Below are 72,089 nucleotides of genomic sequence, written 5' to 3' on the forward strand. Positions count from 1 at the left end.
CCACGAGACTCAGAGGTCCATAGACACGGGTTCACAGGTAGATGCCGTGTTTCTTGACTTCCGTAAGGTGTTCGATACAGTTCCCCACAGTCGTTTAATGAACAAAGTAAGAGCATATGGACTATCAGACCAATTGTGTGATTGGATTGAAGAGTTCCTAGATAACAGAACGCAGCATGTCATTCTCAATGGAGAGAAGTCTTCCGAAGTAAGAGTGATTTCAGGTGTGCCGCAGGGGAGTGTCATAGGACCGTTGCTATTCGCAATATACATAAATGACCTGGTGGCTGACATCGGAAGTTCACTGAGGCATTTTGCAGTTGATGCTGTGGTGTATCGTGAGGTTGTAACAATGGAAAATTGTACTGAAATGCAGGAGGATCTGCAGCGAATTGACGCATGGTGCAGGGAATGGCAATTGAATCTCAATGTAGACAAGTGTAATGTGTTGCGAATACATAGAAAGAAAGATCCTTTATCATTTAGCTACAATATAGCAGGTCAGCAACTGGAAGCAGTTAATTCCATAAATTATCTGGGAGTAGGCATTAGGAGTGATTTAAAATGGAATGACCATATAAAATTAATCGTCGATAAAGCAGATTCCAGACTGAGATTCATTGAAAGAATCCTAAGGAATTGCAGTCCGGAAACAAGGGAAGTAGATTACAGTACACTTGTTCGCCCACTGCTTGAATACTGCTCACTGGTGTGGGATCCGTACCAGATAGGGTTGATAGAAGAGATAGAGAAGATCCAACGGAGAGCAGCGCGTTTCGTTACAGGATCATTTAGTAAAGGCGAAAGCGTTACGGAGATGATAGATAAACTCCAGTGGAAGACTCTGCAAGAGAGACGCTCAGTAGCTCGGTACGGGCTTTTGTTGAAGTTTCGAGAACATACCTTCACATAGCAGTCAAGCAGTATATTGCTCCCTCCTACGTATATCTCGCGAAGAGACCATGAGGATAAAATCCGAGAGATTAGAGCCCACACAGAGGCATACCGACAATCTTTGTTTCCACGAACAATAAGAGACTGGAATAGAAGGGAGACCCGATAGAGGTATTCAAGGTACCCCCCGCCACACACCGTGAGGTGGCTTGCGGAGTATGGATGTGGATGTAGATGTAGACGTAGACTCCAATCGAATGTTTAACCGACTTTCTCTAAAGTATAGTAAAAACTAGAAAACTTCTTCACGTGTGTTGTATTTTTTCAGTTCACCGATTCGCGGTCCCGGTGAAACCCGACACCTGCCACTAATCTTCAGGCGAGCGTTTGTTATCGCGAGCCCGCCACCGACTCGCAGCAGCTATCAGCAGCGGACAGCAGCTGACCCGGGCAGCCACTGGTAGGCCAGTCCTCGTATCTGGCCTCTCCTCTCAGATAGTGCGGAAGCTAACCTGATCCCGCAGGTTACTCCGCAAGACAAACAAATGTCTCAGACCCGAGCGATAAGCCAAGGTCCTGCACTGAAACCAGTACTGCTCTCGCATTCCTTCACGCTTCGCACTGTTGCACAAACAGACTAGTTTAGCGGCACGTGGGGAGTCCGTGACTCGGCTCTCGCCCCTCTGGCTGGTTTAAATTTGAACTCGGGAGACTGGGAGATCACCGTAGCACTCCGTGACACATTTTCCCTAGCCCGCATCTCGTGGTCGTGCGGTAGTGTTCTCGCTTCCCACGCCCGGGTTCCCGGGTTCGATTCCCGGCGGGGTCAGGGATTTTCTCTGCCTCGTGATGGCTGGGTGTTGTGTGATGTCCTTAGGTTAGTTAGATTTAAGTAGTTCTAAGTTCTAGGGGACTGATGACCATAGATGTTAAGTCCCATAGTGCTCAGAGCCATTTGAACCATTTGAATTTTCCCTAACTGTTCATTGGTACAAAGAAAGGGGCCTATAATCAATTTGGGCCGTGGGTAATGGATATGGATTATCGCCTTGGAAGGGGAGGTTTTACAACGACATTACACGGCTCCATACTAATCGACAATAATACTGGGTGGTTGCAATTAAAGTGCAGTTAGTCAAAAATTCAAATGGTTCAACTGGCTCTGAGCACTATATGACTTAACTCCTAAGGTCATCAGTTCCCTAGAACTTAGAACTACTTAAACCTAACTAACCTAACACACATCCGTGCCCGAGGCAGGATTCGAACCTGCGACCGTAGCGGTCCGCGGTTCCAGACTGTAGCGCCTTGAACGACTCGGCCACCTCGGCCGGCTGCAGTTAGTCACGGGTGTCCAATGTGAGCTGTAATTATCGTGTGGCAACGAAACTAGATGGATATCCTGGAAATAAAATGGAATACCGTATGGCTAGGGCCTCCTGTCGGGTAGACCGTTCGCCTGGTGCAAGTCTTTCGAGTTGACGCCACTTCGGCGACTTGCGTGTCGATGGAGATGGAATGATGATGATAAGTGCAACACAACACCCAGTCCCCGGGCTGAGAATATCTCCGGCCCAGCCGGGAATCGAACCCGGGCCGTTAGGTACGATATTCCGTCGCGCTGACCACTGAGCTACCAGGGGCGGACATAGATATGCTAATGTGTTAATGCGGTACCGATTTGCACTGAAAAAATATTAGCTTCAGTTTTGGCCACTAGGTGCAAATCTCGCGGTACGCTGTTCGTGTGACGGTATGACACAAGCGCTGTCAGCGGAGAGAGACCGTGCGCTGTTTGTGAAACTGTTTTATGTAAAAGGCAGCAATTAGACTGCTGCACTGGGAAAGCATCTCCAATTGAAAGGTCTGAGCAGAAGCCTGACATCATGAAATGGTTTAAAGAAGATGATTATGTAATTATAAAACACGGGTGCGCTTGATGTGGCGCCCGGAACAGCAGGACCACCTGTCCCGGTGGAAGTCATTAACGAGATACCTGTTGCTGCAACTCAAAATACAGAACGTATCCCGGGCGGTGTTGGTTCTCGTGCAGTGTCACGAGAACTTACCGTCCCATCGTCAACAGTACAGATATTTTCGCGGTCTGTACTACAGTGGTACCAGTACAAGATCCAGACGGTGCAGCAACTGGACCCTCATGACCCGTAGAAACGTTCTGAATTTGATCTTCGTTTTTTGGCACGGATCGAAGTTGATGAGATGCGGCCAGGCAACATTCTGTGGATTGACAAGGGACATTTTACTCTGCGGGGTGCAATGAATACACGGAACTGCCGCATTTGGGGTAGTGTCAGACCACATGTTGTGCACGGAGGGCCAGCGCACCCGCCATATGTGACTGTGTGGTATGGATTCAGAAGCATCTTTATTCTCGGTCAGTTCTTCTTTGAAGAGAATGTACCCAGAGGGCCTGTCAGGTGTACCGTGATGTCCGCACATTATCGATACATACTTGTACAGCAAAGTAATATGTTGTGACTTGGCAAGACAGCCAAGCCACTATGAGAGGAAGCCGAAAGGCACGCGTTTAAGCTCACGCAGGCTGGCGTGAGGTCTGGAACAGTTAAAGGAATAGAGACTAGCGAAATAGGTACGTAGCTTCTGGAATACTTAACTTTAATCCATAATTGGTGAACATCGGTCTGACGGTACATACATCACAAGATAAATAGCAAATGATAATGGCGCCTTGCTAGGTCGTAGCAAATGACGTAGCTGAAGGCTATGCTAAATTACGCTCTCATTTGCCGAGACGACAGTTAGCATAGCCTTCAGCTACGTCATTTGCTACGACCTAGCAAGGCGCCATTATCAGTTACTATTGATGCTGTAAAACATGTTTTACAGCATCAATAGTAACTGATAACGGCGCCTTGCTAGGTCGTAGCAAATGACGTAGCTGAAGGCTATGCTAACTATCGTCTCGGCAAATGAGAGCGTAATTTGTCAGTGAACCATCGCTAGCAAAGTCGGCTGTACAACTGGGGTCCTCTCCACGGCGGGCGGAAGCCTTATGCCACAACCGTCCGCCGATTTGCGGGGGAGGAATGTGGTGTCACCACAGACACCACACTTGCTAGGTGGTAGCCTTTAAATCGGCCGCGGTACGTTAGTATACGTCGGACCCGCGTGTCGCCACTGTCAGTGATTGCAGACCGAGCGCCGCCACACGGCAGGTCTAGAGACACTTCCTAGCACTCGACCCCAGTTGTACAGCCGACTTTGCTAGCGATGGTTCACTGACAAATTACGCTCTCATTTGCCGAGACGATAGTTAGCATAGCCTTCAGCTACGTCATTTGCTACGACCTAGCAAGGCGCCGTTATCAGTTACTATTGATGCTGTATAATACCTACTTTGGAAGAGTGCAACTGTGTGGAAACCACTGTTTTCATTCCACAGGGGCAACACCTTATGTTCACCCTGTGAAAGATGTGCTTAATGCAGTCTTCCACGAATGTGTTACCTCCAGCGGTTTCCCAGATTCATGGCCTGCAAGATCACCTGATGTAATCTATGTGGCTTTTGGCTCTGGAGATATCTAAAAGAATGTGTTTACCAGCGACACGTCTATTTCGATCCCTACCTGATCTGAAGGCCAGTATACACGATCACGTTGCTCAGATTCCACCGGAACTGCTGCGAAAAACTGCTGATCACGTCGTTTTATTGATGCAGCGTCCGGTCAACGTCCTTGGTCCTGATGTTGAACGAACTTCGGATACGCGATAAACCAATCAAATCTAAAGACAGCAAATTTTACTAAACAATTACGAACAAGTTAAACTGGGAAGAACACATTGAAAATGTTGTGGGAAACGCGAACCGAAGACTGCGTTTTACTCTCAGAATGCTTAGAAGATGCTAATAAAGAGCCTGTCTAAACTACGTTTCGCTCTTTTGGAGCACTGCTGCGCGACCTCGGACCCTTACCAGATAGGATTAGCGGAGTTCATCGAGAAAGTGCACAGAGGAGCAGCACGTTTTATATTATAGAGAAAGAGGGGAGAGACTGTCACGGACGATACAGGATTTGGGGTTGACATCATTAAAACAAAGGCGTTTTTCGTTGCGGTGGGATTTTTTCACGAAACTGCCATCGCCAACTTCCTACTGCGAATGCGAAAATATTTTGTTGAAGCCATCCTACGTGGGGAGAAACGATCACCATACTAAAATTAGGGAAATCAAAGCTCGCACGGAAAGATACATGTGTTTCTTTTTTCCGCGCGCTGTCTGAGAGCGGAATAACAGAGAATTATTATGAAGATGGATCGATGAACACTCTGCCAGGCACTTAAGTGTGATTTACAGAGTATCCATGTAGATGTGTAGATGTAGATGCATTTCTGATAATACAGATTTTTTCTGTCTATTTCACTGTTTCAATTTGTGTAAGTTACTCCGTAGATATTACTGTATTTCTCTGAGTTTAAGAGATCACTTTGTATAAACTGATGTAATTAGTGTAAGAGGCAGTGTAATAAAATAGAATGACCTCTTTTGTGTCAGAAAGTATATATTCGGAAATCTAACTCGTGTTATTCTCACATGGCATCCTGGAAGCCATGGATCAGGTGTGTAACGTTTTTTGACTTCACAAATGCGTTTGACACAGTACCACACCTACATATCTTATAGAATGTACGGTAGTGGCTGGATTGAGGAATATTACTGCTGAGTATGCAGCAGTCTATCTTGTATGGAAAGTCATCGACAGACGTAGAAGTAACTTCAGGCGTGCTCCGGTGAAGTGTGTTGCTACCCTAGCTGTTCAAGTTGTAGACCGATGACGTGGCTGAAAACATTAATAGTAACGTCAGACTATTCGTAGTTGATGCTGTTATCTATAATGAAGAATTTTCTGCAATAGCTGTACAGACGTTCTGTCACATCTTGATAAGCTTTGAAGTGCTGCGAAGATTGGAAACTTGCTTTAAATGTTCCAGAAAGGTAGAATTGTGCATTTCAAAAATCTAAACAACGTAGAATCCTATGACGTCGATGTCAGTGACCCACAACTGTAATCAGCTGATTAATCGTTATCGTTATTTAGCTTACGACATATAAATGTGAGGAATGCTATCGACAGCTAAGCGTTTCCGGAGTCAAGCTCCCATCAATCCGTCATACACATACACTTAAAAAACCACAAAATAATCATGAAATAAAATACAGTAAAAGTATTCGGACATAAAGCCCTCGTTTTGCCTTAAAGTCGGCAACGCCTGATTCTTTGTTTCGCTGATATGTACGAGGGCAGTTCAATGCAACACATTTTTTTTCTGAAACAGGGGTTGTTTTATTCAGCATTGAAATACACCAGGTTATTCCCCAATCTTTTAGCTACACAACACTATTTTTCAACGTAATCTCCATTCAATGCTACGGCCTTACGCCACCTTGAAATGTGGGCCTGTATGCCTGCACGGTACCATTCCACTGGTCGATGTCGGAGCCAACGTCGTACTGCATCAATAACTTCATCATCCGCGTAGTGCCTCCCACGGATTGCGTCCTTCATTGGGCCAAACATATGGAAATCCAACGGTGCGAGATCGGGGCTGTAGGGTGCATGAGGAAGAACAGTCCACTGAAGTTTTGTGAGCTCCTCTCGGGTGCGAAGACTTGTGTGAGGTGTTGCGTTATCATGAAGAAGGAGAAGTTCGTTCTGATTTTTGTGCCTACGAACACGCTGAAGTCGTTTCTTCAATTTCTGAAGAGTAGCACAATACACTTCAGAGTTGATCGTTTGACCATGGGGAAGGACATCGAACAGAATAACCCCTTCAGCGTCCCAGAAGACTGTAACCATGACTTTACCGGCTGAGGGTATGGCTTTAAACTTTTTCTTGGTAGGGGAGTGGGTGTGGCGCCACTCCATTGATTGCCGTTTTGTTTCAGGTTCGAAGTGATGAACCCATGTTTCATCGCCTGTAACAATCTTTGACAAGAAATTGTCACCCTCAGCCACATGACGAGCAAGCAATTCCGCACAGATGGTTCTCCTTTGCTCTTTATGGTGTTCGGTTAGACAACGAGGGACCCAGCGGGAACAAACCTTTGAATATCCCAACTGGTGAACAATTGTGACAGCACTACCAACAGAGATGTCAAGTTGAGCACTGAGTTGTTTGATGGTGATCCGTCGATCATCTCGAACGAGTGTGTTGCAGGAGTCACAGCTGTGCACGGCCGGCCCGCACGCGGGAGATCAGACAGTCTTGCTTGACCTTGCGGCGATGATGACACACGCATTGCCCAACGACTCACCGTGCTTTTGTCCACTGCCAGATCACCGTAGACATTCTGCAAGCACCTATGAATATCTGAGATGCCCTGGTTTTCCGCCAAAAGAAACTCGATCACTGCCCGTTGTTTGCAACGCACATCCGTTACACACGCCATTTTCACATCACCGTACAGCGCTGCCACCTGTCGGAAGTCAATGAAAGTATACGAGACGAAGCGGAAATGTTTGAAAATATTCCACAAGAAATTTCCGGTTTTTTCAACCAAAATTGGCCGAGAAAAAAAATGTGTTGCATTACTTATTGAACTGCCCTCGTACTAACGCCCGATTGACATAGTGGTCCCTTCTCTTTTTAGCGGACAGGAGGCAGTAATGAGAAACAAAACAGAGAATCAGGTGTTGTCGTTTTTTAAAGTAAGACGAGGCCCTTATGTCGGAGTATCCTTATTTTATTTTATTTCATGATATGTCTTACTTTTTTAAGTACGTTTGTATGAAGTATTGCATGCAGAGACGCAGGTGACGGGAGCTTACCTCTCGAAATACGTAGCTGTGTGCAACATTCCACGTGTTGTTTTTGAATAATGATGACGATTACCTTCACAACAGCTTTTTCCAATCCCCAAGATGACTAATATTGTTTTTGTTGTAGTCTTCAGTGCGAAAATTAGTTTTATAAGCTCCATCTCTATCCTGTGCAAGCCTCTTCATCTCCAAATAACTACTGCAATTTACATTCTCCTGAATCCATTTACTGTATTCATCTCTTGGTCTTAGTCTACGATTTTTATCCCCAGTACTTCCGTCCAAGAGTAAACTGGTCATCCTTTCACGTCTCAGAATGTGTCCTATCAACTGACCCCACCTTCTAGTCAGGTTGTGCCACAAATTTCTTTCCTCCCAAATTCTATTCAGTACCTTGTCATTAGTTAGGTGATGAACTCATCTGATCATTAGCGTTCTTATGTAGCACCACATTCCAAAAGCTTCTATTCTCTTTGTGGTATCAACGTTCGATACCACACTTGTTAGGGGTTGCAGTTATCGACCGCGGTCCGTAGTAGATATCGCTGGACCCGCGAGTCGCGACTAGCGCCACTCCGCGGCTTGCAACAAGTCTCTAGCGTGCACTCGGCCACTCTTGCTCGGGACGTAAATTAGGAAAGTAGTATAGCAATCTCTGACAAGGCGCTTAGTTAAAGTATGGCCTATGTGATGCCTCCATAGCTCTCTGTTTGGAATTATATTCCTCCTGACTATGAAGACTCCTGTACCACCAGTTAAGTACAATATATTATTTTTTACCAACGACATCTAATTATTTTAGTTGTTGCAGCCCAGACCATGCAGCCAGCTCCTTATCGATTTCACTGACAAACCTGCTGTATGTGAAAGGAAGAGATTTGTATGTTTCTATTCAGCATTGGCCACCCACCAGTCATTCATACTGGCGACGATTCTTTCGACGTCATCATAACATTCTTCATGTATAAACAGTTTATCCTCTTTCATTTACATACATGGCTACAACTCTATACAAATACTTTCAGAAAAGACGTCCTAACACTGAAATCTATATTCGAAGTCAAGAAATTTCTGCACTTCAGAAGCGCTTTTCTTGCCATTGCCAGTCTGCATTTTATATCCTCTCTACTTCGGCCATCATCAGTTATTTTTCTGTCCAAATAGCTAACATCCACTATTTTAAGTGTTTTGTTTCCTAATATAATTCCCTCAGCATCGCCTGATTTAGTTCGACGAGATTCCATTATCCTTGTTTCGTTTTTGTTGATGCTCATGGCTCTGAGCACTATGGGACTCAACTGCTGAGGTCATAAGTCCCCTAGAACTTAGAACTACTTAAACCTAACTAACCTAAGGACAACACACACATCCATGCCCGAGGCAGGATTCGAACCTGCGACCGTAGCGGTCGCGCGGTTCCAGACTGTAGCGCCAGAATCGCTCGGCCACCAGCGGCCGGCTGTTGATGTTCATGAATAATATTAGAACACCCAGTTCGTACAAATACGTGAATGTAACGGTTTGCGAGGATATAAAAGGAAATGGTCATAAAGGTCTAATCTAAGACTCAATACGTGAAAGACTTCGACTTATTGGTAGCTTACTGAGAAAATGCAATCAGTCTACAAATGAGACTACCTACAAACCACAGTTGCACCCAATTGCAGAATATTCCTCAGATGTATAGGAACCATAAAAAACTGGAGTTACAGCGGATGTTGAAGGCAAACAAAGAAGAGCATTAGAAAGACTCACAAGTTTGTGTCACTCACGAGAGAACGTCACGGAAATTCTGAACAATTTCAAATGGCAGGCGCCTAGAGAGGCGCCAATTATCCCACGAACCCGGGTTAATAACATAGCTGTGACAACGTTTGTGAAGCTTAGAATCTAGGGATGTACTACAATCCCCTCTGTATTTATCTCGTAGTTGACGAAGACTAGATTAGGCTAATTACAGCGGGGACAGAGACATTTAAGCAATCATGCTTTCCGTTGTCCATCCGCGATTAGACAAATGGAGGAACCCTACGACGTGATGTCATTGTAGATTCCCTTTGCCATACACTTCATAATGGTTTGTAGAATATTTACACTGCCGGGAAAAAATGCATCACCGACAAGCACTACGTTTAGCGGCATACTGAGGAGTTGTAGTGTTAGTGATTCATTTGTCACGGTCATGGCCGATCAGTAGGCACTAAGCAGGTCTCTCCGTGCACCCTCTGTTTCGACTTAGCAGGCAGCAACTGTGTTGACTTTACAGGTGAACAGTGTTTGCAAAACTCATTCTAGGGTACAAACATGTCCCCTCGACGAGTATGTACTCCTTTCGAACAGCTACAGCGGGGTAGCATTGTGGGCCTGCAGGAAACTGGGTGGAGGTACCGACGGACTGCTGCACCTGCACGCACAGTGTATCGCTGGTGTGTCACTGCTCTCAACAATGGTCTGTGCAAGATTCCCACATCTGTGGACCAGCTTCTGGACGTCTATGCAGTAAAGATGCACGTCAAGATTGACGCACTGTGCGAGCGGCGGTGACCGATCGAACGTCATCCGGGCACTTATTGTACATGCTGTGTCATCAGAGACGATTGGGAAGCATCAGCTTGCAGCAGGATTAAGATTAACTATCCCTCTGGCCAAGTCACCATTGTCACCACGACGCCGTCAAGCATGGCTAGCTACTCTTATATCGTGAAAGCGATCTCTCAACAATACTCTCAACAATGGTCTGTGCAACATTCCCGCATCTGTGGACCACCTCCTGGACGTCCATGTAGTACAGATGCAAGACAAAATTGACGCACTGTGCGACCCGCGGTGACCGACCGAACGTCATCCGGGCACTAATTGCACGTGCCGTGTCATCAGAGACGATTGGGATGCGTCAGCTTGCACCAGGATTAACATTACCTATGCCTCTGACCACGTTACCATAGAAACCACGACACCGTCAACCATGGCTAGCTACTCCGGTATCGTGAAAGTGTTGAATAGGGAGTGGAATGGCGCTCTGTTGTCTTCAGTGATGAGAGTAGATACTGTCTCTATGTGGGTGATGGACGTACATGCGTATGGCCTAGACCTGACAGGCTACGTATTTCAGAGTGCATCCACCCAGTTCACACAGGTCCCATCCCAGGTTTCATGGTGTTCGTGTCAAGGATGGGAGGGGATTGCGTCAGTTACACAATTCGCAGTCGCATTTGATGTCTGTGGGGCTTTGGTAGCTTGCGCTCGGTATGCTGCACATGATGTGCTACTGCCTTTTCTTCAACAGGAAAGTGGTGCGCTGTTTCGGGAGGGCAATGCAGGTCCACTGCGACGCAGTATACATATGTCCTTCGGCAAGATAACCACAGCCCTCTCCAGATGAGTACGTATGGGACATTATAAAGTGGGAAATTGCCCGTTCTCCAGGGCTTGCAAGAATCATTGCCAAACAGCAACAAAAGATGCAAGATGCTTGGGGACAGTCTACCGGAGGATGCCGTTAGACTCCTTTATGGTCGTTTGAATGGTAGAATACTTGCCTGCGCAACCAAACAAAGGGGCTGGCGCGGGGGAGTGGGGGTGGGGGGGGGGATGGCGGGGGATGGGGGGGGGGGGAAGAAGAGAAGTGTATACTCTGTGTTGATGCGACTATTTGGTCACGATTTACACGAACATGTGTATCTATCTGTCAGAGCTGTCCTATCTGTCAGATCACTACTCAATAAATAATCTTGTTCTTGTGTAGTATTTTTACGGCTGTGCATGTTGATATAAATGTAGCAGGAGACTGAATCCCATCGCTGAGGAATTTAATTCAATCGGCATCATCATTTTGTTCGTGCTGCCTGCTCGTGCTTTTATGCAACTAACACATACATTTCCCTTGACGTTTTTCGCAGTTTCTTACGAAACACGATGTTTACCTACTGCTGAAATGGGCGATCAAAACGTTACCGTTGGAGAGCGTTGCTGTAGTGTATATGCAATCACCGCTACTCCGATGCAGATGTATAAACACTGACATGTAGGCAAGGGGTTAGAGAAGTCTTTGAACGGAAACTTTTTGATAGCCCCTCACACACCGCACTATGAATCAAGCGAGTTCTCGATCTAACTACATGCGATTGGTGGCAGCAGGTACATCAATTTCAGGTCGTGAAATTAAACACGGAGGACAGTCTCATATGGTTCTTTTTTATTTAATTTTTTAAGCAGACTTCACACTGAGTTTCGCGAATCTTAAGTAGGGATGACCAGACAATGAGTTGAACCTAGATCGTACAGAGTGAAAGAACGGAGCGTAATCATTGCATCACACTGCACGTTGACGTCTTCTAGCATAGTCAAACAATGACAACACTGGGAAAGCGGCTCAGGCGACGAAGGAACATGGTGCCTGTATAAGACGAACAACGTGAATAAGGCAGCAGCTCCTGTGCAGATATTGTGATCGAAGCCGCTGTGCAACAACACCACTTGGCAAAAAATGGTTCAAATGGCTCTGAGCACTATGGGACTTAACTTCTGAGGTCATCAGTCCCCTAGAACGTAGAACTACTTAAACCTAAGGACATCACACACATCCATGCCCGAGGCAGGATTCGAGCCTGCGACCGTAGCGGTCGCGAAGCTCCAGACTGTAGCGCCTAGAGTCGCTCGGCCACCCCGGCCGGCTCAACACCACTTGTATTGTAATTTAACTTCTACTGATGAGTTTTATTCTGTCAGTTCCAATCCTTTTCCACTGTACTTACTTTCTTCCCAATTCTCGGAACACTGTCTATCACAATCCACCGACCAAACCCTGTTTTTAATCATTGTTTCTCTGGCAATTGCTATGTTCCTTTCGCTTGTATTTGTATAAAGGGTGTTCTGAAAGCAGGTTGGTTTTACTCAAGATTCCAATAAACTATATTATTCCCTACTCTTTTGGCTACAAAACCCTATTTTTCAGCATAATCTCCGTTTGATGTGACGGCCTTAAGCCATCTTACTCGGAGAGCCTGTATGCCCGCATGGTGCCACTCCATTGGTCAAATTCGGAGCCAACGTCTTTCTCCATCATAAATTTTCGCAACTTTATTGTCTTCTGTTAGGCGTCCACCAACCGAGGTTTGAGTAGCCCAACTGGTGGACGAGTGGTCAACACTACCAACAGAGACATCCAGTTGTGCAGCGAGGTGTCTGATTGCGATCCGTCAGTCACCTCAATGAGAGCGTCCGCATGTTGCAAGATTGTAATAGAAATAGTTGTGTACGGTTGGCCAGCAGGTGAGAGATCGGACAAGTATGAACGATCTTGTTGCGATCATGACAGACGCCTATCCCAACGATTCACCGTGCTTTTATTCACAGTCAGGTCTTCGTAGACATCCCCCATCGTCTATTAATATCTGCGATCCTCTGATTTTCCGTCAAAAGGAATTCACTGACAGCTCTTTGCTTGGAACGCACTCCGTTACAGACGCCTTGAAGGCTGCTTACAGCACCGCCACCTATCGGAACTTCTTGAACCTATAGGGGCTGAAGCTTGAATATTCCACGATGCCCCACAACAAATTCCGCTTTTTTCAACAGAGACCAGTCAAGAGAAAACTATGTTGCATTATTTATTGAATGCCGCTTAGAAATATGGATAATGTATTCTTTAACTGTTTTAGAAATCCACTTCTTCGAAGTAAGATCTGTGCCTAAAGACTCAAACATTGTACAGGTATATCCATACACATGGAAGAAACTGACAGAGAGAAGATGCTACAAATATACTTAAGGGAGTGTTAATACTACGATTTTCCGTCCTCTTCTGGAGCACTGATGCACAGACGACATCGAAAAGGTCACAGAATGGCAGCTCGTTTTCTGTTATCACGGAACTGGGGAGAGAGTGTCACGAATATGGTAAGGCCGTTGGAGTGAAAATCGGTACGACAATGGGATTTTTCGTTGTAGCGAGATCTTTTCAAGAAATTTCAGCCACCATCTTTCTCCACCGAATACGAAAATCCATTGTTGACTCCCACCTAAGTTGGGGCCGGCCGAAGTGGCCGAGCGGTTCTAGGCGCTACAGTCTAGAACCGCGCGATCGTTACGGTCGCAGGTTCGAATCCTGCTTCGGGCATGGATGTGTGTGATGTCCTTAGGTTAGTTAGGTTTAAGTAGTTCTAAGTTCTAGGGGACATGACCTCAGTAGTTAAGACCCATAGTGCTCAGAGCCATTTGAACCATTTTTGAACCTAAATTGGGGTAAATGACCATCGTATTAAAATAAAAGAAATCAGAGCTCGTATGGAAAGAAGCAGGTGTTCGTTTTTCTAGCACGGTGTTCGAGAGTGAACAGATTCTATGGACCTTTTGCCAAACGATAAAGTGTGTACTGTAGTGTAGTAATGTGGATTTTGATCTTTTGTTTCGAAAGTGCCAGAAGTAGGTTCATGAAGTTATAATAGCTTAGCACGATCGCTATAAGACAATGCGTCTCCACTTTTAAAAGAAGTCGTTTCACATAACAAAACCTATACTCCATAACTAAATGAACGTAAAATTCCTGATGCGTTAGTTTTACTCCGTGTCTTACCTGTTATGTCTACAAACTCGCGAAAGTACCTGCTGCTTGTTTATCACCTAGTAGAAATAACAGCTTTCTTTTTAAACAGGCCGTATATTAGTTCCAGTTACTGCCTACGTGTTTCGTTAGTCATTAAGCTGCAAGTAAGTAACGTCTACATTTACATCTATACTCTTGAAACCACTGTGAAGCGCGTGGAAGAGGGCACTTCTCATTGTACCAGTTATTAGGGCTACTTTCCGTTCCATTCATATATATATACACGACAAGAATGATTCCTTATTTGCCTCTATACGCACTGTGATTAGTCCTATCTTGTCTTCCCAATCCCACTCTCGATCCACACGGCGATACGATGACTATGTAATATGTTCCTAGGTTCATCATTTTAAGTTGGTTTTTAAAATATGTAAGAAGGATTTCACGGGATAGCTTGTGCCTGTCTTGACGCGTCTTCCAGAATAGATTTTCAGCATCTGCGTAACTCTGTCCCGTGGGTAAAACAAACATCACACACTTGACAAATATTCTAGGATTACTCGAACAAGTATATTGTAAGCAATATCTTTTCCAAACTTATTACATTTTCCTAGTATCATGGCTACGAACAGAATTCAGTAACGAGGCTACTAGTTCGATTTCATTCGAGTTAATATTAATAAGGACGACCAGTCGCAACCGAAGTAAGCAGCTTATTGCTGTGGTTACTCGGTCACATCCAAAGGGAGCCATATTCAGACGTCACACAGTGCAGTAGGCACGTAATTTTTGACACTTTAACCATTAATTCTTGTTACATGTTTCATATGGTTGCGACAGCCACGATACCACTACTGGATACCGTAATACCCTAACCAACCAAATTCAGGCCCAGATGTTGCGTAGCGCAAGTGACACGTTTTCAGAAACGAGAGTAAATTTTACAGATCTTCTTCTTCTTCCTCTTCACTTCATGCCTTAAGCAAAATGTCTGTAACGATTTCGTATTTTTAAGACCATCTGTTTCTAGGTCTTACGAAGTCTCTTTTTGCTGAGGGCTGGTTTAGAATGACTGAATCCCGAATCTTTGAACACGGTGCATTCACAGGTCGAAGTTATTGTGATACTGTATTCCTTCTCTCTGTGTGTCTTTTGACGGATGCATTCGGCTCTGAGCTCTTTTTTTTATGACAATGAGCTACCACATTGAAATACGCAATGGAGAAGCTCTTGGAACGCGAGGATATTCAGCGAATGGTTTGGACTGCGCGTCTGCCCGACTTAATTGCCATCGATCACGTGTAAGACGCGCTGGGGATATGTACTGCAACACGTCCGCGTGCATCAACGGCTATCCATCAGTGGTCATTCGCGCTGGTGCAAGAATGGAGCGCCTTACCCAAAGACTCATTGTCAAGTTTAGGGCAGCCATGGGAGCATGTTGCAGATCATGCATTGCTGTCCGTGGTGATCACGCACTCTGTTCAGAACCATATCCCGCCTTTTTAACGTCCACGGGACCACCATAAATCGCGGTGACTTCAGCGTAATTATTGTCTTAGAATAAAAGTGTCATTACCTTTCGTCTCACTGCGTATCTGTCTCAGTTATCTTCTGCACTTACTGTACTGTAGCAGTTTTTCTACGAGGGTAATCCCAAAAGTATGGTCTCCTATTTTTGATAAGTACAGAACTCTGTTTGTGTGGCAGTTGGTCACACTGTTACGAATAGTGCTTCACGCGCTGTGTGTAAACATGCGCACGCCGCGCTGAGGCGCTCAGTCTTGGCAGCTGTTGAGAATAGAACTCCCGTTGGACGTTACCGCCAAGTGCGAATTGCTCGCAGTTATTCGGTTTTTGAACGCAAAGGGCACTGCGCCGATTGAAATCCATCGCCAATTGACGGAAGTGTATGGTGAGTCGTGCATGGATGTCAAAAATATTCGTAAGTGGTGTAGAGAGTTTGCAGCTGGTCGGACCAAAATTCACGACCACCAAAGGAGAGAGAGAGCGTCAATTTCTGAGAAGAGGGTGTTGAAGGTGGAGCAAAGCGTGCGTGAAGATCGGCTGATCACCCTGGATGATCTGTGCACGTTGATTCCTGAGGTTTCCCGAAGCACCGCTCACAGAATTTTAACGGAAACATTGAACTACCTGAAGGTGTGCGCAAGATGGGTGCCACGCATGCTGACTGAGGACCACATGCGGCAACGAGTTGATGGTTCCCGCGCATTTCTTCACCGCCTTGCAGCCGAACAGAACAACTTCCTAGGCTCAGTTGTGACGGGTGACGAAACCTGGGCAAACCACTTTACACCTGAAAGAATAAAGGTGAAAGAAGAGGTCCATAACTTTCTGAATAGCATGGTCGTGAGCTGGTATGACATGGGCATACAAAAATTGCCACAGCGTCTACAAAAATGCATCGACAAAAATGGTGATTATGTCGAAAAATATCTAAATGTTCAAGCTGTAAACTGATGTAAACCACTGTAAAAATAAAAAGGTCTATGTACTTATAACAAAAATACCTTACTTTTGGGATTATCCTCATATGTATGGTCCAACTTTCAACGAACTATGTTACTTGGAAGTACACACCATGCAAAAGCTAGTTTCTCTTTGTTTTGCACACTAGTGTATACAGCTATCACTGCTGAAACCAGCGTTTTGGACACGTTTTTACGGTGGACTTGTTCTGAGTCCACTTAACCAAATTTCCAATTTCGGATTTCCAGTCGTCATCAAATAAAAAAAAATTAAAAAAAACGGAAACTACGCAGGTCTAGTCATAAAGGGACCAAAGCGATTCCTATGTACCGCTACTTTTTTTAAGATGTGATGATGGCTGTAAAAACATAATCCGCCATTCTTTTAAATAAATCAAAATATTAGTAAGACTGTGACTTTTCCATTTTACCTTTATAACCTCTTCTGGTGCAGAAGCAAATAAATAAAGTGTTTTGAAAGTTCTGCGAAACCCTAGTGTGGTACTTATTGTCTCGTCCTTTTCTGTCTCGCCTTTTGTCACACGTTCTCTCAACACTGAATCTGAGAAATACCAGTACTATTAGATGGCTTGAAAAGTGTCGGGAAGTGGAAGCTGTTCCGAATAAACCGCAAACTTTCCAATCAGCGGTTACGCTTCTTCGGAATCACATTTAATTACGCCATCTCGTACGACGACCATTTCCGATAACTGCAGTCGCGTAGAGAATTGGGTCGCCGCCCCTAACGTGAATCTAATTTCCGGAATTGGGTCACGGAGATAACATTACTGGAACAAACGTGGTCAAACAGTGCGCTGGAGTGTTCTGCACATTCGCTTCGTTCTCATATACGCTCGCCGACGGTATCAACAACAACAACAACACCGATGAGATTTCATCGCGAGTAATACTAGAGTGGTAGTATTGGAACCATACGCCGAAAGTAAAGACAGATAATACGTCACTAACAGCAGTGCAATTCGTGCATCGATTGATATACGAAACGTAGCATATAACAACGATAAAAAAGTATGTTCTTTGTAATACGGTATGGTTTGTGGCATAAAATTTGCATCAAAAACATAGTCAAGTTGATAAAAACAGCAGAAAAATCGCATGAACGTATTATACATTTCAGTTTTGCGCTGATTACAATATAAACGGCAGTGTGTTGGTAACAATCATCCATTTTCATAGAATTCCATCTCTAATGATCCTGCTGTCGATAGAATGTTAAACATTAATCTTGGTTTTTTGTCTGAATGAGGTACTGACAAATCCAAGGTCGGATTTTTTCCCATGTTTATAAAGTTGCATCCTCACGTGCTTCCTTTAAATGTGAGCTTTACCCATACTACTCTCGAAAATTGATTGGTTTAAGTCGGGTGACTACGGTTATTGTATTTTGTGCTGTTCGAAATCAACCATTCTCCATAACTTTTTACACAATGTGATCAACAGCTAAAAATGATCTAAGGACGTATTCCCCTTCCACCTTCGCTTGAAGCCGAAACTGGCAGGTTGTGTCCAATAAACACAGCCAAGGCTTAAGACGAATATAGATCTCACCCATTCGCTACTAGTTTCATCCGTATGCTTTGGACCACTGTCATTGTGTTATTTTTCTTTTTTTAATCAGTCTTATGACTGGTTTGATGCGGCCCGCCTCAGATTTCTCTCCTGGGCCATCCTCTTCATTCTGAGTAGCTTTGCACACTACAGCCTCAATTATTTGCTGGATGTATTCCAGTCTCTGTCTTTACCATTTACCATTTTACCATTTACCATTGACCAGTTTACCATTTACAGTTTCCTCTTGTACCGTGGGGGTCATTTCCCGATGCCTTAACACACTTCATATCATCCTGTCCCTTCTTCTTGTCAGTATTTTGCACATGTCCCTACCTTCGCCGATTCTAAGGAAAACCACTTCATTCCTTACCTTATCAGTCCACCTGATTTTCAACATTCTTCTGTAGCACCACATCTCAAACGTTTCGATTCTCTTCTGTTCCGATTTTCCCACTGAGCATGATTCACTAGCAAAGAGTGTTGTCCTAGATTTTTTCCTCAAATTGAGACCTTTGTTTTACACCAGTAGCCTTCTCTTGGCCAGGAATGCCCTCTTAGCCTGTGCTTCGTCCACCACGTGCAGAATTCCTCAACTTCCTCTACTTCGTGGCCACAAATGTTGATGTGAAGTTTCTCGCTATTCTCATTTCTGCTATTGCAGGCGGGTAATGCCCGAGCGTGAGGTACTGTCAAGAGCAGCGACGACCAGGGTCCTCATACTCGCGGGATGCTGAAGGCGAGGGAAGATTACGGAGGAGGGGAACACGTCTTCCGAACGTGTTTTGGAACCGTGTTGAGAACACGTTGTTTCGATCTTTTACGCAAACAGATCACGTAATAGGTCATGCTCATGCACTTACCTGCTCCATACTACGCCTCAAAATCAAAATGGATAAAGCTTATTATGAAATTAAATTAATGGTTTTAGATTTACAATTTAACATTGCCAATCGTGCCGAAGAACACGGCAACTACTTCATATTAATGGTGTCAGTTTATCTCCAAGACAAATAACGCATAGCGACGAACTTAAAAATTAAATACCACTACGCTAATTTTTAATGACACATTCATTTCATTAATTTACACTGCATTTGTGAATCGCAACACAAAAGCTTCAAAACCAAGAGCCCTCTGGCACCAGTACGTGTTAGAAACCGCCCTCATTCACACAATGAACAAAACACTACCGTTTCTTGGTTCGCAGATATTTTGAACACGAATATGTTACTCATTCCCCTGTACAGTAGTACGCACGAGGGCACTAAGCGGTTGCAGTGGGGGTGGAGTGAGCGACAAACAAAAGGCGAGCGCAAAGTTTGAAAGCTGTACATTCGACAGATGGTAACCACCGTCTGATACATACAGTCACCACACTCTGGTGCGAAAGCTGTTACCGTTTCAGAGCTGGAGCTAAACTAGCGCTCCAAGCGGTGAGGAAGCAGACTGTCACATGCGTCGTAAAGCTAATGTTTGTTTTTAGTTAGTTTCTACTTAATTAGCTAAATGGTTGTTATATTTTTGCTTTCCGTGCTTCAGTAAGTTACCAAGAGACATGAAGTATCATTAAATTCACGTGAGAACAGCTGAACCGCGGTGACTGAATAACATAAGCTAAAACTTATTCATGAAGACATTGTTTGACATATGTGTATTTGAAGCTTACTACGCAGAGAGCAAGAGAATGTAAACACATGTTTCATGCATGAGAAGCATATACGTCAGTCGTTATAGTCGTAGGGACATTCCGTAACACCTAAAAATTTTAATGGAATTTAATGATTCACCTATTGTTACATTTCACTCGACTTTTTAATACAGAAATATTTTGCTTCAAACGCGAATGTGTGGAAGATTCTTACCGTTCGTGCCTCAGATTTAGCAACATTTGTTGAATTGGTTTCTCCTGTGTTTGGAAACAGTGTCATTGCTTTTGACGATTTGTTATCACATCTGAGTGGTTTTCACTTCAGCTTCACGTGCGGTGGTTTATTTGCTACGTTTTTTTATTCGCTGTTTTAACTTCGTTCAGTGTTTCAGTGGCCACTTTAATTTTCGGTTTTAGCTAATAATTTTGTGAAGTTTTATTGGTAATGGTATTAGTTGTGGTTTAGTAGCATTAATAAAAGTAGTTGCTTTCCCAGTAGACAGAGAATTTCTAGACTGCTATTGTTAGTTCTATAAATATTTCTACTGGTGTAACTGAACTTAGGTAACGTAGACGTATAGTTTTTTTTTCAGTAACTGTAAAATTTTACCATGAGTGAGAGGTGTGCGCTGTGTCGTAGGTTTGTGAGTAGTGGGTTACGATGTGGAATTTGTTCAAAGTATTTTCATTGGGGGAATTCAGTAGGAAAGCCAGTGGGTATTCTAGTGAGATCCTCTCTTGGGAATGCAGAATCCTTAGTAGAAATAAGTTGATAGAGGAGCAGGAGCGTAAGATCTGTGCCCTTCAGGTGCAGTCACAACGCTCAAAGCAGGATCTACACTACTGGCCATTAAAATTGCTACACCACGAAGATGACGTGCTACAGACGCGACATTTAACCGACAGGAAGAAGATGCTGTGATATTCAAATGATTAGCTTTTCAGAGCATTCACACAACGTAGACGCCGGTGGCGACACCTACAACGTGCTGACATGAGGAAAGTTTCCAACCGATTTCTCATACACAAACAGCAGTTGACCGGCGTTGTCTGGTGAAACGTTGTTGTGATGCCTCGTGTAAGGAGGAGAAATGCGAACCATCACGTTTCCGACTTTGATAATGTTCGGATTGTAGCCTATCGCGATTGCGGTTTATCGTATCACGACATTCCTGCTCGCGTTGGTCGAGAGCCAATGACTGTTAGCAGAATATGGAATCGGTGGGTTCAGGAGGGTAATACGGAACGCCGTGCTGGATAACAACGGCCTAGTATCACTAGCAGTCGAGATGACAGGCATCTTATCCTCATGGCTGTAACGGATCGTGCTGCCACGTCTCTTTCCCTGAGTCAACAGATGGGGACGTTTGCAAGACAACAACAATCTGCACGAACAGTTCGACGACGTTTGCAGCAGCATGGACTATCAACTCGGAGACCATGGCTGCGGTTACACTTGACGCTGTAACACAGACAGGAGCGCCTGCGATGGTGTACTCAACGACGAACTTGGGTGCAAGAATGGCAAAACCTCATTTTTTCGGATGTATCCAGGTTCTGTTTACAGCATCATGATGTTCGCACCCGTGCTTGGCGACATCGCGGTGAACGCACATTGGAAGCGTGTATTCGTCATCACCATACTGGCGTAACACCTGGCGTGATGGTATGGGGTGCCATTGGTTACACGTCACGGTCACCTCTTGTTCGCATTGATGGCTCTTTGAACATCATACGTTACATTTCAGATGTGTTACGACCCGTGGCTCTATCCTTTATTCGATCCCTGCGAATCCCTACATTTCAGCAGGATAATGGATGATCGCATGTTGAAGATCCTGTACAGGCCTTTCTGGATACAGAAAATGCCCGACTGTTGCCCTGGCCAGCACATTCTAAAGATCTCTCACCAATTGAAAACTTCTGGTCAATGGTGGCCGAGCAACTGGCTCGTCACAATACGCCAGTCACTACTCTTGATGAACTGTGGTATCGTGTTGAAGCAACATGGGCAGCTGTACCTGTATACGCCATTCAAGCTCTGTTTGACTCAATGCCAGGGCGTATCAAGGCCGTTATTACGGCCAGAGGTGGTTGTCCTGGGTACTGATTTCTCAGGATCTATGCACCAAAGTTGGGTGAAAATGTAATCACATGTCAGTTCTAGTATAATATATTTGCCCAATGAATACCCGTTTATCATCTACATTTCTTCTTGGTGTAGCAATTTTAATTGCCAGTAGTGTAAATAGGTCGAGATGGGTGAAGGGTGGTGTGGAATGGGAACTGGCAGTTGACAGGAAGGCATCTAGGAGGAGGAGGAGGTATTCAGACAATTATACTTTACGTATATGCAATAAATTTGACCAGCTGTCAGACTTGAGTGGAGAGGAGCCTCTTGTAGCTGATGGTGTAGGAAACATGCAGCAGTCCTCAACAATTAGAAGGCCTAGGTCAGTTGCAAAGTCCAACAGAAAAAAGAAGATTCTGTAGCTAGGTGGCTCGAACGGTAGAGGTGTGGGCCAGCAGTTGCAGGAAGTGTTGGGGAGCGAGTACCAGGTCATCAGCATTGTGAAGCCTAATGCATGGTTGGCTGAGGTGACTGACAGCATAGGGGAGTAATACAGGAATTTTATGGAGGAGGATCAAGTAGTGATAGTGGGTGGAACAGGGAACAGTCTTGATAGGGACGGGGAATTTGACGTAGGTGGCGGCATGGTAAAAATAGCTACTCAAATTGGTGGCACTAATGTGCATTTCGTGTAACTGTTTCAGCGTCAGAACCAACCTCTTCTTAATGCGGCTGTTACGCCTGTTAACGTGGGGCTGGAGAAGCCACTGATGGCAGATGGGATGGGTCGCATTTCAGTGGTGGCAGTTGAGTCTATTAAAAGATGGGGCTTCACAAGGCATGGCCTGCATCTCAGTAGGTATGGGAAGGGGAGGCTGGCAAAGCTTATAGGTGACAGTGTAGTGGGTGGTGGGATCCCTCATGGAAAAATTCCGGTAGTAGTTTGTGTTAGAGGTGCACCGTTTTTAGATTGACGTCAGCTGATAGATATACCTCCTTAAAGGAAGTCCCTCTAAGTAAGGGCTCACCTTCAGACGATGTCATGTTTCCAAGTAGAGTAGGAATTAACATATTTTATCAAAATATAAGAGGTATTAGATATAGTGAGCTGCTTATAGATGTTGGCCGAGCGGTTCTAGGCGCTACAGTCTGGAACCGCGCGACCGCTACGGTCGCAGGTTCGAATCCTGCCTCGGGCATGGATGTGTGTGATGTCCTTCGGCTAGTTAGGTTTAAGTAGTTCTAAGTTCTAGGGGACTGATGACCTCAGCAGTTAAGTTCCATAGTGCTCAGAGCCATTTTTTTTTATAGATGTTGATTCTGAAATTATTGGTATATCGGAGCACGACTTAAATAAGTTGACAATTCAGAGGCTTCCTTTACCAGGATACAGATTAGATGGCTGTTTTTCAAGGAGTTCCTTGCGGGGTGGGGGAGTGGCCATGTACGTAAAAAACAGTATTCCATTTGAGTATATACACGTATCACGACACTGCACTGAACAGATATTTGAACGTTGGGAACCATAAGGTTCCCTTTCTGTGCAACCACTGTGGAATATAAAATTATAAAGAATGTAGCAACCAGTCGCGGAAACATAATTTATGTATCTTGTTGCAAAACAATTTTGACTGATATCAATCATCATCGGTGCATTTTTCTAACCGATACATGCCATAAGTAGAAGTACTGTCCTTTGCAGATTTCTGTCATGACAGAAATCTGCCAAGGACACTACTTCCACTTATGGCATGTATCGGTTAGAAAAATGCACCGATGATGATTGATATCAGTCGAAATCATTTTGCAACAAGATACATAAATTATGTTTCCGCGACTGGTTGCTACATTCTTTATAATTTTAGATGTCTGAATGTTGTGCAGGGGCAGTTGAATTTAGTGAAACTAAACTTCTAATTGTTGTTGTTTATAGGTCCCATAACTCTGTTCAGAGCATTTCTGCTCAAGCTAGAGAAGGTTCTTGAGTCACTTTATGGGAAATACCAGAAATTAGTTATATGTGGTGGCTTCAATATTAATTTTGTATATGATGGTGCAAAAAAAAGATGTTAGTAGATCTCCTAAATTCACATGATCTGATGCAGACTGCGTTTCTTCCAACTATGGTGCAGAGGAAAAGTAGCACAGCAATGGACAATATTTTTATTAATTCTTCATTACTAGACGGGCATTCCATTAGTAAAAGGGTGAATGGCCTTTCAGACCATGACGCACAAATTTTAACACTAAAAGGCTTTTGTTCTCAAACAAATGTCACATATAATTACAAGCAATCTAGGAAAGTTAATACAACAGCAATAGAGAGTTTTTTTAAACCTCGTCAAGGAACAAGAGTAGCAGGATGTTTATAGTCCGATAACATAGATGACAAATACAATGCTTCCCTTAGCATATTTCTCATACTCTTTGAGGGTTGCTTTCCATTAGACCGTTCTAAACGTGGGCCTAGCAGTAAAAGGCAGCCTGGATGGATGACTAGTCGGATAAGGATATTGTGTAGAACCAAGCGGGAATTATATCAAAATGTTAGAAGTGGCCACAACAAGCTGCAGTAGCCCATTACAAACAGTATTGTAAGGTGTTTAAAATGTTATTAGGAAGGCAAATAGTATATGCTACGCAAATAGAATAGCTAATTCACGGGATAAAATTAAAAACCATACGGTCAGTTGTGAAGAAAGTGTCTGGTCAGCAGCACAAGGTCGACGATATAAAGTTAGTTCGTTGTAAAAATATTTCTGTTACTGATAAATCAGATGTATGTACAGTATTTAACAATCATTTTCTGAGCATTGCTGGTGAATTAAATAAAAGTTTAGTTTCTAAAAGGAATGATATAACACTCTTGGCAAATGCCTTTCCGAGATTTATGTCTGAAATACTATTCTGTGATATAGACAAGGGGGGCATAATTAAATCACTGAAGACTAAGGACTCTCATGGATATGATAAAGTGCCCAGCAGAATATTAAAGTACTATGCTGCACATTTTAGCCCTGTATTTAGCCATATTTGTAGTTTTTCCTTTAGGTATGATCAGTTTCCTGAACGATTAAAGTAATTAGTAGTAAAACCGCTTTATAAAATAAGGAGAAAGGGATAATGTAGACAATTTTAGACCTATCTTTATGCCATCAGCGTTTGCTACATGAAAAGACTGTGTATGTAAGGATAATTGATCATTTTATATCACACGATTTGCTATCAAATGTACAGTTCGGCCTTACAAGCCGTTTAACAACTGAAAATGCTATCTTTTCTCTGTGAGGTGTTGGATGGCTTATACAAAAGGTTTCGAACGCTAGGCATATTTTTTGGTTTAACGAAGGCGTTTGATTGTGTTGATCACAAAATATTGCTCCAGAAGTTGGACCATTACGGAATACGGGGAGTAGCTCACAATTGGTTCACTTCTTACTTGAGCAACAGACAGCAAAAGGTCATTATTCACAGTGTTGTCAGTGGCTGTGACGTGGGGTCTGAGTTGGGTACGGTCAAGTGGGGGTGCCCCAGGGATCAGTGTGGGGCCACTCCTGTTCCTTATGTAAATGATATGCCGACTAGTATCACAGGTAATTCTAAAATATATCTGTTTTCTGACGACACTAGCTTGGTAGTGAAGGATGTTATGTGCAACATTGACTCGGTTTCAAACAGTGCAGTTCATTAGATAAGTTCATGGCTTATAGAAAACAAACTAACGATAAATCAAAGTAACACTCAGTTTTTACAGTCTCTAATACACAATTCAACAAATCCTGACGTTTTAATTTCACAGAATGGGCATATGATTAGTGAAATTGAACAGTTCAAAGACTTAATGCTGCCATTTTTACTATTCGAACGGTGTCTGAAGTAAGTGATAGTTCGACACGACTACTTTGCTTCTTTTCATTCGCTTATGTCGTATGGGACTACATTTTGGGATAATTCTCCCCTTTCTAAAAGGATATTTTTGGCTCAGAAAGGGGTGGTTCGGGCAATAAGTGGTGTAAGTTCACGAACCTATTGTCGACCCCTGTTCACTAGTCTGGGTACTTTGACATTAGCCTCTCAATTTATATATTCCTTATTGTCACTTCTTATTAATAATATTAGCTTATTCCCAAGCATAAGCAGCTTTCACTCAGTTAATACTCGGCAGAAATCGAATCTGCATTTGGATCGGACTTCCTTAACCTTTGTGCAGAAAGGTGTGCAGTATACTGCTGTATTCATTTTCAATAAGCTACCACTCGAATTCAAAAATCTTAGCAGTAATCCACGCCCTTTCAAATTGAAACTGAAGAGTTTCCTCATGGGTCACTCCTTCTCTTCTGTTAGGAATTCCTTTAAAAATTAAGTTGATTCTTGTTGTATTGTCGACTGCGTTTACTTAAACTTCTGGATTGACTTTTTTCGGTTTCATACACATTCTATTTTCATCTGTTATTACTTTTATGTTATAATTTCATGTACTGACACGTTCAATGACCTTGGAAATTTGCTCCTCAATTTGGTCCTACGGAACTTCACGTGGACATAAAAATAAATAAATTGAATAATGTAGATATTACATTCCAGAAAGGTTTCCTACGTTCCACATTCACTAATTTGGCTGAAAGTGTAGCTAACAAAACTGCACTTCGTACGTTGGTACACGTCGTATTTCTGCAAAACCTTACTAGCAATTTCATGTTAATTAACGAAAACGACATAATTCTTTAAATACACTCCTGGAAATTGAAATAAGAACACCGTGAATTCATTGTCCCAGGAAGTGGAAACTTTATTGACACATTCCTGGGGTCAGATACATCACATGATCACACTGACAGAACCACAGGCACATAGACACAGGCAACAGAGCATGCACAATGTCGGCACTAGTACAGTGTATATCCACCTTTCGCAGCAATGCAGGCTGCTATTCTCCCATGGAGACGATCGTAGAGATGCTGGATGTAGTCAGTTGGACCAGCGTTCGTGCTGGACGTGCAGACCGCGTGAGACGACGCTTCATCCAGTCCCAAACATGCTCAATGGGGGACAGATCCGGAGATCTTGCTGGCCAGGGTAGTTGACTTACACCTTCTAGAGCACGTTGGGTGGCACGGGATACATGCGGACGTGCATTGTCCTGTTGGAACAGCAAGTTCCCTTGCCGGTCTAGGAATGGTAGAACGATGGGTTCGATGACGGTTTGAATGTACCGTGCACTATTCAGTGTCCCCTCGACGATCACCAGTGGTGTACGGCCAGTGTAGGAGATCGCTCCCCACACCATGATGCCGGGTGTTGGCCCTGTGTGCCTCGGTCGTATGCAGTCCTGATTGTGGCGCTCACCTGCACGGCGCCAAACACGCATACGACCATCATTGGCACCAAGGCAGAAGCGACTCTCATCGCTGAAGACGACACGTCTCCATTCGTCCCTCCATTCACGCCTGTCGCGACACCACTGGAGGCGGGCTGCACGATGTTGGGCGTGAGCGGAAGACGGCCTAACGGTGTGCGGGACCGTAGCCCAGCTTCATGGAGACGGTTGCGAATTGTCCTCGCCGATACCCCAGGAGCAACAGTGTCCCTAATTTGCTGGGAAGTGGCGGTGCGGTCCCCTACGGCACTGCGTAGGATCCTACGGTCTTGGCGTGCATCCGTGCGTCGCTGCGGTCCGGTCCCAGGTCGACGGGCACGTGCACCTTCCGCCGACCACTGGCGACAACATCGATGTACTGTGGAGACCTCACGCCCCACGTGTTGAGCAATTCGGCGGTACGTCCACCCGGCCTCCCGCATGCCCACTATACGCCCTCGCTCAAAGTCCGTCAACTGCACATACGGTTCACGTCCACGCTGTCGCGGCATGCTACCAGTGTTAAAGACTGCGATGGAGCTCCGTATGCCACGGCAAACTGGCTGACACTGACGGCGGCGGTGCACAAATGCTGCGCAGCTAGCGCCATTCGACGGCCAACACCGCGGGTCCTGGTGTGTCCGCTGTGCCGTGCGTGTGATCATTGCTTGTACAGCCCTCTCGCAGTGTCCGGAGCAAGTATGGTGGGTCTGACACACCGGTGTCAATGTGTTCTTTCTTCCATTTCCAGGAGTGTATATGTACATTAAAAGAGCATAGTAAATAATCTGTGCCGTCTCAAACCTCCCAGGGTGTTTAGGAAACTAAAGGAAGACAAATGTGGCGTCAGATTTTAGTTTTTGTCAATTTTTATGGCACTATATACACTGCCTACTGCAAAATCTGTGTTGCAAATCAACTGCCCAACTCATCATCCGCGCACGCGTCGGTTCGGCACTCTCTGGCTGGTGCCAGTGGCCGTAATCGTGGCTGTATAAGCGGAAAATCGTGCCAGTCCCAGCATTCAGTAGTTTTACTCCAGACGACGATGGCGACGACAGCCATCGTAAGCTCGAGAGTTTTATTCGAATTGACATGGCTTGAAAATCGAGAAGATTTTATTCAGACGTGCCACCGCGGAAGACTTCGAGGACACGTCAATATTCTCACTCATTCCATGTCGTGTTCAGAAGTGTCGCTTGCTGGCGCCTTGGAGCGCTGCTATCGCTGCTGAACAAATTGCAAAACATGGTTGGATTGTGTTCCCCATCCAGCCCTGGCCAAGCCCCCCTCGGACTTCCACTTGTTTGGGCCATTAAAGTATGCCATTCGTGGAAGACATTTTGAGGACGATGGGGAGATGATTCACACAGTGAAGCACTGGCTCCGCCACCAGGACAAGGATTGGTACCGATAGGGCATACACGCCCTTGTTTCGCGCTGGAGGAAGGCCATAGAACTGGATGGAGATTATATCGAAAAATAGGGTGAGTAGATAAAACACCATTCTTTCGTGTGTGTAACTCTCATGGTGCTCAATAAAGAATTGTTTAAGAAAAATATGCGGTGCATTACTTTCTAGGCAACCCTCGTATTTTATTAATTCTGGAGTCATATTAACATGCTATACTAACAACATCAATTATTTAAAATTTTTTAAATTCGTTGTTGAGTAATATTTGCGTTCAGGCATCATTTAGGTTTTCGAAATTATAATAATAAAAGGAATTTAACTATGACAGAAATTGGTTAATGAATACTAGCGCCTCATTCTTCACTTAAAACCGCAGAGGATTTCGAAATTTAGTCAAGGGCTTAAATTCACGTCCAAAGTAGAAGTAAATGTTTTACTAGTAAATACTACCCCCCCCCCCCCCAAAAAAAAAGGAACAGAACAATCTTGTGACTAAAACATCGATATTCTTAAGGCGAGATTGATCAGATGCTTATATGATGGGAGCAACTTCAGCCTTATATTCACTCATAGCAAGGTGAGATTGCAGTCGAACGGGGATATAGTAGTTCGAATGAAAACCGCAAACTAAATTAAGATGATTACGTAAGTAATAAATTTAAACCAGATTTGTGATGACTGAAAAAATAATGAATAGTACTGCAGTGTGTAGTTGGATAGAATGTTGTCGATAATCGTATAGGTTTTGATGAGTGAGTTTGCAAGTATCAAAATTCGTGACACAAATCGCCATATCTTTTGATTTCATTAACTTTGAAACTTACCTTTTTTTACCCCACCCAAGAATCGTATGTGACATAAATTTCAACTTCGTACATTTGCCCGTTTCTAAGAAAGAGGGGTCTTAGATAAACTCCAGTGGAATATTCTGCAAGAGAGACGCTCAGTAGATCGGTACGGGCTTTTGTTGAAATTTCGAGGACATACCTTCACCGAGGAGTCAAGCAGTATATTGCTCCCTCCTACGTATATCTCGCGAAGAGACTATGAGGATAAAATCAGAGAGATTAGAGCCCACACAGAGGCATACCGACAATCTTTCTTTCCACGAACAATACGAGAGTGGAATAGAAGGGAGAACCGATAGAGGTACCCTCCGCCACACACCGTCAGGTGGCTTGCGGAGTATGGATGTAGATGTAGATCTAGACGGCAGACAGACAGATGGGTAACAACGTGATCATATAAGGGTTCTCTTTTTACCAACTGAGGTGCAGAATCCTGAAATTAGCAAGTGAATATCAAGTATGTAAAAAATCGATGAAGTGAACGTATACAGCGATTTGCCACGGATGTGTGTTCTTCAGTCACTGCTACCACGTGGAAGATCGACGCCTGTCACGACGGGCTGAACTATGTGTTTCAAATGTGGCGGCATTTACGTAACAGCACGTGTACTCCGGTCTGTGTTTTGTGCCCAGCAGCACGTTTCTGCGGGTGTGGTGACCTCCGTCCAGCCGTCCGGTTGCTGCTCAACACGTTGGCCTCAACGTGCTCAGTTTTAAGAATGTTCATCGAACGTAAGGCGTTTCGTTTGTCGCTTTGACTCCGAATGTGATGTGGCTTGTAACAGAGCAAAATACTGACACTAATTACTTACAGAAGAAAGCGAAAACGTAGACGCCGGCCTCGCCGGAAATCACTATTGGTTCCGGAGAAATGGAACACACCAAACAATACTGGTCCTAGGAATTCCCTTAGAAGACAGGTTAAAGAAAGGCCAACCTACGTTTATAACCAACCGCCGTTTATAACTTTCGTAGACTTACCAAAAGCTTTTGACGATGTCGACTGGACTGCACTCTTTGAAATTCTGGCATGGATAACATACAGGAAACGAATGTTTACCAATAATTTGTACAAATACCGCACTCCAGTTATAAGGGTCGAAGGACAGCAGTGGCTGAGACGGAGTTCATACAATGCCCTATACCCGATGTTACTCAGTCTGTGCATTGAGCAACCTGTGAAGGTAGTCAAGGAGAAAATTTCAAAGGCAATTAAAGTGGACGGACAGGAAATAAAAGCTTTGAGGTATTCAGATGACACTGTAATTCTGTGATACTTAGAGGTGTAAGTGAACGAAATAACTAGCGTCTTGAAAAATGATAATAGGCTCGACAAAGGTAAAACAACGGTACTGCAATGTAATTCCTTCCTTCCTTACTTACTGTCTCTCCTGGCCCCAAAAACCGAAGGAAGTTTTTGAGCTCGTCAAATAGCGTTCTGTCGTTTGCATCTTCTTCACTTGCTCTAAGCATCTGAAGATCCTTGGAAGAACTCATTTTTAGTCTGTCTACAGGTCATCGCCTTTCGTGTTTTTTCTCCGGCATTTCTCTCGATCTTGATCCCTCCTCTCTTCTACTGACGCGCCCTGCTCATCTCAGCCACCTTTTCTTGCCTTCCGCAACAATATCTGATTCCTTATTAACCTCCATGACATCCCTGTTTTTTCTTCTTCGGCATTGTGCTCCCTCACAAACTGGTCCAAACATCTTCCTCAGGGTTTTCGAAAACATTTACATGGTGACAACTATTGAACTATATGAAAAAACACGTAAATTAGTTACAAACTACGGCGTGCACACACATTATTCAACACGTAAACGTCACTACAGATATTCGGATTAAGGTTATGACATGTTCGATATGACTGCCACAATTGGGTATGATGTGGCGCAGACGAATAGCGAAATTCTGCGTGACCCACTGAAGTTGGTTCATATGGCTCTGAGCACTATGGGACTTAACATCTGAGGTCATCAGTCCCCTAGACTTAGAACTACTTAAATCTAACTAACCTAATGACAGCACACACATCCATGCCCGAGGCAGGATTCGAACCTGCGACCGTAGCAGCAGCACGGTTCCCACTGTAGTATCGGTACGCCAATGCTGTCGACGAACTCCTGAATGGCTCAGAAATGGTTTTGGGGTTATTACTGTTCGCCCTATCTTTAATATAGCCTTACAAAAAGGAGTCGCATGTGTTCAGATCCGGAGAATATGGCGGCCAATGGAGACGCATGCCAGTGGCTTCTGGGTACCCCAGAACCAGATTACAGTCCCCATAGTGCTCCTCCAGGAATTCAAACATTCTCCTCCTTCGATGGAGTCGAGCTCCGTCTTACATGAACCACATCTTGTCGAAATCAGGGTCACTTTGGATAATGGGGATGAAATTATCTTCCATAACATTCAGGTACCGTTCGGTAGTCACCGTGCCATCAAGGAATATCGTACCGATTATTCCGTGCACAGCATTCAGTCACCCGTTGAGGGTAAAGAGACTTCTTGACAGCGAAATGGGAATTCTCAGTCCCCCAAATGCGTCAATTTGACTTATTGACGAGCCCATCCAAATGAAAGTGGGCTTCGTCGCTAAACCAAACCATATCCACATACTAATTCCCATCGTGCCCCTAGGCCAACCGTGCAGCTTGAATGTTCTAACGCAAACCGTTCAGAAGTTTTGACGATTTTGTTTCATATATTTAAATAATTGTCACACTGAATCTTTCTCTCTCTATACTTATCTGTTCTCCACATTTCTGCCACATGTAATAATACTCGTCTGATTACAGTTTTACACATCGCTAGTTCGGATCCTTTTGATAAAATTTTCGGTGACAGTAGCTTGTTGAATGAATGTGATGTTCTGGACGCCCCTTTTATCCCCGTTTCTATTTCTTGCTTCTCACCATTTCTGTCATTTACTCCAACCCCCAGCTATTTAAACTCTTCTACTACTTCAAAAACGTGTTCATAAGGCTGTATGGTTTCCTTTCTTTACGTCCTGTAATTTATTTCTAATCCCTATGAATTTTTTCTCGTCATGTACCTCTGATCCAACTCCCTTTGCTTTCTGAAAGATCTTTTTTTGCCACTACTTTTAGGTCATCTAGATTTTCAGCGATTCATGCTGTGTCATCGACAAAGGCCAGTACATTCATTTTTATCGCTATGCCAATTCCCTTCTGTGCTTCACATGTGGCATCCAGTGTTTTGTTACAGTGAGCAAGAGTGGCGATATTCCATCTTGCCTGACCCTTGTTTCTATGTTAAAAGTCATGGAATATTCTTCGTCCATTTTCATATCACTTTTGAGCCTTCCAGTGTTACTTTTAAATGATTTTTAATCTTGTTTGGTATATTTTTAATGCTGTCATAGGCTTCCTTAAAATCAACAAACATTACTGCCATTTTTGTGGCTCTGAAAGAAGTACAAATATCTGACCAGTTGTGAATCGATTCATCATATATTATCTCTTTTAAATAACGTTCCATTCTTTTCTGGAGAACATTCGAGAATGCTTTGTAAGCTGTGCTAATTAAGTGGTACTGGAATGTAGCCGAATTAAAGCAGGAAATACAGAGGGAATTAAAGTAGGAAATGAGACAATATAAGTATTAAACGACTTTGCCATTTGAGCAGCAAAATAACTGATAATATCCGAAATATAAAGGATGTAAAATGCAGACAAAACAGCAAGATAAGCATTTTTGAAAAACCGGAATTTGTTAACATTTAATATCAAGTCAAGTGTTAGGAAATATTTGTTGAAGATATTTGTCTGGACTTTAGGATTGCTCGGAGGTGAAAGATTGTCGACAAACTTAAACGACTAGAAGAGATTAGAACATTTTGAAACGTGATGCTACAGAATAATGCTGAACATCATATGGGCATATTGGATAACCAATGAGGACGCACTGAATGGAACGAGAGACACAAACAGACTAAAGGAAGTCATTGCTTGGTAGAATAATTCCAAGGCCTCAAGGAATCGTCAGTTTGACAGTTCAGGGAAATAAGGAGCTCAAAGGTAAAAAAAGTAAAGAGAGGCCAAGAATTGTATACGGTAAGCATCTTCAAATGGATTCAACCTCAATAGCTTTAAAGCCTCGTTAGGGAAAGGATCAATGAGTAGAATTTTAAGTTAGTTCGACATCGTGATAATCCAACTGAGCGAAGATACGCTAGCAAATAGGCTGAGGAGGCGTGAAGAAGAAACTATTCCAGCGTTCTTCTTGGCTCTAACTAGCTACTTTACCCAAAACTCTCCATAATCTCTTCTGCATGCGCTAAGCTGGGTAGGTCTTAGATTTTTGTCTTTCCAAACTACATCTTCCAGCACCTTAAACATGCTAGTAATCTCGTCCTTCTTTAACTAAACATTTCCCGTAGACTTCTTTCCTCTTTTTTTATTCATCTTCTTTCCAGAAGCGTAGAAACACTACGTAGATCTATTTAAAAAAGGCGGCGCTATAATTCGGCACCAGTAAACCACTAACAAAGCGAAAGTCACAAAATTCACCACAGTTTTAACAGCATGTCGATGTACAAAGTAACTATCGCTTTATATGTCACTGTCAAATAGCTATAGAACAGGAGGGAAACGAAAGAAATACGCAATGAGTGGAACAGAAACGACACCTTTATTCAAAGACGACGGCGAATACAACCGTGAAGAGACCAACAAGGGGGAAAGAGCATATTGTTATAATAACGTTGACTCTTTGGTCTACCGAGCTCAAAGATTTGTTGGCCAGTACGTCCAAACAAAACTATATCTCCCCACTAGGTAGCACATGGACCATCAAAACGATCATGTTCCTACCTCCCGCTATATGACGGCATATAATACACCCAGGAACACTGTCGAACATGGTCGCTGCTTCCTATACAATTTTTTTGAATTTTATCCGTAGAAGTTTGTGGTACGGAGGGGTTTGCTCTTCATCATGTAATTGGGACCCTTTGCCTGAGCTGAGTGCGATTGAAAAATACAATGTAAAAAGTTTACATTAAATCTAATGAAGATGAACCTTTAATGCATCTGCTTACACAAACAAACACACACACACACACACACACACACACACAAAACATGCACTTGGTATCTTCTTAAAACATTAAATAAAAATTTAAAAAGATGTAAAGATGAACGTCAGAAGTATATCTGGCTGAGCACTCACCTAAAAATACAACACAATGAAATCTTTATTCTTAAAGACCAGGCTGAAATTCAAACAATATACAAAGTTTAAAACAGGCCTCATAGTCTTTTTTTGCTAGGCGAAGTAGATGTATTTTATCTAGTTCAATTTGGATATCCTGTTTTGACATTGGTATGAATGTCAGCCGATGTATGATGGAATGACAGGTTTCATGTTTGTATGTTTTTGGACGTTCTAAACAAAAAGATATTATAATGTCAGTTGCTATACTTGAAGTGTCCCATGTTTAGGGAAATCATCCAACAGGCTAGCCAAGACTTTCAAACATGGCAACCATAAAACATCATTTTAAGTAAGAGTCACTATTCAACACCAAGGTTGAAAATAGATTTATTAATAGCAGTAGTGTTTATAGAATCACTTGCACTGACTGTAAAAAAATTGTGTATTGTCAAACAACTTTAACGTAGCTGAATATGTGTTGAAAAATACGAAGTCAGCACAGAAGTCATACGAACAACCAACTTGAGCTACATAAGCATTTATTTGGAAACCCACACCTGGTTCTAAATGATCAGTTACAGTTGAGCAATCATCATTCTTAATCTTCATATGATCCAATAAATCAGCCACACACACTCAGACCTCGTCCTAGTTAAATATTCATCGCAAAAAAATTGTACTACAATATAGTCATAGTTACTCTTTACTTTGGTTTTTTCTTACGACCTTCAGTATCACACTCATATAAATTGTTTGTTGTGGTTTTCATCCAATATTTTGTGAACTTGGCTATGACAGTTGCTGTTATAAGTTAAGTGGCAAAACGATGTTGTACTCGTGGGTAAATATACCTGAAATAATCTTAGTTTCGTTTGTAGGAAATTGACAAAGAAAAAAGGCAACATTGTCTGCAATGTTCCAATGCAAGCTTCCGGTATTGTGCCCGTAGAATCAGAGAAACTTGCTCGTATAGTGAGATATAAAAAATACTTTAAGCGTTATTAGTGCAACATAGTGTTTAGAAATGATGAGGAGAATTTTCTAATGTGTTCTTTATTTAATTTATTACTTAAATACTTATTTTCTATTACTCTATGGCAACAGTCGTGGAAAGCTGAGAAAATACTATTTAGCTCTAACAGTATATCTAAATGTGGGTCATGGATTAAATAAATGTGCACCTTTATAAAGATGCCTTAGCGAAAAATTAAAAGATATGATGAAAAAATGTTTTCCAGTGAATCTGAAAACGAATTGGAACAGCATATTCTTATATTTGAAGAGACGGTGTTCGGTTTAACGAAGCAGGGCGTAAGAAAAATTGCGTTAGATATTTCAGAAGGAAACGGACTGCCCCATAATAAAGTGCAGAAGAAGCTATGGCAGGCAAAAATGTGGGCTGAAGCTATCCACCCAACAAATCTAGCCGAATCCTAGGAAAATGATGAAAGCTCCAAACGACCAGTGCTCTTTTTTTGTTAAAAAAAGTGCAACCAAAGCACTTATGAAGAGGAAGTATTTTGTAGACCATCTGGGGAAGCCACAACAGTAGAACATTCGTAAAATAGAGGAATAGTACAGCGTGTTGTGTGAGGGAAATTCAGTGGAAGAAATGATAGCGTACATGATATACAAAATGTGGATTCATGAAAAGTGTTCAGGGTTGGAGAAAGGAAGGGAAAAGCTATGTTGCAGCGCCTAAAAATTGTGGAGTAAGAAGTGAAGAATGGATCCTTTCATTAAATTTAGAGTAGTGCAGTTTATAAGAATAATACAATTTATGAACCCCTGGTACAAATTAGGAAACCAGATTCCTTATTTGTACAAGTTCCTAAATGTTTAGAAAATCAAGTGTTGTCTTAATTTTTCTCAGAATTTTCAACCCTTGAATCAGATACCAGGAACAAAATCCTGTAGTTAAGGATGACATTGTTTAATTAATTTGGTAACTTAATGTTTAGGCTATAATACAAGGAGCGATAAGAAAGTTTGCGTTTGAGGGCGCTGTAGCAACGTATGCGCAACGTAGGTCGGCTTCGAAGCGGATATACACTCCTGGAAATTGAAATAAGAACACCGTGAATTCATTGTCCCAGGAAGGGGAAACTTTATTGACACATTCCTGGGGTCAGATACATCACATGATCACACTGACAGAACCACAGGCACATAGACACAGGCAACAGAGCATGCACAATGTCGGCACTAGTACAGTGTATATCCACCTTTCGCAGCAATGCAGGCTGCTATTCTCCCATGGAGACGATCGTAGAGATGCTGGATGTAGTCCTGTGGAACGGCTTGCCATGCCATTTCCACCTGGCGCCTCAGTTGGACCAGCGTTCGTGCTGGACGTGCAGACCGCGTGAGACGACGCTTCATCCAGTCCCAAACATGCTCAATGGGGGACAGATCCGGAGATCTTGCTGGCCAGGGTAGTTGACTTACACCTTCTAGAGCACGTTGGGTGGCACGGGATACATGCGGACGTGCATTGTCCTGTTGGAACAGCAAGTTCCCTTGCCGGTCTAGGAATGGTAGAACGATGGGTTCGATGACGGTTTGGATGTACCGTGCACTATTCAGTGTCCCCTCGACGATCACCAGTGGTGTACGGCCAGTGTAGGAGATCGCTCCCCACACCATGATGCCGGGTGTTGGCCCTGTGTGCCTCGGTCGTATGCAGTCCTGATTGTGGCGCTCACCTGCACGGCGCCAAACACGCATACGACCATCATTGGCACCAAGGCAGAAGCGACTCTCATCGCTGAAGACGACACGTCTCCATTCGTCCCTCCATTCACGCCTGTCGCGACACCACTGGAGGCGGGCTGCACGATGTTGGGGCGTGAGCGGAAGACGGCCTAACGGTGTGCGGGACCGTAGCCCAGCTTCATGGAGACGGTTGCGAATGGTCCTCGCCGATACCCCAGGAGCAACAGTGTCCCTAATTTGCTGGGAAGTGGCGGTGCGGTCCCCTACGGCACTGCGTAGGATCCTACGGTCTTGGCGTGCATCCGTGCGTCGCTGCGGTCCGGTCCCAGGTCGACGGGCACGTGCACCTTCCGCCGACCACTGGCGACAACATCGATGTACTGTGGAGACCTCACGCCCCACGTGTTGAGCAATTCGGCGGTACGTCCACCCGGCCTCCCGCATGCCCACTATACGCCCTCGCTCAAAGTCCGTCAACTGCACATACGGTTCACGTCCACGCTGTCGCGGCATGCTACCAGTGTTAAAGACTGCGATGGAGCTCCGTATGCCACGGCAAACTGGCTGACACTGACGACGGCGGTGCACAAATGCTGCGCAGCTAGCGCCATTCGACGGCCAACACCGCGGTTCCTGGTGTGTCCGCTGTGCCGTGCGTGTGATCATTGCTTGTACAGCCCTCTCGCAGTGTCCGGAGCAAGTATGGTGGGTCTGACACACCGGTGTCAATGTGTTCTTTTTCCATTTCCAGGAGTGTATAAACATCGACTTGTAAGCAAGACATTACTGTGACATTCGCGGCTTTCGGATGTGTGCCTGGTAAATGGGAAAACACAAACTACGGCGAAGCTATTACCAAATGCGTCCAAACAGGACCAACGTGCTGTCGTTCTTTTCTTGGCTGCCGAAGGACAAACACCGCTGGACACCTTCGGTGAATAAAGAATGTGTATGGGACAGCATGTCTGTTGAAAATAAAATTGTGGAACGGTGAACCAAGTTCAGTGCTGCTTGATTATAACGCATCTCCCCATATCACAAATATCGCAACTCAAATTCAAAATTGAAATGGTTCTAAGCACTGTGGGACTTAACATCTGAGGTCATCAGTCGCCTAGACATAGAACTACTTAAACCTAACTATCTTAAGGACATCACACACATCCACGCCCGAGGCACGATTCGAACCTGCGACCGCAGCAGCAGCAGCGCCGTTCCGGACTGAAGCCCCTAGAACCGCTCTACCACAGCGGCCGGCCTCGCAACTCAAAAGGTTGATATACTATAGCAACCTCCCTACAGTCCTTATCTCTCCCAATTCGATTATCACGTCTTCGGACCCTTAAAGACGGGCTTCAAGGATAGACGATTCCTGTCTGACGAGTGTGTACAGCCGGCAGTTACGCACTTCTACACGCTGCAGGACACGGTGTTGTACCAAATGGATATCTTTAATCTGGTGCGTCCGCGGGAATATTGCCTCAATGCTCACTGCGATTTTGCCTAATTGGCATATTGATTCTGCACTGTAGGGCCTTCGAACGGAAACTTTTTGATCGCCCCTTATGAAAAATCTCTAAAAATGGTACCATTTAGGCGACCCTCCCCTGTGTTTGTCTTCCTACGCACTGGTTTCTCTAGTGCACGCTAGACAGTTGCTTCTCACTGTTCTACACATGAATAGAACAGAAACATAGTTCGTTTGTTTTCTAGTCTTAAATATTAAAATGTTCTACCAAGAAGTAACGGAAGAATCCACAAATAGGTTATTAACTGTTACCTGGCAGCAGTTAAATTTCAGATGTGCAGAGATGTGGACTGACAAACGGACTTCCTTTATTTTATTTATTGTTTTGTTTTTATCTCAAAGTAAAGTTTTTTTCAGGTTCATAGAGCTCTTTCTTTCATTGCTCCCCTTGAGTGTAATCCCACACACGTTGCCAGCTATGCAGGTACTGCATTTTTATTGACTTTTACTTATTTATTTATTTTTGACCCTAACGCACTACCTTGAGGCCCGCCACGTTCTGCCTGACTGACGAAGGTTCCTTATTAAGATCCGTGTCATATGTTGTATGTTTTTCGAAGTTACGGCTGTTAGTGTGATCGCCGGCTAGTGTGGTCGAGCGGTTCTAGGCGCTTCAGTCTGGAATCGCGCTACCGCTACGGTCTCAGGTTCGAATCCTGCCTTGGGCATGTATGTGTGTGATGTCATTAGGTTAGTCATGTTTAAGTAGTTCTAAGTTCTCAGGGACTGATGACCTCAGATGTTAAGTCCCATAGTGCTCAGAACCATTTGAACCATTTTTTTGTTAGTGTCATCTTCCTTCTGCTTTGGGCTGCCAGTGACTACGTGTAGAGAGCCTGTATACAGAGAGAGTGGCCATAGTTGAAGTTGCCCGTGATTGGTTGATTAGCTTTGGCGCCATTTTTCTGCCAAACGTCTCTTGCGCTTCCTATGTTCGCCGTGCTTTTAAGTTGAAGTTCAGAGGACTTTTGGAAACGATTAAGAGGTATTTGATTATTGAGAGACTTGTTATGCGTTGTGCATGCATGTTCGATTTAGTTGTATATCGTTTTTAGTACGTAATTAGCTTTTGCGTGCATACTGGTAGCATCACAATCTTTTCTGAAGCCAATATCTGACAGTCCTTGCTGGAAACGGAAAGTTCCTGTAATTGTTGTGCCATGCTCATTCGACTTTATAGCTTTCAAACTTTAATTCGTTCCGAATCAGAACACTAGGCATTATTTTGGTTTCAGTATTATTGCCTGGCTGATGACGCAGGCAAGTTGTAAGCACGTTTTCCGCAGTTGTGGTTGCTGAAACATTATTGGTTCAAATGGCTCTGAGCACTATGGGACTCAACATCTTAGGTCATAAGTCCCCTAGAACTTAGAACTACTTAAACCTAACTAACCTAAGGACATCACACACACCCATGCCCGAGGCAGGATTCGAACCTGCGACCGTAGCAGCCCCGCGGTTCCGGACTGCAGAGCCAGAACCGCACGGCCACCGCGGCCGGCGAAACATTATTCGTAGCAAATAATTGTAGGTACTCTTGAAGACAGTTTTTAATAGGCCTACTTACTGTGGGGTAGAAGGGATACGGTAGTTTTCTTGTTATATTTGGTCGTTATTACAGTAGCCTACATTTAACATTACCTGCTTTTTGTAATCTTTTTCATTTGTTATATATATATATATATATATATATATATATATATATATATATATATATATATATTTATTTATTTATTTATTTATTTATTTATTTATTTCATATATGTGAAAGAAAGTCGTAACCAGTTGTTTAGTTGTGGCATGCAAAAAGTTTGAAGACGTGACAAGAAGTACTAATACGTCTCACACTTCTTGCATGTCACAAGTAAACAACTGCTTACGACTTTCATTTATCTGACGTAATACAGATACGTTAAATCTTTAGCGTTATGCACTTCCGATACAAAACAAATGCTATACACTATATTTTTTCATTTACGTTACTTTCATTGCAATATGTCTAGTAAACGAACTTTAAAGGAGATAAATGCAAGTAACGAATAATGTTTACAGCCACTGTATCAAATTTTCCTGTGCTGTACGCAGTAGGCTACTATGAGTATATTATAGCTGTAAAGAAAGGCATTTAACGAATGATTTCACCATATTGTCTTGTGCTTTTGTTTCGGTGAGTGTGTACTCCACTACTGGCAGTTTGGCAGAAAAATGGCCGCCGTATCGTCCGGTTGGCCCCTTTTCCCTATACAGGCTCTCTAAGTACGTGAGACCTGTAGCGCCAGTAATTCGGGCGCAGAGAACCTCCAGGTGTGGGGGCCCGGACAGGAGTGAAGCGGTGGTAGCCACGTGGTGTGTGGAGCGCGACCGTGGCTGGTGGGGCCCCGTCAGCAGATAACGCGACTCCAGCCATCAATCACCGACAAGCGGTGACCCACATACGGGGAGCCACCTTACGATCTACCATTGTTTGCACTGCTCGTCTCGTCCGAATTCCACGCATCTGAGTTCCACTATGATTCACGTCTGCTACTTTGGGAAGGGTCTTCCCACCGCTCGCCGTGACATAGATTGAAACTGGGGTAAATGGTTGCACAGCACAGCCGCGTCGGTGTCAGTGAAGTGTTTGCTAATTCCGGATCAGAAACTTTAAAGAGTAGCCACTGTAATACAAGGCATTTAATACGAAATACACTAAAGGTCACTGTGGTGTGGGCGCAGAGAAACTCCTCCTTACGAGCGATGATAAAATGGTTGCCGAAAACGAAGGCAAATCAGTCACGTTACCCACAGAGGAGAGCTTTCGGTTTTGCAGGTAGGAGGAAGAAAATATAAATGTGTTATTAATAAATATCAGGAGTATTCATGGTAATGTCTCGCAATTAATCTCGTTTATTAAATGTAATAATATTCATGTAGAATTAGAAACAAGAAGTTGGATGGAATCACTCATTGTACAATAAACAAGAAGGAGAAGCACGAAGCTGTCTACCTCTAATATTTCAGTGAAAAGATGTAGTAACGGTGCTCAAGAAATCAGGAACTGGAACAGCTGTTTTTCAGACGTCATACCTGGGGTACCAAATCCAATTCAGACTTTAACATGTAAATACGAAAGAGATAAACGTTTTCCCAAGACCGGTTTTCGTCTTTCTCGAACTGTATCGGATGTAAAGGTAGTGACTTGGGACAATAGTTCCTTTGAACATAACACTGCAGTTACTTTCCTCGTTATTGTCCGTTTGAGCTAATAATCCGTCCCTCGAGTGGAACGTAAACGACGTGTTCACCTCTGACCTTCCTTCCCCTGTTCTACAAAGGGGAAACAAAAGTAAGGGGGCAGCGGTATTCACATACAGTATTTCTATGGAGGTAGTAACGCGTACACGACGTATTGAGGCCAGTACACTGCCGGATCTGTCATCTGTTCTCAGGTGCTTCATATGAAAAGATTTCCGACGTGATTACGGCCGCATGACAGAAATTAACAGACACTGAACGAGGAATTGTAAGTAGACCTAGAGGCATCGGACATTCAATTTCGGAAATCGTTATGAAATTCAATATTCCGAGACCAACAATGTCAAGAGTATGCCGAAAATACAAAATTTCAGCCATTACCTCTCACCACGGACAATGCAGCGGCCGACTGCCTTCACTTAACGACCGAGAGCATTGATATTTGCGTAGAGTTGACATTGCAACAGTTAATGAAATAAAAACTTCCTGCCAGATTAAAACCGTATGCCCGACCGAGACTCGAACTCGGGACCTTTGCCTTTCGCGTGCAGGAGAGCTTCAGTAAAGTTTGGAAGGTAGGAGACGAGGTACTGGCAGAAGTAAAGCTGTGAGGACCGGGCGTGACTCGTGATTGGATAGCTAAGATGGTACAGCACTTGCCCGCGAAAGGCAAAGGTCCCGAGTTCGAGTCTCGGTCCGGGACACGGTTTTAATCTGCCAGGAAGTTTCATATCATCGCACACTCCACTGCAGTTCGAAAATCTCATTCTGGAGTTAATGAAATAACCTCAGAAATCAATGTGGGACGTAGGATGAACATACCCGTTAGGACAATGTGGCGAAATTTGACATTAATGGGCTGTGGCAGCAGAATACCGATGGGAGCTCCTCCGCTAACAGCACGACACCGCCTGCAGCGCCTCTCCTGGGCTCGTAACAATATCGGTTGAACCCGAGACGACTGGGAAACCAATCATTGACTGGAAATAGCTATATTCGGCTACTGGAGGAGCATTTGCAGCCAAACAACAATGGAATTTTGTGGATTGCAAACCGCCATGACACCAGGCCACAATTGTGTGGGATTTGTTTGAAGAACATTCTGCACAGTTCGAGAGAATAATGTTGTTGTTATTGTGGTCTTCACTCCTGAGACTGGTTTGATGCAGCTCTCCATGCTACTCTATCCTGTGCAAGCTTCTTCATCTCCCAGTACCTACTGCGACCTACATCCTTCTGAATCTGTTTAGTGTATTCATCTCTTGGTCTCCCTCTACGATTTTTACCCTCCACGCTTCCCTCCAATACTAAATTGGTGATCCCTTGATGCCTCAGAACATGTCCTACCAACCGATCCCTTCTTCTAGTCAAGTTGTGCCACAAACTCCACTTCTCCCCAATCCTATTCAATACCTCCTCATTAGTTATGTGATCTACCCATCTAATCTTCAGCATTCTTCTGTAGCACCACATTTCGAAAGCTTCTATTCTCTTACTTTCCAAACTATTTCCCGTCCATGTTTCACTTCCGTACATGGCTACACACCATAAATACTTGACTTCCTGACACTTAAATCTATACTCGATGTTAACAAATTTCTCTTCTTCAGAAACGCTTTCCTTGCCATTGCCAGTCTACTGCCTCTCTACTTCGACCATCATCAGTTATTTTGCTCCCCAAATAGCAAAACTGCGTTACTACTTTAAGTGTCCCATTTCCTAATCTAATTCCCTCAGCATCACACAACTTAATTCGACTACACTCCATTATCCTCGTTTTTCTTTTGTTGATGTTCATCTTATATCCTCCTTTCAAGACACTATCCATTCCGTTCAACTGCTCTTCCAAGTCCTTTGCTGTCTCTGACAGAATTACAATGTCATCGGCGAACCTCAAAGTTTTTATTTCTTCTCCATGGATTTTAATACCTACTCCGAATTTTCCTTTTGTTTCCTTCACTGCTTGCTCAATATACGGGTTGAATAACATCGGGGAGGGGCTACAACCCTGTCTCACTCCCTTCCCAACCACTGCTTCCCTTTCATGAGCCTCGACTCTTATAACTGCTATCTGGTTTCTGTACAAATTGTAAATAACCTTTCGCTCCCTGTATTTTACCCCTTCCACCTTCAGAATTTGAAAGAGAGTATTCCAGTCAACATTGTCAAAAGCTTTCTCCAAGTCTACAAATGCTAGAAACGTAGGTTTGACTTTCCTTAATCTATCTTCTAAGATAAGTCGTAGGTGGAACCTGACCTCGGGGAAGATCAGTTTGGATTCCGTAGAAATATTGGAACACGTGACAGAATAATATGGCCATGCAAGTCTACCAACATGAATCTCACCTCACATTTATGGGAGATAATCGAGAGGCCAGTTCGGCCACAGAATCGTGCACAGGCAACACGTCAGCAATTATGGACGGATGTAGAGGCAACATGGTTCAGATTTCGGCAGGGCACTTCCACCGACGTGTTGATATCGACGTCACGCCGACTTGCTGTAGTACACCTGACAAAAGGAGGTCCGACACGGTATTAAGTGGTATCCCATGACATTGTCACCTCAGCGTATTTTCCATCCCCTCAACCCTTCGCTCTAACGCACTGTGAATCTGAGTGTCCGCGTATTTACGCACGTGGCTGTTTGTCAACACAGTGGACGCAGGTAGCCTGTGCAAAGACATCACCGTATAAACGTGCGTTAGCAGTTCGAGCGCTTTCTTTCGTCAGCTGTCGTAAGTAGTCTTCTGAATCAGTCCCGTGCCAAACAGGTACCATTCTAAAGAAAACTGGCACGTGAATATACCGGATGCATTAGCCGACGTGCACATCGATCACAACAGGATAAGAAGTCGCTGTTCCCGCGTGCGTGGGACGCAGACGTCTGGCAGGAAAGGTGCCGGCCATATGTCACATTGCGTGCGCGCCGCGGCGGCAACAACATCTCCGACATCTTAAAATGTGTGCCGCTCTCCGTTACGGCCAACGCCTTCAGCGCACCTGGTTAACAGTGTCAGATGCACACTGTTTACAGCGAGGCTATGACAGGCACCGTACACAGTGCCGTATTCATGTTATTACACTACTGGACATTAAAATTCCTACACCACGAAGATGACGTGAAACAGACGCGAAATTTGACCGACAGGAAGAAGATGCTGTGATATGCAAATGATTAGCTTTTCAGAGCATTCACACAAGGTTGGCGCCGGTAGCGACAAATACAACGTGCTGACATGAGGACAGTTTCCAACCGATTTCTCATACACAAACAGCAGTTGACCGACTTAGCCTGGTGAAACGTTGTTGTGATGCCTCGTGTAAGGAGGAGAAATGCGTACCACCATTTTTCCGACTTTGATAAAGATCGGATTGAAGCCTATCGCGATTGCGGTTTATCGTATTGCGACATTGCTGCTCGCGTTGGTCGAGATCTAATGACTGGTAGCAGAATATGGAATCGGTGAGTTCAGGAGGGTAATACGGAACGGCGTGCTGGATCCCAACGGCCTCTTATCACTAGCAACCGAGATGACAGACATCTTATCCGCATGGCTGTAACGGATCGTGCAGCCACGTCTCGATCCCTGAGTCAACATATGGGGATGTTTGCAAGACAACAACCATCTGCACGAACAGTTCGACGACGTTTGCAGCAGCATGGACTTTCAGCTCGGAGACCATGGCTGCGGTTACCCTTGACGCTGCATCACAGACAGGAGCGCCTGCGATGGTGTAAACGACGAACCTTGTTGTACGAATGGCAAAACGTCATTTTTTCGCTTGAATACAGGTTCTGTTTACAGCATCATGATCGTCGCATCCATGTTTGGTGACATCGCGGTAAACGCACATTGGAAGCGTGTATTCGTCATCGCCATACTGGCGTATCATCCGGCGTGATGATATGGGGTGCCACTGGTTACACGTCTCGGTCACCTCTTGTTCGCATTGACGGCACTTTGAACAGTGGACGTTATACTTCAGATGTGTTACGATCCGTGGCTCTACCCTTCATTCGATCGCTGCGAAACCCTACATTTCAGGAGGATAATGGACGACCGCATGTTGCAGATCTTGCACGGGCCTTTCTAGATACAGAAAATGTTCGACTGCTGCCCTTGCCAACACATTCTCCGGATCTCTCACCAATTGAAAACGTCTGGTCTCTGGTGGGCGAGCAACTGGCTCGTCACAACACGCCAGTCACTACTCTTGATGAACTGTGGTATCGTGTTGAAGCTGCATGGGCAGCTGTGCCTGTACACGCCATCCAAGCTCTGTTTGACTCAATGCCCAGGCGTATCAAGGCCGTTATTTCGGCCCGAGATGGTTATTCTGAGTACTGATTTCTCAGGATCTATGCACCGAAATTGCGTCAAAATGTAATCACGTGTCAGTTCTAGTATAATATATTTGTACAATTAATATCCGTTTATAATCTGCATTTCTTCTCTGTATAGCAATTTTAATGGCCAGTAGTGTAATTCCACTTCACTGCACTGTTGTTCGGACACAAAGCAGCTTGAAACTTATCAGATGAAAAGTATGCGGGCTCTTATTAGTGGGCATTATCGAGAGATGAAATGTGCCCACCCTTCACCCTCATGACGGCCTGATCTCTGCTGGCGATATTTTCTAGGAGGAGTCAGAATGTCTGTTGAGGTATGGTCGCCCATGAGAAAGATTTCACGTTCGGTTCAGGTCGGGTCTCTGGACAGGTTAGTCCGTATCTGCTTCACAGATTCTGCTCTGACGGGGCATTCCCCAAACCCGTAGCCTTTACATCGAATTATTACAACGAATAACGTAACTTACTACTCCCAGTCATTCGAATTTTAGTTGTCCAATGTACAGTGGCGTCACTGTATACGCCTCCTCAGTCGCTTAGCACTGAATACAGAGATATGTAGCTTATAAGGAGCTGCTCTACCATTGTCCCCCTCCTCTTTAACTCCCTATAAACAGTCGTTGTGCTAGCTGTATTACTAGTAGCACTTTGGCACTCACGGGTGATTTCTTACGCTGATTCGACGCGATTGTTTACCATAACCCTCCGCAATCTTGAAAAGTGCATGTCCGTTAGTACATGAGGTCTGGCTGGTCTTGGTTTAGCTGCAGTTGTGCCTTCACAGCAACATCACCAACAGTCTACTTGTGAAGCCTAAGATCGATTAAATGTCCCTGATGCCTTTGTTACTTATGTCACATCTAATTACTGGACCATGTTCGAGCAGGCCGCAGTGGCCGAACGGTTCTAGGCGCTTCAGTCCGGAACTGCGCGACTGCAACGGGCGCAGGTTCGAATCCTGCCTCGGGCATGGATGTACGTGATGTTCTTAGGTTAGTTAGGTTTAAGTAGTTCTAAGTCCTAGGGGACTGATGACCTCAGATGTTGAGTCTCATAGTGCTCAGAGCCATTTGATCCATTTTGAAGCATGTTCGAAGTCCTGAAAGACCCATTCTGCTATTGATCCTAGTCTAGTGGCACGCCTTCTTTAATACTGGCGGGTCAATGTCTCGTGACATGTAGTAGTTAATTCCGCATTATATACGGGTTTCCGGATCCGCGCGACCATATATTGTGTATCTCACATCGAAACCATAAGATTAAGGTAAGAGAAAATGAGCACGTGCAGTCATTTTTCGATCCTTCTTTACGATAATAGTGTAGGACAGCAAAGCGATGAAGTTGATGTGAGCTACCGTGCGCCATACATTATAGACTGGTTTGGGTGGATTTGGTGGAAGAGACCAGTTAGGTCATCGGTCTCAGTGGGGAAGAAAGTCGGCCGTGCCCTTTCAGGGAACCACCCCGGCATTTGCCAGAAGCGATTTAGGGAAATCACGGAAAATCTAAATCAGCATGTCCAGTGTGCTAACCACTGCGCCACCTCGCTTCGTCATTGTACAGTGGCTTGCAGAGGATGTGCGTAGACTTTAATCCCACACCGTGCGGGGTAGCATGAGAACAGCTGTACTAGATGTAGAAGGCATCTAGGCGATCTGGGGATGTTTCGTGATGTAGGTGTGAGGCAGAATGTCCCTAAGGAGTACAACACGGTAGCTGAGCTGTCGTAGACCAATTGACAGTTCTAAACGTGGAGAAAAACAGGCCGATCTATGCTCGCAGGAGATGTCAGTGTAACTGAAATGAAATGTCGTGTGGCTAGGGCCTCCCGTCGGGTAGACCGTTCGCCTGGGGCAGGTCTTTCGAGTTGACGCCACTTCGGCGACCTGCGCGTCGATGGGGATGAAATGATGATGATTACGACAACACAACACCCAGTCCCTGAGCGGAGAAAATCTCCGACCCAGCCGGGAATCGAACCCGGGCCCTTAGGATTGAGCCCGCATCTCGTGGTCGTGCGGTAGCGTTCTCGCTTCCCACGCCCGGGTTCCCGGGTTCGATTCCCGGCGGGGTCAGGGATTTTCTCTGCCTCGTGATGGCTGGGTGTTGTGTGCTGTCCTTAGGTTAGTTAGGTTTAAGTAGTTCTAAGTTCTAGGGGACTTATGACCACAGCAGTTGAGTCCCATAGTGCTCAGAGCCATTTGAACCATTTCAACCTTAGGATTGACAGTCTGTCACGCTGACCACGCAGCTACCGGGGGCGGACGTCAGTGTAACCGGGATGGCATAAGAGATGCAGAGACAATAAATCAGTGGACTGACGTGTACAAACAGAGTCAGAATCAAATCTGCATTATGAATAAGAGGCCCCTTCCTGGTTGAAACTGGCGAGGAATGGACAGAACGCAGTGGCACACTGGACAGACCGACGAGCTTCTGTGGCGTGGATGAAACTGACCCCGGCAGTCAACAGGGATAGGCAAGTGAAGTTACGTGGTGTGCTTTGGATCGTTCCAGTACCAGATTCGATGCGATATTTAGTATCGGTACCAATGCCTAAAACTGAATAGATACCAGATAAAACTGTCTCCAAGGATTCGATACTGACAATAACACAAGTCAGTTATTGTTTTTAGTGTTCCGTACCCTAATCGATAGAGAAGGAACCCTTATAGGATTTGTGGGATCACTTTGCCGTCCGTATGTTTGTCTATCTGCCTGCCTGACTGTTCAGAAACCATTCCGTCACGATCGGGTAGACGTTTCAAGTTGAAATTTGTGATTTGTTATAGTCAAGCTTCTATGTCAGTTGAAGTCAAAAGATGTGATCATTTGTGTTATTTATGTTGATTCTCACATACTCAGACACCAACACCCGCAAGGTGCTTCCCGTTGGCCTGCAGTCATGAACTTTACCAGATCGCAAGGATTCACACTGCAACAGAAGGAAAAAAATCCGAAAGTTGTTGATTTGTAATTATCACAAGAAAAAATGTTTTTGTCGTTTGTTGTCAGACTGACTGCCTGCCTGTCTGTCCATCCGTCACTGAAGACCCCCTTTTTCTGAGGAACGGGTAGAAGTATCGATTGAAGTTCAAATCTCATATGAAGGTCTATGGACCCTTGGTGGAATAATAAACGTTAGCTTGTAAGACAATGCACTCAAAAGCTTCAGTCTTTTGTCACATATTTTGACACTCGCAAACTCAGACATCAAAATCTACAGGATACTGACGGTGTGTGGCGGAGGGTACCCTGAGTACCTCTATCGGTTCTCCCTTCTATTCCAGTCTCGTATTGTTCGTGGAAAGAAGGATTGTCGGTATGCTTCTGTGTGGACTTTAATCTCTCTGATTTTATCCTCATGGTCTCTTCGCGAGATATACGTAGGAGGGAGCAATATACTGCTTGACTCTTCGGTGAAGGTATGTTCTCGAAACTTTAACAAAAGCCCGTACCGAGCTACTGAGCGTCTCTCCTGCAGAGGCTTCCACTGGAGTTTATCTATCATCTCCGTAACGCTTTCGCGATTATTAAATGATCCTGTAACGAAGCGCGCTGTTCTCCGTTGGATCTTCTCTATCTCTTCTATCAACCCTATCTGGTACGGATCCCACACTGTTGAGCAGTATTCAAGCAGTGGGCGAACAAGCGTACTGTAACCTACTTCCTTTGTTTTCGGATTGCATTACCTTAGAATTCTTCCAATGAATCTCAGTCTGGCATCTGCTTTACCGACGATCAACTTTATATGATCATTCCATTTTAAATCACTCCTGCGTACTCCCAGATAATTTATGGAATTAACTGCTTCCAGTTGCTGACCTGCTATTTTGTAGTTAAATGATAAGGGATCTATCTTTCTATGTATTCGCAGCACATTACACTTGTCTATATTGAGATTCAATTGCCATTCCCTGCACAATGCGTCTATTCGCTGCAGATCCTCCTGCATTTCAGTACAATTTTCCATTGTTACAACCTCTCGATACACCACAGTATCATCTGCAAAAAGCCTCAGTGAACTTCCGATGTCATCCACAAGGTCATTTATGTATATTGTGAATAGCAACGGTCCTATGACACTGCCCTGCGGCACACCTGAAATCACTCTTACTTCGGAAGACTTCTCTCCATTGAGAATGACATGCTGCGTTCTGTTATCTAGGAACTCTTCAATCCAATCACACAATTGATCTGATAGTCCTTATGCTCTTACTTTGTTTATTAAACGACTGTGGGGAACTGTATCGAACGCCTTGCGGAAGTCAAGAAACACGGCATCTACCTGTGAACCCGTGTCTATGGATCTCTGAGTCTCGTGGACGAATAGCGCGAGCTGGATTTCAAACGACCGTCTTTTTCGAAACCCATGCTGATTCCTACAGAGTAGATTTCTAGTCTCCAGAAAAGACATTATACTCGAACATAATACGTGTTCCAAAATTCTACAACTGATCGACGTTAGAGATATAGGTCTATAGTTCTGCACATCTGTTCGACGTCCCTTCTTGAAAACGGGGATGACTTGTGCTTTGGAACGCTACGCTTTTCTAGAGACCTACGGTACACCGCTGCAAGAAGAGGGGCAAGTTCCTTCGCGTACTCTTTGTAAAGTCGAACTGGTATCCCATCAGGTCCAGCGGCCTTTCCTCTTTTGAGCGATTTTAATTGTTTCTCTATCCGTCTGTCGTCTATTTCGATATCTACCATTTTGTCATCTGTGCGACGATCTAGAGAAGGAACTACAGTGCAGTTTTCCTCTGTGAAACAGCTTTGGAAAAAGACATTTAGTATTTCGGCCTTTAGTCTGTCATCCTCTGTTTCAGTACCATTTTGGTCACAGAGTGTCTGGACATTTTGTTTTGAGCCACCTACCGCTTTGACATAAGACCAAAATTTCTTAGTATTTTCTGCCAAGTTAGTACATAGAACTTTACTTTCGAATTCATTGAACGCCTCTCGCATAGCCCTCCTCACACTACATTTCGCTTCGCGTAATTTTTGTTTGTCTTTCACTTCCCGTGAAGTACAGCCATGAAATTTGTCAAGAAGCTAGATTTTACACTACAACCGTTCGATAGTGTCCGGAAACTGTTGATTTTTAATTACATCACAAGGAAAAAAATATTTGACATTTGTTACCAGACTATCTGTTTGTCCGGTTATCTGTTATGCCCCTTGTTCCTCAAGATCGGGTAGATGTATCAAGTTCAAATTTATGTCCCATACTAATATGTGTAGTCCTTTAGTGGGGGAAAAATGTTACGCTCCTAAGTCAATACTGTCAGGAGATACTGCCATTTATGACCCATATTTCGATACGCAAACGCAGACTCCTTCATTAAAACGTGTTGGGTACCTCCCCTTGATGTAGAATCGTTAAATTTGGCAACAAGAAATGTTTCATAACACAAGTAAAGGAGAAAATCAGGCTATTGTTAATTTATAACTATACCATACGACGAAAATATTTCTTCTGTAATTTGTTACCTGACTTCAAGGTTGAAGTTAAAATATTTTCCGAAGTCTTGGAATATCTGGCACCGATACATTGCCTGTATCAATGTCGGTAACACACAGAAATCGTCGAGAGCCTCGATTCCCGGAATGGATGAACTATCCATATACATAACTATGTTTGTACGGATCCCACAGCACGCGAGTCCTAACCGCACCTGGCCAATTTTCCCTTTATGTAGTTTTAAGCTTTTCTGTGACACAAAACGACTCATCTGTAATACCAGGCAAAATACGGAAGCCACGCCTGAGTACAAAATCAAATAACACCCCAAGCACAAACAAATAAAAGATCATCGAACAACTGTTAGTCACCTCCTTAAAAGAGAGCCCTGGCAGTTTTCGAACGAAGTCACCCGCTTAAAAGATGATCCTGGTAATCGTTGGTGTAGAACTGGTACCAGGCGATCACGTGACCTTCCCGTGCTAACGTAAGTGGTGGCTGTGGAGTGGTGTGTACGTGCCAATAGGTTGTCTCGAAAGAGCGCGGTAACATGAGCCGACTGGAGGACGTGACCTAATGGTAGAAACTGGCTATCGCAGTTGGACGTGGCCACGACCGCACAGTGAATGAAGTTGCGCGGTTTACTGGTGTCTCAATGCGGATCGTCCAACGTTCCTGCAAGCAACGAGGTACCACTCGCGACACGGCGCAAGAACAGTGATTGTAAGAAGATCCCTAATCGACATGGACCGGGCACAAATGTCTCGCCTCGACCGCGACAACTGGTATCAAGCCCGACGGAATTCCTGATGTTACTGAATGCAGCTCCAATCCAACAAGTTTTCGAACAAACATTGGCAAGGAAGCTGCATCCAATGGACATCTGCAGTCGGGTACTTTGCAACAGATCATTGCTCACAGGGATACACAATGCTGTACGTCTTCAATAGCCAAAGTACTCTAAAGCATTTCGGCTGTCTCGCTAAAGCACCATAGTAAACGTCTGGGACTACATGGAACAGCAGGTGCAATGTGGCAATCAGTACCCCCGCAGTCTGATAGCTTTACGGGCTTCAATGATCAGTGAGAGGCTTCAGATGGTTGTGACTTTCTGGAATAAACTTAGGGTCTTTAATTCCCACGGAATTGAGGCCATTATCATGGCTAAAAGGAATGTTACTTTTTATTGGCCTGATTTCTCCTGGGCTTGTGACTAATCTTTTTCCCCGGTATACTAAGCAACCACGACAGGAATTTCGTGCAACAAATATGACATTATTACAAGCAAAACTATCGTCACGTTCGCTTGAGTCATTCTTTTTCTGATGTGGTGTTTAAAAATATTAAATTTTCTCTTTACCAGAAATTCAATTTCTTTCAAATGGCTCAAATGGCTCTGAGCACTATGGGACTTAATATCTGTAGCTATCAGTCCCCTAGAACTTAGAACTACTTAAACCTAACTAACCTAAAGCCATCACACACATCCATGCCCGAGGCAGGATTCGAGCCTGCGACCGTAGCGGTCGCGCGGTTCCAGACTGAAGCACCTAGAACCGCTCGGCCACAGAGGCCGGCTCAATTTCTTTGTTTCCAACGTTTGAGAAAAGAGGTTCACAATACGCTGCACTTGGAATATAGAGTAAATAAGACCACGGAAACTTTACTAAACCGAGGCGGAAGTTTCAATTTAAACAAGACCTGGGATCAGCAGGAAACTGCGAGAATAAGCGTGTCACGGAATATCAATGCGGGCTGTGAAAAACGAAATAGCCGGCCGTTGTGGCCGAGCGGTTCTAGGCGCTTCAGTCTGGAACCGCGTGACCGCTACGGTCGCAGGTTCGAATCTTGCCTCGGGCATGGATGTGTGTGACGTCCAAACGAAAGAGCATCAAAGGACGTAGTGGGCACTGGGAGTCGAACTCGGCTACAAATAGAGATGCGAGATAAGCAACAGTTCACAGTCTGCCTAGAGGCCACGCAGGGAGTACACATAACAGCACATCTCTCCTCATCTGACAAAGACGACTACGGAGGTTGTCGAAATGTGCAGAAATGGAAATGCTCGGCTGCGTACCCGGAAGCACACCATTGATATCTACTGCAACCTGCGTACTTGTGGTGGCTGCTTCTGGGGTGTGGGCGGTGTGGCGCTACGAACAACACCTCACTGCTGGGGAGTGCATTATCGCTGGGTTTTGAAAAAAAAAAAATAACCGCCGCCGTAGCCGCTGTTGCTAAGGCACGCACGGGCGGGAACACTCGAGGTAGCTGGCTCGAATACTAGTGGTGAAATAAAGTTTCACTGCCAATATTTCGTCGGCAAGTGGGGAGATACGGTATCGCTCAGTTCCAGATCAGCAGGCTTTGTGCCAATGTCATGAGTTAAACTGCTACCCACACTGCAGCGTCTCGAGTCAGAAGTTCCATACCCCTCCAACTCCACACATCCCACATCACTACAAATTCTTCACCAGCTTGAACAGTCAGTCCCCTGCTGACATGCAGGCTCCATGGATTCATGACGTTGTCTCCATACCCGTACACGTCCGTCCGCTCGATACAATTTGAAACGAGACTCGCCCGACCAGGCAACATGTTTCCAGTCATCAAAAGTCCAATGCCGGTGTTGACTGGCCTAGGCGAGGCGTAAAGCTTTGTGTAGTGCAGTCATCAACGGTCCAAAAGCCCATATCGATGATGTTCCGTTGAATGGTTCGTACACTGACACTTGATGATGGCCCAGCACTGAAATCTGGAGCAATTTGCGGAATGGCTGCAGTTATGTCTTGTTGAACGATTCTCTTCATTCGTCGTTGACGCCGTTCTTGCAGGATCTTTTTCCGGCCGCTTCGATGTCGGAGATTTGATGTTTTACCGGACTCCTGATATCCACGGTAAACTCGTGAAATGGTCGTACGGATAAGCTCCACTTCATAGCTACGTCGGAAATGCTGTGTCGCATCGCTGGTGTGCCGACTGTAACACGACGTTCAAACTAACTTAAATCTTGATAACCTGCCATTGTAGCAGCAGTAACCGATCTAACAACTGCGCCAGACACTTGTCTTATGTAGGCATAGCCAACCAGAGCACCATGTTCTGCCTGTTTACATATCTTTGTATTTGAATACGCATGCCTATACCAGTTTCTTTCGCGCTTCAGTGTATAATCAAATACTCCGAGATGTGTTCATACCTTCCCGCATTTAGCGTTAACATAAGCGCAATAAGTGGACTACTCAATGAAACCTCCCCCTAGAAAAATTTGTGAAAGACTGTGCCAGTAAACCTCTTACGTCATTTGATTTTCAAACAGCTGAGCAAAACTGAACGTACTCAGACATTACTCTCTTTACTTATTCTGATCAACAGTAAACTGACACACAATATCGGACTTTCGATAATCCCTACCAAAGAATGGCCGTGACTAACAATAACCTATACATTTCATGAGTCACTTACCTCACAAAAATCTTCGTTACTCAAACTACTGCAATACAGCGAGCGCCAATACTGCCAGCTAAATGAAAGATTCTGACTACTGAAGGCACCAACTACTGATAGGCGTAGTTAGCAAATGAAAGATTTTGATGGAGAACAAACAATGTATTTACCTTAATAGTGTTCAAAAGTCATTATATATATATATATATATATATATATATATATATATATATATACTCCTGGAAATGGAAAAAAGAACACGTTGACACCGGTGTGTCAGACCCACCATACTTGCTCCGGACACTGCGAGAGGGCTGTACAAGCAATGATCACACGCACGGCACAGCGGACACACCAGGAACCGCGGTGTTGGCCGTCGAATGGCGCTAGCTGCGCAGCATTTGTGCACCGCCGCCGTCAGTGTCAGCCAGTTTGCCGTGGCATACGGAGCTCCATCGCAGTCTTTAACACTGGTAGCATGCCGCGACAGCGTGGACGTGAACCGTATGTGCAGTTGACGGACTTTGAGCGAGGGCGTATAGTGGGCATGCGGGAGGCCGGGTGGACGTACCGCCGAATTGCTCTACACGTGGGGCGTGAGGTCTCCACAGTACATCGATGTTGTCGCCAGTGGTCGGCGGAAGGTGCACGTGCCCGTCGACCTGGGACCGGACCGCAGCGACGCACGGATGCACGCCAAGACCGTAGGATCCTACGCAGTGCCGTAGGGGACCGCACCGTCACTTCCCAGCAAATTAGGGACACTGTTGCTCCTGGGGTATCGGCGAGGACCATTCGCAACCGTCTCCATGAAGCTGGGCTACGGTCCCGCACACCGTTAGGCCGTCTTCCGCTCACGCCCCAACATCGTGCAGCCCGCCTCCAGTGGTGTCGCGACAGGCGTGAATGGAGGGACGAATGGAGACGTGTCGTCTTCAGCGATGAGAGTCGCTTCTGCCTTGGTGCCAATGATGGTCGTATGCGTGTTTGGCGCCGTGCAGGTGAGCGCCACAATCAGGACTGCATACGACCGAGGCACACAGGGCCAACACCCGGCATCATGGTGTGGGGAGCGATCTCCTACACTGGCCGTACACCACTGGTGATCGTCGAGGGGACACTGAATAGTGCACGGTACATCCAAACCGTCATCGAACCCATCGTTCTACCATTCCTAGACCGGCAAGGGAACTTGCTGTTCCAACAGGACAATGCACGTCCGCATGTATCCCGTGCCACCCAACGTGCTCTAGAAGGTGTAAGTCAACTACCCTGGCCAGCAAGATCTCCGGATCTGTCCCCCATTGAGCATGTTTGGGACTGGATGAAGCGTCGTCTCACACGGTCTGCACGTCCAGCACGAACGCTGGTCCAGCTGAGGCGCCAGGTGGAAATGGCATGGCAAGCCGTTCCACAGGACTACATCCAGCATCTCTACGATCGTCTCCATGGGAGAATAGCAGCCTGCATTGCTGCGAAAGGTGGATATACACTGTACTAGTGCCGACATTGTGCATGCTCTGTTGCCTGTGTCTATGTGCCTGTGGTTCTGTCAGTGTGATCATGTGATGTATCTGACCCCAGGAATGTGTCAATAAAGTTTCCCCTTCCTGGGACAATGAATTCACGGTGTTCTTATTTCAATTTCCAGGTGTATATATATATATATATATATATATATATATATATATATATATATATATATATATATATATACCAGTTCATGACATGCAGTCTTAGAAATTTCGTTTTCTGACGTACACACGTCCAGATCGTCCATTCTCAAAACTCTGCTATCTCTCTTTCCACATCCACCACTGCTGCTGGCTCACCTCCAACTGCGCAACGCTACGCGCTGTTCACATCCAACTGCCCAACACCTCAATAGCGAATATTTCAACAATGCCAACCAGCCACAGACTGCACACAGCACAGTCAGTGATTTTCATACAGAGCGCTACGTGGAGTTACCAATATAAAAACCTAAACAGCCTACTTACAACGCTAACCACGAGAAATACCGTCGGACTGTAGCACCACCTGCTCCATACTTCACTGTTGGCACTACATAAGATGGCAGGTAAAGTTCTCTAGGCAGTTGCCAAACCCTAAAGCCTTCCATTGGATTGCCGCAGCTATAGTGTGGTTCATTACTCCATATCACTCGTTTGCAGTCATCCACTGACCAGTGGCGTCGTTGTTTATAACACCTCAAGCGTCTCTCAGCACTGCCTACAGCCATGTGTAGCTTGTGAGCAGCTGCTCGACCACTATACCCCATTCTTTTTAACTCCATAATCACAGTTACGGTGCTAGTTGAACTGTTGGTAGCGCTTTGGAACTCACGAATGACTCCTTCTGCTTTATAGAACCACCTTCCGCAATGCTCGACGTCCCTGTCCGGCGGTCATAAGCTTTGCTTTTCTTGGTTCACCTGTGGCTATTCCTTCGCGTTCCCACTTCACAGTCACATCACCAACAGTCGACTTGGGCACCTTAAGAAGGTTGAAATGTCCCTGATGAAATGGTTAATCAGGTGACTTCCAATGACCAGCTCACTTTTGAATTCACTGAAGCCGGCCAGAGTGGCCGAGCGGTTCTAGGCGCTACAGTCTGGAACCGCGCGACCGCTACGGTCGCAAGTTCGAATCCTGCCTCGGGCATGGATGTGTGTGATGTCCTTAGGTTAGTTAGGTTTAAGTAGTTCTAAGTTCTAGGGGACTGATGACCATAGATGTTAAGTCCCATAGTGCTCAGAGCCATTTGAACCAACCATTAGGCTCCAAGAGGCTGTTCCCAGAGCAGTGGAGATGCAAGAAGTATATAGATGACGAAATGTGGTGTGAGGTACCTGTGACAGATGTTAGATTCGGTACCATTCCCGTGAGAAAGACCGCCTGCATAACGCTACTGCTCTGTAATTGGCTGCTGTGTTCGGAGCAAGGGCGCCAAAACGTCAAAGTATAGTTATTATTATTAGTTAAATTACTCATTGGAATGACTTCACTTTTTAATATAAATATCTCTCAACAGCTGACTATCAATCAGTCATTTTAGAATTATTCAAAACAATTTAAATCAAAAATAAGAGGGACGAAATTGCAGACGAAGCACTTCGGAAGCGTTCGAGTCACGCCTTTTCTGTTATGGCGCGCGAAGTGTTTCGGGGTGTTCGTCACTCTGGATTAGGCAGTCGAGTTGTACAGTCATGTTCTCTGTGGCAGTTTGCCAGTATTCAGCATTAAAAGATTCACTCCGGTAGTCATGAGGGACAGACACAAATAGTGTACAGATACATTTTCGTAAACATTGTGTTTTATCATGTACTTTGCTGTATCAGAAGGTGTTGTATTAAGATCATGCAGTCTCCTCGTGTGGCTATATTAAAATACGCGAGTGGCATCCCAAGGAAGTGATACATTACTTCAGAACAGAACCTCGCTAAAAGTCAGTTTCAGCCTCAATATACAGAACCTACGACCTGCGTGCTGTTTTCTGCGCTGGGCACATCAACTTGAAGACAGCAGGTTAGTGAACTATAACAGAACCTTCCAATTCCACACAGTGCAGTGGAAACAACTAGGCGCCTCACGTGTACTGCATGCACAAAACAAATGTGCTCAGTGACGTCATCTGCAGTAATGCAGAGGAAGTAAAGGAGGATGATCGTTATTAACAACAACAATCTATTCATTCTTCCTTTCTTGCCGTATGAACTCACCTCGCCATTGTGCTGTTACTATTTCTCTACTGACAAAACAATACTCTTCGCCTCCTTTTACATTGGCTAATTCGCACTTGGTGACATGTACTGGTCAATTCCGCATTACATAATGCTGTCTGGACAATTTTGATAAGCGGTTCTAGACGCTTCAGTCATGAACCGCGCTGCTGCTATGGTCGCAGGTTCGAATCCTGCCTCGGGCATAGATGTGTTTGATTTCAGGGTAGTTAGGTTTAAGTAGTTCTAAGTTTAGGGGACTGATGACCTCAGATGTTAAGTCCCATAGTGGTTAGAGCCATTTGAACCATTTGAACCATTTTTGTTTATAGCCACTCTATCGTGGAGTCTAAGACTGAAGAACAGCAATAGCAATGACGATGCCCACAACCCCGAATACTAACACCAGTTCAATAACGGCATCCAGACGACCAGGTGCTCCCTATGGCCTCGCACTGACAAATTACCAACTGCCGACGTTAGAGGAATCTATAAATCAGTGGTTCCCAGCCTGGGGATAACCACCCCATGACGGGTAAAACGAAATTTTCTGTGGGGTAACAACTAAACGATACGATCGTGTTTCAGCCGCGAAACTAAATTATTTTCAAAAGATCATTACTATTATCATAATTTTGTAAGACGCTGATACTGATTATATAAGTCATCAATAATACATTTTTCTCAATTAGTAGTAAGAATGCAGTTGAAGTTACAGGTTCCTCACATAGTCAACACACTACACACATATGTAGTGCTTTGTCCCGTACATCGCTGACGACAAAATTGATGCATATACGTAACAAATGCTAAATATCTCAAGAAAATGTCTTCTCTAAGTTGTAGATAGCGCCTGAAACAGTTCAGAAATTGCTTCATTACTCGCTTCGAAACAGGTAAATGAATTAATTGATAGCACAACACAGCAGTAACTACATAAGGGCTGCTGCAGTGCTGTATTATCATTATTACACACATCGAAAAAAGTTTTGCATCACCACGGTTCCCAGAACTCATGACGATAGAAGTTGACTGTGGATATTGTATCACAGACACAGTCCCTTTGACTGTTCAAGGTCACTAACCCCCCGCCCATGCATGAGCAGCGCCTATCAGGCGGAGGGGGTCCGACTGCCGATCAGTTACAGTCATTACACCAGGAAGGAGGTACATGGCTCGTATCGTCTGTAGTTCATCCATGCCTAGATGGTCAATACCGCGGTTCGAACGCGTCTGCGTTGTTGCTTTGTACCAGGAAGGGCTCTAACAAAGGAAGTGTCCAGACGTCTCGGAGTGAATCAAAGCGATGTTGTTCGGACACAGAGAGACAGGAACTGTCGATGACATGTCTCGCTCAGGCCGCCCAAGGGCTATTACACAAGTGGATGACCGCTACCTACGGATTATGGCTCGGAGGAAACCTGACAGCAACGCCACCATGTTGAATAATGCTTTCCGCGCAGCCACAGGACATCGTGTTACGACTCAAACTATGCGCAATAGACTGCATGATGCGCAACTTCACTTTCGACGTCCATGTCGAGGTCCATCTTTGCAACCACGACACTACGCAGCGCGGTACAGATTGGCCCAACAACGTGCCGATTAGACCGATCAGGATTGACATCACGTTCTCTTCACAGTTGAGTGTCACATATGCCTTGAACCAGACAATCGTCAGAGACGTGTTTTGAGGCATCGCGGTCAGGCTGAACGACTTAGACTCAGTCCAGCGAGTGCAGGAAGGTGAGGGCTTCCTGTTGTTTTGGGGTGGCATTATGTGGGGCCATCGTACGTCGCTGGTGGTCATGGTAGGCGCCGTGACGGCTGTACGATCCGACCGATAGTGCAACCATATCGGCAGCATATTGGCGAGGCATTCGTCTTCATGGACGACATTTCGCGCACCCATCGTGCACATCTTGTGAATGACTTCCTTCAGGATAAGGACTTCGCTCGACTAGAGTGCCAACATGTTCTCGAGACATGAACCCTAACGAACATGCCTGGGATAAATTGAAAAGGGCTGTTTATGGACGACGTGACCCACCCACCACTCTGAGGGACCTACACCGAATCGCCGTTGAGGGGTGGGACAATCTGGACCAACAGTGTCTTGATGAACTTGTGGATAGTATGCCACGACCAATACAGGTATGCATCAATGCAAGAGGACTTGCTACTGGGTATTAGAGGTACCGGTGTGTACAGCAATCTGGACCACCAGCTCTGAAGGTTTCACTGTATGGTGGTACAACATGCAATATTTGTTTTTCATGAGTAATAAAATGGGCGGAAATGATGTTTATGTTGATCTCTATTCCAGTTGTCTGTACAGTTTCCGGAAATCTCTGAACCGAGGTGATGTAAAACTTTTTTTGATGTGTGTGTTACTATTATTAGTTCAAAAATGGTTCAAATGGCTCTGAGCACTATGGGACTTAACTTCTGAGGTCATCTGTCCCCTAGAACTTAGAACTACTTAAACCTAACCAACTTAAGGACATCACACACATCCACGCCCGAGGCAGGATTCGAACTTGCGACCGTAGCGGTCGCGCGTTTCCAGACTATAGCGCCTAGAACCGCTCGGCCACACCGGCCGGCTATTATTATTAGTGGCTCTGGTCGGACACATGGCATTAACAGCCTGAAATCATCCAATTTCTGCCATTTCAGAAGTAAGGGGTGCAGCAATCAAGTGATTTATGAACTGTAAATTTAGTGCACACATTTTAAATTGGTAGATTTTAAATGCAGTTGCAGCGTGCAGGTCAAACAAGTGCCGCAGGGGAGAAGAGTAATGCATCAGAAGTATGTTTTGTGACAACTGTCTAATCTCACTATGGATAGTTGCCTTTCTTATCTGAAATGAAATGTGAGTAGCGCTTGCGATACGCGACGAATCCCCCACCCACAGACAGACACAAATTAAATATTACCCTTCTTTCATCGGTTTAAAAATAAAAGTATGTAAAGAAAAATCTTTCATTCTACAGTTTAATTAGATGCTAAAACTAGTGATGGTGTGGGGAGGAGAAATGGGGGTGGTGGTGGTGGCAACAGTCACAGAGGGGGGAGGGCGGGGATACTAGCTAATGTCTGATAGCACTCAGGGGCAATGGTGTGAGGAAGTTTTGGAACCACTGCAATAGATCAAGATACAAATCCAACTGGTGGACAGTTGTGTGTGTGTATGCATCAAAATTCCTCGTGCGCCGCTAGTAGCAGCTACGTCTTGTCAGAGCTTTTTATTACACTCACGCAGCACGCGTAAAATCCTGCTTCCCAAGGACTAATCACCCGGAGTTCTTGTCCGGGACGTGTATTTTCAAAGGAGCCGCCGGCGACGGTGGAGAGAGGGAGAGAGAGAGACAGTTGGGGGCTGACCTCGCACCGCAGACAGCGTGCCGCTTCCCTTGGCCAGACCGCCGCCACTTACCACGCAGAATGCCCGCGTCGTTTGCTTGCCGGACGCTCAGTCGCTCAATCACAGCACCGACGCTAGCACTGCGGAACGCGCTTTTTCTGTGAATGACAGCAGAAGCAATCACTAGGGGCCTTGAAGTCATCCGCCAGCTTTTTTCTCTGCTGATGCTGTTCGCATTCTGAGAAATTACTAGATGTTACACGTGCAACACCATTCCCTGCATTGAGTACCACTGAATACGTTGGAATAAAATAGTATTACGTGCCTAGACAGGCCGCAACGACAACACAAGAAGTCTATCTCTGCGCGAGAATCGTAGCAATTGTGTGAGTGTGCGACGCGGACACCCGCTGACAAATGGAGGTTTGGGTTGGCCAGGGAATTGTGATCGGATAACCGAAGCTGAGAAGGCGACAGCTCACGTAAAGCTGGAAACCTGAATTCGGGTCCCGGTCGGGCACAGATTTTAAAACGTTACTAATAAACTGCGCAGCTTCTGTATGTACATGGTGAACGAACCCCGGGATATAGTAGAGCCAAAATTTATTTAAAAAATAATGAAGTACATGGTTTTGTTTTTCAACCTCTCGTATGTAGAAGGACGATAAAGACGTACGGCTTTCAGTATGAAGTATTACAAGTGTTACGCATCATATGTGAGCCTGAATAATAGTATATTCAACTACAATATTAAATATTTTTATTGAAGTGAAGTGAAACCAGGTAAGGAGGATTTTCGTCATTTATCTGACACGCACTGGTGTCCTGGAAGTCGGCTGTCTGCATCTACAATTGGAATGTAAGAAAGGAAGTCCGATTATCCCAAATTCGTGCAAGCAGAAGATTTCTAATAATGTAAGTATATTAGCCTTTTAATTTTGTTTTCTTTCCATTCGTATGTATGTTCTTTTATTATTATTATAACACGAGCTGTATTTCAACCATATTCGCAACTGCTTACACGTTTCTTCTAAAAGAGTATTGTCCGGTGATTTCCGAGGCGCCGGCCGAAGTGGCCGTGCGGTTAAAGGCGCTGCAGTCTGGAACCGCAAGACCGCTACGGTCGCAGGTTCGAATCCTGCCTCGGGCATGGATGTTTGTGATGTCCTTAGGTTAGTTAGGTTTAACTAGTTCTAAGTTCTAGGGGACTAATGACCTCAGCAGTTGAGTCACATAGTGCTCAGAGCCATTTGAACCAACCATTTCCGAGGCGGTACTTGCATGGCTGAGAATAAGTTTTTACGCGTACCCATTATTATATTTTGGAACACACAAGTCCGGATCGAATGTTGGGTCACAGTTTGTTAATGACTCAGTTTTTAAGGTAGACTGAGAAAAACATGTGCGGACGTGCGACAACGCAGTTGTTAAGACACACACCTGATATTCGGGAGGACGGAGTTGCTCTGTCTGGGCAGCCTGATTTGGATTTTCGGTGGTTTTCCTAGATCGCTAAGGTAAACGCCGATATGGTTACTTAATCAAGGTCACGGCCGACCTCCTGTTCTATCCTGATAGACCATCAGTCCTATCCTCATTAAGAAATACTCTGCGTCTGCTTGTTTGGAGCTATTTATTTGTATTTAATGACCTTGACAATTCCTGCGTAATTGTGAGATGATTCTGGGATGAATAAAGCTGATAATAATATGTGATCTTTCTTAAATATAAAATTCCGTCATTCCAAATTAAAGTATCACAAATATACACAATTATAATAACAATAAAATGTGTGGATCAGATTATAAAAGCCAATCTCTTGATCTACGTGCCGCGGCTGCACTTTTTAGATCTGATTATGGCTGAAAAGCCGAAACTGGTTATCATTTTTAATAAAGTAGCACGTGACCTCAGCAAGTCCAAATGGTCTGATGGCATAAATTAAAAAATAGTACCATAATCCTTTATTTACATCAGTGAGTACTAAATTGCCTCAGCATAATCACCAAGCTATTGGATTTCGGAAACAATTAGTTTTTGGAAAGCGTACATCGTGCAGCTGGTATAAGAACTACAAAAATTGTTCAAATGGCTCTGAGCACTATGGGACTTAACATCTGAGGTCATCAGTCCCCTAAAACTTATAACTACTTAAACCTAACTAACCTAAGGGCACACATCCAAGCCCGAGGCAGGATTCGAATCTGCGACCGTAGCGGTCGTGCGGTTCCAGACTGAAACGCCTAGAACCGCTCGGCCACACCGGCCGGCTCTAAGAACTACAACAGCGATGGAAAAAATTGGAAACGTGTGGTAAGGTCTTATGGGACCAAAGTGCAGAGGCCATCGGCCCCTAAGCCTACACACTACTTAATCTACCGAGCGAGGTGGCGCAGTGGTTAGACACTGGACTCGCATTCGGGAGGACGACGGTTCAATCCCGCGTCCGGCCATCCTGATTTAGGTTTTCCGTGATTTCCCTAAATCGCTCCAGGCAAATGCCGGGATGGTTGCTTTCAAAGGGCACGGCCGACTTCCTTCCCCGTCCTTCCCTAATCCGATGAGACCGATGACCTCGCTGTCTGGTCTCCTTCCCCAAAAACAACAACAACAACTTGATCTAACTTAAACTAAGTTACACTATGGACAACACACACACCCATGTCCGAGGGAGGACTCGAACATCCGACGGGGGGGAGGGGGGGGGGGAGGCAGTCACACAGACCGAGATAAGGCGCCCTAGACCGCGCGGTTACAACAGCGATGAACTGTTACTACATTCATAACGTCATAATTTACGAAGTATAAAATCTCAGTGTGCACTCGCTGTTATCAGTATGTCGTTAAGCATTACGACAGCGAACACTGGTCTGTAAACTACGGTTATACGTGCTCGTAAATGCTGTGTCTTCCAGGCGCTTCTACCTACGCTGGGAAGTCAGTCTTTTACACCTTGGTGGAGGTTCTTTCCTTTACTCAGTTTCCTGCTGTTGGCTGGTTCTACCTATCAATACACGAATCGTGCCTGATCGGTTGTTGACAGTAAGTACGGTCACCGGATGAGTGTGCGCTTCACGATCAGGCCGCACAAGATCACGAAAGCAACAGAAAGTTATCCTTATTAAAGGCCGACCCACACTGAACGTCAGCATCATGGCATGTTACCACTGAACGTCACGTCGCATCAGTTCGTGTAGCCAATTACCGAACGGTGAAAGCGAGGTTACAAGATACCATTCTTGATACAAAAAGTCAGCTTATAGAATCAGAATTAAGAAACTAAGTACGATAAAATTTATTAATGGCCAAAGCAAACTTCATAACGATTGTTCGTTATGAATTTTGTACAGCAAATTGCTGAGAAGTGAAACAACTTTTCAAATCATCTATATGTGATAGCTAGCGAAAATACATAAATGCAAACACATTACACAATATTTATAAGATTTATAGAGCCTGCTTACTTGATTCATTATGTTTTTTCCCTAATTAGCAAATAATGTGATGAACAACTTGTAACGACATATTAGTAATTTTCTCTGCTTTTTCTTGTTTTAGTAAAATAGTTTTATAGAGAAGTATAATAGCTGGTATGTAAATGTTATTTATGATGAAGAAAAGACATTTGTATGCGAAACATGCAGTCATAATGCGTAAAGCATGGACTAATATGTTGTCGTTGTAAAACAATATCCGTCTTTTGTCAGACATTGATCATTTGGTACTTCCCTCTTCACCTTTACTCCTGCTAGCCTCGATCTGTTAAGACGAATGCATCAAGGGAAGTTCTTTTAAGTGAGAATAATCGCTCATTTTTGTTCAGACCTTGTGTAATATCATCTTATTTTGTACCACTAATACTCCTGGTATGTTATTGATAGGTTTTACAGTGGAAGTGCAGGTGCATCCTTATATCAAGGCGTATATCTGTTTAGCCACCATTACTGCTGTCTCTTCGAGATTCCTACGACTTGTAGTAATTATTCAGAACCTGTTTGCTATTTTATTGCAAAGTCCGATTTTCTAGTGCGAACAATATTGGCGCAAATGAGATATTCCAAGCTGAGACAAAAATAAGTAACAAAGCCAGTTGTTATCGAAACACACAATATTTCGTAGAAATTGAGACTTTCTATTCATTATCAATTTAACTCTTCAGTGGAGTTAAAACGGCAGCTGCTCGGTAGTAGGACCAGCAAAATAGATCATTAAATGCTGTATATGCAATTTTATTTCAAAACATATCTGTTTCATGATTGTCTATTTCTTTCTTCATGTGAGCCAGTGACACGTACGTGCGATGTCAGTCGGACCTGTGAGTTGTGAAAGGGTGAAAAATTTATTTTAGAAAGAGAATGAATTTCATTTAAAACCAATAAAATCAAGGAAAAGGGCACGAAATAAGGCGAAATTATAAATTTTGCGAATACATCATTGTTAGCGACCACAGCCGCCTCTGTGGCCGAGCGGTTCTAGGCGCTTCAGATCGGAATCGCGCTGCTGCAACGGTCGCAGGTTCGAATCCTGCCTCAGGCATGGACGTGTGTGATGTCCTTAGGTTGGTCAGGTTTAAGTAGCTCTAAGTCTAGGGGACTGATGACCTCAGATGTTAAGTCCCGTAGTGGTTAGAGCCATCATCTTAATGACCACAACACGAGGTAAGGCAATATCTCATACATTCCTCCTAGTTCTGCTTTCTGCATGCACGGCCGAAGGAACACTCTGTAGAACTTCTTAACAACACAGTCACTGCAATATCGTATTTATTTTCCTGAACCACGTAGCGACTTTCAATTAAATAACTTCCCCCCAAACAGAAATTACATAATGTTTAAGAGAGCAGGTTGTGACGCATGAACGACATATAGAAGTTTGTATCTCACCGTGAGTCACGCACGGATAGCCAAAGCGCTTAAAGCGACCATTCGCGTAAAGTGGGATATCCAGATTCGAGTCCGGACCAGGACAAGTTTTCACTGTTGTCATTCCATTTTACAAGTGATGGTTCTGCTTCGTTCTTAAGCCTGGGTTTCATTCGCAGGAGGAATCTCCTCAGAACTGCCTTCCTAATGCATATAAACATCCATTTTTTATTCGCTGAATACGCCAATGGAATTGATCTGACAATCATGAACATTAGTATGAAGTACCCTCTACACGCACTTTATAGTCCCTCGTTGAATACATACGCAGATGAAGATGTAGATTACAACACTCATTAAATAAAATCATGTTCTTTCTTCTTCTTCTTCGTCTTCTTCTTCTTTTTCTATGTCAAGCATTAGACCAATTAATTCATTGCGACTTACTACTGACACAAACATCGTCTCTAGTATCCTTCTTCCATTAATGATGCACGGTAGCCATTGTTTTGGAACAATTCATCGCCCATACATTTTAAATATTCATATTCTTTCTTAATGTACAAACTGTTTATAAATTACTGTTAACATAACAACAACTGAATGACATAATAATTTAGCAGTCAAACTCTAGATGAGGTCAACGTGTGGTACGCTTTGCAGAACGAAACCAGTGGGCTTTTTATACAGCGCTCAGGCGTCGATATGGAGCGATCGACAAAATGCCTTCTAGTTGGATCTCCTCCCGAAAGTAAGCAAGTTCGCCGTTAAATGTATCTTCTTTAATCCGTTTTTCAGTTTCCGTAACTGGGAACATGAGAACCTGATCTAAATTGGCATTTTGCTTTCGTTTCGATCACTGGTCAACGTTAGTTTAGTGACTTTTCAGACCTTTCGCTAGCACGAATGACCAGCATTCTCAAAGATTCACCCTCCGCTACCAGTAATGGAGAGTGAATCTTTGAAAACGCGAGAAACTCGTCCTCAGTCAATACAACAAGCAGCAACGAAAACCGTAACAATCCACGATGTTATCTTTTTTGTATAATTACAAACTTCCATTCCCAATGTCATTTATTAGTTGTGGTTCATATGCTGCAGTTTTTATTTAACTAAAATAATTGATTCTCTGTAATAGACGAACGCATTCCTTCAGTCCTTATATATAAAATGCTATTACCCTAGCCACAAATGACAAGAGAGTTGCCACATCAAAGAATTACGTTGCAAGAAACCAGTGGAATCTGAATCTCGTTTAGATACCTTAGTGGAATATTATTCACTGACGTAATTACGGGCAATAACTGTTTGACCTATTAATTTCATTGATCACAGCTCATTGGCTTAAATAGTACAATCTTTCAGAAGCCTTGAAGTCTCTCCCGCGAGGCCAGTGAATATAAACAGCTACGCACCATGCTGTGTGGACCGCAAATTACTGAGACACGCGGAAAAAAAAAAAAAAACAGTTGGACGCTCGTTGGCGAAAGAAATAGCATGGTCACGAAGAGCTTTCAGCACTTAGAGGGTTCGTAGAAGTGATTTACAAGAGTAGCAACTGAAGGCGGCTGGTTCGCACTCTGCTTTTGGTCGAAGCGTTAATGTAACCTCAGGCCCAAAAGCACAGTCATATGCTACTAGTGTACGAGTTCTTTCACGACCCAGCTTGAGGAACAATAGATCACACACGCAGTCACTTATATACACGTTAATCGTAACTTGACGTTTATTAATTATTCGCATGACGTGTTCATAAAGACAATTCCAATGGCTCTGAGCACCATGGGACTTAACATCTGTACATCTGTGGTCATCAGTCCCCTAGAACTTAGAACTACTTAAGCCTAACTAACCTAAGGACATCACACACATCCATGCCCGAGGCAGGATTCGAACCTGCGACAGTAGCGAGCACGCGGTTCCAGACTGAAGCGCCTAGAACCGCACGGCCACACCGGCCGGCTCATAAAGACAGTGAATAGCAAAAATTGTGTATAATTGCAAATTATAAAAGGCATTTTGAAGTAAACTTACAATCGATATTCAAATAGCCTTCCCTTAGGGTTCATTACATACTTGATTAGGAAGTCTTTTTTTAAGGTATCTGAAGTGTAATCCTCTACAGAAGTAAATCATCACACTTCTGTGGCACATTTCAAAAGCTTCTATCCCTTACCTGATCGTCTGTCTGGTCTAATACATTGTATACCAGAAATTACTTCTGTGTCTGCGGATGATACTCCAATTAGATTAATGCTCTGCTTTCTGAAAGGTGAGTCGCACATCTGGCTATTCTCTTTTAGTGGTGGTCAATGCGGATCTGTCATGTTTAGAATAATGTCTATAAAGATCATGAGTTGACATTTGCAAGAGCAGTCATTTCTGGGTGTGTTCTGTGCGCTTTGTTTAGGTTAGATGGTAATCAGATTACACACTGCTAAATAAAGTGAAGAATGTAGATACTGTAACTGTAGCTTCTTCTTCACCATATCCTGTTGTCAAGCAGCTGAAGAGTACACTTCAGCAAATAACGTTAAAACAAAGGTGTAAAAGACCTGAGGAAATAACACACAAATCTGGCTGTCATCCATTCCATTATCTCGCACGTTTTCTTGAGTAGACACTGCCAACACTGAAAGACATTGTTACATTTCAAAGACAAGTGACGTAACCGTTTGACGAAACTGAAAGTAAACAATAACAGAGACTCAAAAATGAGAATCGCGAAGCAATAATTCTGTGAACAGAGTTTTATTCACATGTTGTGCAGGTTTCATGTTATATACACTCCTGGAAATGGAAAAAAGAACACATTGACACCGGTGTGTCAGACCCACCATACTTGCTCCGGACACTGCGAGAGGGCTGTACAAGCAATGATCACACGCACGGCACAGCGGACACACCAGGAACCGCGGTGTTGGCCGTCGAATGGCGCTAGCTGCGCAGCATTTGTGCACCGCCGCCGTCAGTGTCAGCCAGTTTGCCGTGGCATACGGAGCTCCATCGCAGTCTTTAACACTGGTAGCATGCCGCGACAGCGTGGACGTGAACCGTATGTGCAGTTGACGGACTTTGAGTGAGGGCGTATAGTGGGCATGCGGGAGGCCGGGTGGACGTACCGCCGAATTGCTCAACACGTGGGGCGTGAGGTCTCCACAGTACATCGATGTTGTCGCCAGTGGTCGGCGGAAGGTGCACGTGCCCGTCGACCTGGGACCGGACCGCAGCGACGCACGGATGCACGCCAAGACCGTAGGATCCTACGCAGTGCCGTAGGGGACCGCACCGCCACTTCCCAGCAAATTAGGGACACTGTTGCTCCTGGGGTATCGGCGAGGACCATTCGCAACCGTCTCCATGAAGCTGGGCTACGGTCCCGCACACCGTTAGGCCGTCTTCCGCTCACGCCCCAACATCGTGCAGCCCGCCTCCAGTGGTGTCGCGACAGGCGTGAATGGAGGGACAAATGTCGTCTTCAGCGATGAGAGTCGCTTCTGCCTTGGTGCCAATGATGGTCGTATGCGTGTTTGGCGCCGTGCAGGTGAGCGCCACAATCAGGACTGCATACGACCGAGGCACACAGGGCCAACACCCGGCATCATGGTGTGGGGAGCGATCTCCTACACTGGCCGTACACCACTGGTGATCGTCGAGGGGACACTGAATAGTGCACGGTACATCCAAACCGTCATCGAACCCATCGTTCTACCATTCCTAGACCGGCAAGGGAACTTGCTGTTCCAACAGGACAATGCACGTCCGCATGTATCCCGTGCCACCCAACGTGCTCTAGAAGGTGTAAGTCAACTACCCTGGCCAGCAAGATCTCCGGATCTGTCCCCCATTGAGCGTGTTTGGGACTGGATGAAGCGTCGTCTCACGCGGTCTGCACGTCCAGCACGAACGCTGGTCCAACTGAGGCGCCAGGTGGAAATGGCATGGCAAGCCGTTCCACAGGACTACATCCAGCATCTCTACGATCGTCTCCATGGGAGAATAGCAGCCTGCATTGCTGCGAAAGGTGTATATACACTGTACTAGTGCCGACATTGTGCATGTTCTGTTGCCTGTGTCTATGTGCCTGTGGCTCTGTCAGTGTGATCATGTGATGTATCTGACCCCATGAATGTGTCAATAAAGTTTCCCCTTACTGGGACAATGAATTCACGGTGTTCTTATTTCAATTTCCAGGAGTGTATTTCAGATTCACGAATAACGTAGCTAGGGACTGACTGCCTCTGTTTATTGTATACCTTCCAAAACTTACAATACAATCCTTCAGTTCTAGACAGAGATTTCACAGAGGCGTCGGATATAGTCTTGGGAGATAGGTTTCATATTGATTTCACTTATTCTTCCATTTGGTCATGGTGGTTTCTCATAATGGGTCAGACCAGACGCCGTATGATGATGTCCCACATATTCTCAGAAAAAGAGCGGTGTCTAAAGTGGGAAGGGAGGATACTCAAGTCAGAGGTGATCCTGAAAGCCACCACACGAATTGTGTAAGAGAAAGCTGGTGAATTTAACCCTTATTCATAATCTGTCATCCAGCAAATATTTCTTTATGGGTGAAGCC

This window comes from Schistocerca nitens, chromosome 9, assembly GCF_023898315.1.
Source record: "Schistocerca nitens isolate TAMUIC-IGC-003100 chromosome 9, iqSchNite1.1, whole genome shotgun sequence".
NCBI classification, from domain to species: domain Eukaryota; kingdom Metazoa; phylum Arthropoda; class Insecta; order Orthoptera; family Acrididae; genus Schistocerca; species Schistocerca nitens.